Genomic DNA, 72089 nt, shown 5'->3' on the forward strand with positions numbered 1-72089 from the left:
CACCAAATATAGCATGTAGATGGAGACTCGACCTAAGGGGTCCTTAAGTAAAGTCTCATATTGCATTAACTATGTACCACCATAGGAGCCCTTGTAGTCTAGGCCTTTGTGGCCATCAAATGTTAAATAAACGTATGTAAATTGAATGGAGTTCTACCCGACAAGTAGTTTCCTCGTGCCAATATAGGGGGATATGTTGGATTCCATATAATATCTTGCATGGTTTTAATTATCGGTTTTGGTCATCTTCCCACATATGTATGATTTAAATGTTATCTACTTAATTTCTCATGCATGCATTCACTCATGTATTTTAAATTTTTAATGTCTTAATATTTTTATCATGTTGCATGCCTACATATTTAGTACATTCAAAGTACTAACTCATACTTTTCCCTACATGATATCACCATGTTTGACTCGGCATTGCTCCATGCTTTTCTCTTCATGGCTAGATTTTTCGTTGAAGGCTACCACTATTGGTGAGTTCCTATGTTTTGGGAAAAATACCCTTTTTCCCTTCTAGCTTATGTTATATTAGATACTTGAGTTGCATTTTAGCTTATTGACTTAATCTTGAGGATGAGCTAGGGACATGTTAGGCCCCGCCAAGTCTTTAATGTAGAAGGTATTGTTAGATATAATAAATGATATTATGTTGAATTTGACTCTTATTGAATGTGGAATCCCTTAGTCCCTATACCCTTTTGTGTTTCCGCTTGATTTGTTTATCATTACCAATGAGATGATCAATGAATGCTAAGAGGCTTGGGTAAGGTATCTTTGGGTGCTTTATTCACCGTGTCACGTCTAGGCTCTAGGCTTGGGTCGTGAAAAACCTAATATCAAAGCATGAGGTTTTGAAATGGTCCTCGGAGTGCAACATACCGTATCAAAAAGGGTCATGTTCATGGTTGTGAAGTGCACCACAACTATCAATATGAGACTATAGATGTTTAGGAGCGTTTTCCCTTCTTTCATTATTCATTTTGTGCCTTAGAGTGTGTTAAGTTGCCTTTAACTAACGACCGGTTTTATGGTCTTTAGATAATGCCTCATGGAAGAGCACCTCCAAGAGTAAGGGTTGATAATGAGGACCAAGCCACTCCAATTTCGGATGTCCCCCACCATGAGGAAGGGTTAACCCATGCCAAATTTCACAATATCATTACATTGTTGTCCCAAGCCATAGCCAACCATGGGCATCAAGGTGTTCCTCCTCCCTAAATACAAAATCCAACCTCTAGGATTTAGGATTTTCAAACTAGATGAGGACCCTATGGAGTTCATTAATGAGGTGTACAATATTTTGGCTATAATAGGTGTGGCACCGAATAAAAAGGCCGAGCTAGTGGCCTATCAACTCAAAGGCGTGGATTGAGTATGGTATGAATAATGGGTTGTCGAAAGGGATGAAGAAATGGGGCCGATAGGGTGGAAAGAGTTCAAAGGTGCCTTCCTAGACCGCTTCTTCCTATTGGAGCTAAGGGAGGCCAAAATCCAAGAGTTCATCAACCTCCATCAAGGGAGTATAAGCATGAGGGAGTATGCCCTCAAATTCACAAAGTTGTCCAAGTATGCTCTCTTCATGGTCTCCGACCCAAGGGCTAGGATGAGCAAGTTTATTTTTAGTATCTCAAGTTTGGTGTCCAAGGAGTGAAAAATGGCCATGTTGGTCATGGAAATGGATATCTCCCGATTAATGACTTACGCGAAGCAAATTAAAGAGGGGAATTTGAGGGAGAGATCAAGGGGGTTCAAGAAAGCTAGAGTAGATGGTGGAGGGTTCAACCCTCAAAGGTTCAGTTATGGTAACAATGGCAAAGTCCAATGTGGGCAACAGTTTGTGGGATAAGGTTTCACCAATACTCCTCCTCCCAAGTTTAACAAGGACAAGAGCACTAATCCAATGGTCCCAAGAGAAAATATTGGTGCCCAAACGTTTTCTCCATATAAGAAGTGTGGGAAGACCCACAAAGAGGAGTGCCTGGCGGGCTCAAATACGTGCTTCAAATGCGGAAAATCGAGTCATCATGCTTGGGATTGTAGAGGTAGTGATGGTGGTAGGCCTCAAGGACAAGTTTCTTATGGGGAACAAACTTAAGGAGGTGGACAACACACCAACCATTTTTATACTTTGCATGGGAGGCAAGAGGTTGAGGAAGTGCCACATGTTGTTACCGATATGGTAAAGGTCTTTACTTTTGATGTATATGCATTGTTGGATCCAGGTGTAAACTTTTCATTTGTTACTCCATTCTTAGCAAATAGGTTTGATATATTGCCCAAAATGTTAGTAGAACCTTATTTGGTGTCTACCCCCATGGGTGAGTAGGTTGTGGCTAAAAATATTTATAGGGGTTTTCCCATGTCCATCATGCATAAAGTTATCCCTTATGATTTAATAGAGCTTGACATGGTAGATTTTGATGTTATACTTGGGATGGATTGGTTACATGCATCTTATGCTTCCATAGATTATAGGACTTGTCGAGTCAAGTTCCAATTTTCAAATGAGTTCGTTCTTGAATGGGGGGACATGATTCGGTGGTGAAGGTTAAGTTCATTTCTTTTCTTAAGGCCCAAAAATTGATTGCTAAAGGTTGTATTTACCACATAGTGAGGGTTAGGGATGTCAATTCCAAAAGTTCTCATCTTGAGTTGGTTCTTGTAGTCAAAGATTTTCCCGATGTATTTCCCGATGAGCTTCTTAGTATCCCTCCCAAAAGGGAATTTGATTTTGGTATCGATCTACTCCTCGATACCCAACCTATTTCTATTCCTCCTTAGGGGATGACCTTGGAGGAATTGAAAGAGTTTAAGGAACAATTAAAAGACTTGTTAGAAAAGGGGTTTATAAGGCTAAGTACTTCACCATGGGGTTCTCCCGTGCTATTTGTAAGGAAGAAAGATGGGTCGCTTCAAATGTGCATAGACTACCGACAATTGAATAAGGTGACCATTAAGAACAAGTACCCAATCCCTAGAAGAGATCACTTGTTTGATCAATTGCAAGGGACAAGTCACTTCTCCAAGATCGACCTTCTATCTGGCTATCACCAACTAATGGTGAGGGAGTCTAACATTACCAAAATGGCTTTTCGGACAAGGTATGATCACTTCGAGTTTGTGGTGATGAGTTTTGGGGTTGACGAATGTGCCGACGGTGTTTAGGGATCTAATGAATAGGGTGTTCAAACTCTATCTTAATACTTTTATTATGGTCTTCATTGATGATATTTTTATCTACTCTCAGGGTGCGGAAGAACATAAGAACTACTTGAGGGTTGTGCTTCAAACGTTGAGGGATAAGCAATTGTTTATAAAATTTAGTAAGTGTGAATTTTTGTCAAAGGAGGTGGCCTTTCTTGGTCACATGGTATCCAGTGATGGGATCAATGTTGATCCTAAGAAAAGAGAGGCGGTCAAGAATTGGTCTAGACCATTGTCTTATTCAAATATTAGAAGCTTTTTGGGTGTAGTCGGGTACTATAGAAGGTTCGTCAAAAGGTTTTCTTCCATCTCATCTCCTATGACGAAATTGAACCAAAAGAAAGAAAAGTTCATATGGATGGATGAGTTTGAAAAAGTTTCCAAACCTTGAAAGATCGACTTACCTCTGGTCCTATTTTGACCCTACTGGAAGGATTATAAGGGTTTGTGGTTTATTTTGATGCTTCAAAGATTGGTTTGGGTTGTGTTTTAATGCAAAATGGCAAGGTCATATCCTATGCTTCTAGGAAATTGAAAGTACATAAGCGTAACTAACCTACCCATGATCTTGAATTGGCGGCCATTGTTTTTGCTTTAAAGATTTTGCGGCACTACTTCTATAGGGTGCATGTGGATGTGGTCACCGACCATAGAAGCCTCCAATATGTGTTCACACAAAAGGACCTTAATCTAATGCAAATGAGGTGGCTAGAACTCCTCAAGAACTATGACATGAGTATGCATTATCATTCGGGGAAAGCCAATGTGGTTGCCGATGCACTTAATAGAGTATCAATGAGGAGTGTGGCCTATGTTGATGAAGGGAAGAGGGAGTTGGTAAAAGATGTTCACCAGTTAGTTAGATTAGGAGTGAAGTTGTGTGGTACCGATGATGGTGGTATGGTTGTTCAAAATAGGTCCGAATCCTCCTTTGTGGTGGATGTTAAGTCAAAACAAGACCTTGACCTTACACTTGTTGAGTTAAAGAAGTTAGTGAAGGAAAAGAAGGTAGGGGTCTTTTCACAAGAGGGAGATGCGGTGCTATATTACTAAGGTCGGTTATGTGTTTTCGATGTGGACAACCTAAGGAGTTTGATCTTGATAGAGGCTCATAATTCTACATATTCCATTTATCTCAGTTCGATGAAAATGTACTGAGACTTAAAAGAGTTCTATTGGTGGGGTAGCATGAAGATGGACATATAGCCCGTTTGGATTGGCTTTAAGTTAACTTTTGGATGTGTTTGCCTAATGCTGACTTTAAGCAATAAAGTTCTTAAAGTCAGTCAAAAATGAAAAGTTAGGATTTCTAACTTTTTTTTTCAAAGTGCTTAAAGTCATTTTCTTTGACCATGGAAATTACTTTTATATCCCTTATATTTTAACTAAATTCTCAAACTACCTTTTTTATTCTTTTAACCCTAAAATTCACATCATAAGCACTTTTATCCAAATACTCAACTGCTTATTTATAAAAATAATTTCCAGCACTTCAAAGTTCTAAAAGCACTTCATAAATAAAAGTTACTTTTTTAAGCCCATCCAAATGGGCTCATAGCAAGGTTTGCGTCCGAATGTTCGAATTTTCAACAAGTGAAGGCCGAACATAAAAGGCGGGGTTGCCAAGCCTAAGACATTGAAATACCTACTTGAAACTGGGAAGTTATGAATATCAATTTTGTAGTGGGTTTGCCTCACACCCAGAATTGTCATGATTTGATTTGGATAATTGTTGATAGAATGACCAAGTCAGCTCACTTTCTACCGGTTAAGACTTCCTATATTGCCGAAGACTATGCCAAGTTGTATATTCGGGAGTTTGTGAGGTTGCATGGTGTGCCATTGTCCATTATTTTAGATCATGGTACCCAATTCACTTCTCACTTTTGGAGATCATTTCAAAATGGCCTGGCACTATAAAGTTGAGCACTGCAATCCATCCTCAAAATGATGGGCCAGCCAAAAGGACAATTCAAACACTATAGGATATGTTAAGGGCTTGTATGTTGGAGCTTAAAGAAAATTGGGATGATCACCTACCACTCATCGAGTTCCTATAATAATATTTACCACTCAAGTATTGTAATAGCGCCATTTGAGGCTTTGTATGGGAGATGATGTAGATCCCCGGTTGGTTGGTTCAAAGTAGGTGAGATGATCTTCTTGGGTCCCGATTTAGTACTTGATGCTTTAGAGAAGGTAAATATCATTAGAGAAAGTTTGAAGATGACTCAAAGTCATCAAAAGTCTGACACTAGAAGAATGGATCTTTAGTTTAATGTGGATGATTGGGTGTATTTAAAGGTTTTACCCATAAAGGGTGTAGTTCGATTTGGTAAGAAAGGGAAATTGAGTCCTAGGTATGTTGGGCCTTATAAAATCTTAAAGCGGGTAGGAAAAGTTGCTTATGTGTTGGAATTACCGTTAGAAATGGCCATGGTTCATCCAGTGTTCCACGTGTCTATGTTGAGGAAATATGTGGGAGATCCTAGTTCCATTGTGCCTTTGGAGATAGTGAATGTTGAAGAGAATTTGACCTATGAAGAGGTTCTGATTGAAATTTTAGATCGGCGAGTCAAGAGATTAAGGAACAAAGAAGTTGCATCCGTTAAAGTCCTTTGGAGGAATCAATAAGTTGAAAGAGCTACATGGGAAGTGGAAACGGATATAATAAAATGTTACCCTCATCTTTTTCATTCTACTCAAGCTTAAGTTACAAAGTTATTCATACTCAAATGCTTAAGACTCCTATGTTTCAGTTTTCTTAAGTCCTCATATGCATGCATGTTCATGAAGTTTTATTTTAAAGTCATGTTTATGATAACTTTAATGATTTCATGTTTTATACATTGCGAGTGTCATTTTTTTCATGTTGGGTTGCTAGTACTCATGCCATGTCCCCTTCTATGCTAATGATTCTCATTCGAGGATAAATATTCCCAAGGGGGAGATATTGTAACACCCCAAAAATTTCTACACCAAGACTCGAATAATTCTTCATATGCGTATAGGATCGAACTCGATGACGTCTAGTTGTATATATGAGTTCGGATCAATTACTAAGTATTTGAAGTGTATTAGATGTGTTTTAGGGTCATAAGGGTTCTCTAACACTAAGCCAAGTCCAAAGAATTTCCATCTGCTAAGTCTTCGTAAGAGTCTTAAATAGGGTCAACTTCAAACGCCCATATCTCCTAGTTTATAATAAATTTGATGTCCCATGACCTATCAAATTACAGGTCTTTGAGTATTCTTTCCAATGGCACCAAGGTTTCCATATCCTGAGTTTGGAGTAAAATGTTATAACCTTTTTACTAGAGACTATCACTGCAGTGATTTCGGGCCTGGCATCGGGCGCCACTATAGCACCCAAAATCAGCTGTAGTAGTTTTGGCTCTGGCACTGGGTGCCACTATAGCGCCCAAAATCAGGTGCAGTAGTTTTAGCTCTGGAGCCAAGCACAACTATAGCACATGTAGGGTTCTGAACACGTTTTTCAGATTCTTTTTGATGAAGGGAATCTTGGACAATTACCTAAACAAATATATATATACAGGCTTGTACGTGTTTGGGGTACATTTTTTAGTCTTTTACCTCCCAAAAATCCTAAACATTATCCTCCTCTCTCTCAAATCATCACCTCCAATTTTTCTTTCAAACTCAAAGGATTCAAGGCTCCTTATTGAAGATCAAGAATCAAGACTTCTTAAAGTTTTACTCTAAGGTATGTGGGTTTGTTCATCGATGGGTCCTTCCACCCGTGGAGACCAAAACTTTTTCCAACTAATTCGTTTTATTTCAAGTATTGATTCTTTATGAGATTTCTAATTTCTTCTTATTAGCATGAAACATGATTGAAATTATGGTTCTTGACTCACATTGCATGAAATTAATTACTACCTATGAATGCCCTAATTTCCTATCTTAGGTTTATGAATTTTCAAATGGATATTGTTCAATCCTTCTAAAAATTACTAGATTATGGTTCAAATTATTGATATTATGTTCAAATAAGCTTATATTACTACTTGATTGCATAAATTGTCGAATTTTAAGTAATTTTCTACCTCAAGCAATTATGGATCTTTGAAATGAATGGTGGGTTATTTGAAGTATGTTTTGAATTGACTCAATTGATAATGTTCATGCATGGTCCTTTTGAAAAGCATTTTTGAAAGATGAATTGAAAAGAACCCACCTAGTTTTATTATGTTTTCAATGAAGTTTGACTTGAAAGCTTTTTGACTCCAAATGAAAGTTCTAAAGTAAATGTTTTTGTAAAGGGAGTCTTATGATGAAATGATTGAATGATGAAAGGGCTTCTTAGCCAAAGCAAGGTTTCAATGTGAAAGGACAATTCTCGCATTGAATCAAATGAAAAGTTTTAATGATCTATTTAACCAAATGATGATTTGATGTTAAGTTATACAATGCTTATGTTATTTGATATCTAAATGTATTCCGTGGGGTTGACCAAGCACCAAATGTATCATGAAGATGGGGACTCAACCAAAGGGGTCCTTAAGTAAAGTATCATGTTGCATTAACTATGTGCCATCATAGGAGCCCTTGTAGTCTAGGACTTTGTATCCATCAAATGTTAAATAAATAAATGTAAATTGAATGGAGTTCTACCCTACAAGCAGTCTCCCATGGAAATGTAAGGGGTTATGTTGGATTTTATATAATAGCTCGCATGGTCTTAAATGTCGATTATGTTTATCTTTACACATATGTATGATTTAAATGCTATCTAATTGATTTCTCATGCATACATTCATTCATGTATTTTACCTTCTGAATGTCTTAATGTTTTTATCATGTTCCATGCCTACATGTTCAGTACATTCAAAGTACTAATGCATACTTTTGCCTACATTATATCACCATATAAGAAACGACATTGCTCCACACTCTCCTCCTCGTGGCTAGATTTTTTGTTGAAGGCTACCACTATTAGTGAGTTGCCATGGTTCAGGAACAATACCCTTTTTTCCTTCTAGATTATGTTATATTTAGACACTTGAGTTACATTTTGTCTTATTGAATTAATCTTGAGGGTGAGCTAGAGACATGACTTAGCCCCCCCAAGTCTTTAATGTAGAAGGTATTGTTAGACGTACTAAATGATGTTATGTTGACTTTGACTCTTATTGAATGTGGAATCCCTTAGTCCTTATACCCCTTTGTGTTTCCTCTTGATTTGTTTATCATTACCGATGAGATGCTCAATGAATGCTAAGAGGCTTGGGTGAGGTACCTCTGAGTGCTTCATTCTCCATGTCACGTCTAGGCCTTAGGCTTGGGTCGTAACATTCATGTTCGACTCTCATACATAATTAGAATCAATGTATATATATATATTAGTATAAATCACTCTCTTCACGAATGCATAAAAGCCATCATCTTTACTCAAAAATATATATGTAAAAATCATGATTATCAAATCATTAGAGTTCACAGGTTAGTAGCCATGAACAACAATTCCAATCCACTGAGAGATAGAAAACAACAATAATCTAAATACATAATTATACAGAAAAACAAGAATTAACTCATTCAAAATTTAAGAAACTAGGTTAGACTCAACTCATTCTCAAGAGTCAATAGAATTAGATGTAGGGCGCGTGGATGAATTCAATCAAAAGCTATGAATAGCCTTACATACCCGAAAGATTGATATTTCAATTAAAACTCAAAAAACAATAGCTTCCTTGGAGGAAACCTTTGATCTTGGAACATCGATGCTTGATCTTGAGAAAAGAAACTCCTTTATGAAGTTCTTAAAGTGGAAGAACTTGGAAAAAATTGTATGAAAAGTTTCTCTTAGTATCTTGAATTTTTGACTTGAAAGCCTTAGGGTTCTTGATGAAGAAGACGAACTCTAGGTTTGTTTTGAGAGAGTTTCTTGAGACTAGATTGTTTGGATTGATGATTATGAGAGGAAAACAAGTTAGTTGGATGATATACTCAGTTAAAACACTTGAAAACAACTTAGAATAGGGGTAAAAAGCTTGGGAAAGGACCAAAATAGCCCTGGAGGATATGCAGGATTTTTTTAAGAAAAGGGTGCCAATGATTCGTAGAAATCTCTACTGGTCATAGAGTTGAGTCATAGCTTTTTATGTTCTGACAGCCTCTTAGTAAAATGGTCATAACATTTTACTCCTAACTCGAAATGAGGCAAACTTTAATTTGGGAGTTTGAAATAGGACTCAATTTTTTTTTAATTTAATAGGTCATGGACACCCAAACTCTATATATTCTATGAGATATGATCGATTGAAGTTGATCCAAGTAAAATCTTTTACAGAAACTCAATCAGTAAGGAAGCGTTCAACTCGACTTTGTGCTAAAGGATCCTTATGCCCTTAATTCATCTCCAAATCTATTCTCACACTAAAGAATGAACCTTTAGTTGTAACCCAAATATTAGGAATCTTTACCAAATAACTAAAACCCTCCCTAGGAACTGTTTAAATAGGCACAACAGCTTCTTAGAGTATAATTGACAAAAGAAATAAGACACAAGTCCCACCATGAGGAAAGAGGAGTAGATGTTTTCAGAGATCATCTTCGTCTTAACATGAGAAACATAACTGATCCTATAACTAAACCATGCCAAGTGACATAGCAAGAGTAGTATTAGTGAAAACAACACATACTGATAAGCATCCTTGATAGACACGAATCCACCACCTAGTATCATGAAATAAATCAGGGGAAATGTCCAACTTAAGAATAAAATTAGGACCTCGATCCTTCAATCACCACCCTTAACATCATATAGATACTTGGGAAATCCGCACGCTCTGCCCTAAGAAACCCCACCTCTTTTCGCTGCCAACTCTACCAACTACGCCATTTTACCCCATATCATATCATAACTTAACCCATCTATTACATAAGAGTTTCCATTGTTCCTATGATGTCATCGATGACATCATGAAAAACAAATATTTCAAACTTTGGTATGTTTATTGGTGAAATTTGGTTTGATAAAAATACTAATATTTTGGTTGTTGAGATTTACCAACTACCAAATTTATATTTTTGCAATAAAGTAAAATAATATTTGTGGCATGGAATGGACCTCTACACTTATGTGATGAGTGTATCGGCAAGGATTCATCAGTTCAGTGATAAAATATGTACATATTCTATAATGTTAACAAATGGTTAAAGTTGTGGAGGATCAACGATTTGGGTAAGAGGAGTGGTTGTAATTCATGAAAAATGACTTCTTGTAACGAGGTTCGAAGTGGTATGACTATTTTTGAAATTCTTATGAAGTGTATTCTTTCTATCATACAAAGTGAAGGTGCAACAAATAACAATTGGAATGGTCTGAGTTTTACGAAATATCAGTCAAATTGGTACATTGTATATTTGATTAAAGTCATGAAAAGGTGAAAATATTTGCTCTTGTTTTGGAGTTTATGAAAATATGAGTTAACTATGAATGGGGTGACATGAAGATTGAATGAAGAATATGGGTTGAGAATTATTGGAGGGAGGTGATTGTTGCCTTTGGGTCAAGTGAGGAAAGTTTCTCTTGATAATTGGGTTTTATCAGAATATCGATTGATAACTCTTTAGCATAAAGTCATAATTACAGGTTTGCATAAGATAAATACAAGGGTACATGAAATTTTGGACTAGAGTCTGGGTGTTTTATGTAATCAATTATAGTTACTCATCATGAAAAAAGTGTGGTGCAATCAAGATATGAACTTTTCAAAGGTTATGATGAAGAAAATTGGTAGATCTAGTAGGACTTCGTGAAGTGTCACTACTAAGATAGAGCAAATGATGAATGGAAATAGATATAACCATTAACAAGTGTATATGTTAATCAATTGGGACGCTATCAAATGTTTCACATTGATAGAAATTTACATTACATTCAAATTCGAAGAACCAACATGTTTTAACTACAGATACTCAAGCGAGGCATTAGTGTATAAGGGAATTTAAAGTGGTGGATCAATGGTAGGTATTAACATGTTCAAGTTGTGAGATGCATTTCAGAGATTTAATTAAGGGGTAGTAAGATGAATCGAGATCAAAAAAAGTGAATGAGTGTTGGCTAATGAGCTTGTCACGATCCCAATCAGGGTGTGATGGCACTTGTTCATTTCAATCGGAACAAGTTCGCCTAAATCCAATCAATTACGAAAATTAAAGCAGAAGAAGTTTAAACAGATATATAAGCGGAATTCTTAGAGCCTGTTTGGATGAACGTGTTTTAAACAACTTATAAGTTTTAAAAAAATAAGTTGGTAGTTCATACAACCCAACTTATTTTTGTTTGATTTATAAGTTGTTTTTAATTTATAAGCTGCTTAAAATAAGTCCATTCAAACAAACCCAATTATTTATTGGGGCTTATTTTAAGCACAAAATGACTTTAAGTTGGCCATTCAGACACTCAAAAAAGCTGAAAATAACTTATAAACAGCTTATAAGTCAATCCAAATGGGGCTCTTAGTCAACTATAATACTCCAAAAACTGATTGTCACATGTACACGCCTCTAATACAACGGAGATAAAAAATAACTACAAGTCTCAATGTCTTTTTCACTTGAATAGAAAAAAACATAATAAAAAAGGGAGAGAGACTGACATCATCAAACAACTACCTCTCAAGTCTCCTCACAAACCTCAGATGAAGGAATGAAACTGAATCACTTTTCAGACTCGGAACTTACATAAGTATAGATAGCAAAGAGTGAGTACCAAATAATACTGTACTCAACAACCCAACTAACAAAACAGAGTAAATCTAATAGACACTAGAACTCCTTTCATCCCAACCAAACCTCCTCAATTACAACGTGCACAGAAATCAGCCCAATCTATACTACACAGTTTATATAGAACATACATCAACAATAACTCATCAGCATCACCGAATAAGTCACATCAGGAGGCATATATACTACTTCACGATGACAGATAATATGTAATGCAATACAATGCAATGTGATATCACGTAAAGTTATGCATGTATGTCCTAATGATACACATCTACTGTATAACAAACTGGAACCCATGAGAGCTGCACAAGGACCATGTAGCTATCAGAACCATTTTTCATTGGCATCATCATCAATCGCTAGAATCATTTCTCATCAGCATCTCCAGAATCATTTTCCATCTACATAAGTATCAATGGCAGGAACCATTTCTCATCAGCATAAGTATCAATCGCCAGAACCATTTTCCATCGGCATAGTCATCAATCCAGAACAAATGCAAAAAAAATATTCAAACAAATAATAAGAGAATGATAGTGTCCACAGTCACAACACAAATTCATATCAATGCAATTCATGTCACACTATCAATAGAATATCAACATCAATAATTATATCATTCAAATTATTATAAGTCTTCAAGTCTCCATTTCGTTACCCCTTTTTATCACAATCATTGATCAATTGGTGAAAAAGTATTTCCAAGTTAATTCCCATAATCTACAATAAGAAAATGACATTTTCATCAAGTTCACAATCACGTTTAGGCTATCATAGTATTTCATCAAGTTCACATCAAATTCAAGTCAAGGAGTTCATTTTTCTGATCACAATCATAGCACACTTAGTCCTTTATTAACCTAGTCTTTCATTAAGAACAATTTATATGATTATCACCCCCAAACCTAGTTCCCATTACTTCCCCAACACATATACTAAAGCAAGTTCAAGTAATCTACAAGATTTACGGGTTTTAAGAAGTTCACTTGCCTTAGTCGACAAACCAATCAATCAAGTATTTGAGTCTTTCCCTTTTTAATAGCCTCCAACTCACCACAATCTAATCAAATAGTGATTCACAATGCAAAACCGAGTCTAATGACCCCAAAAACAAGAAATTCAGAAAAAAGTCAAAAGGGTTCAAAAATACGATTCTGAAAACATGGTCTAAATCTAGAAATATTTATACAAAAATAGTCTTTGAAGTATTTGAAACTCATTGAAGAAAACCATTTCAAAAATGGAGTTCTATCAACTCACAATCATCAATTTATCAAAATCCAAGTTTTGGAACAAAATCCCAATTTCTTTAGTTCCAAAATCACAAATTCAAAATCAAAATACGTAAATAATCAATGGGTAATGAAGTTTCTATCTCAAAATAACTTACCCCAAGATTTTCATGCCAAAATATCTTGAATTCGCCCTTCCCCGAGTTCCTAAAGTCCAAAAATGGTGAAAATGGGATAATTCCTGACTTTTGAAAAGAACACTGTTCAGGCAAGATTTACCCTTCACAATTGTGAAGAATCAGCAGGTCAACTCATTAAACTAACCCTCGTGATTGCGATGCGCAAACTTAACTACCATTCATGATCACGACTGAGGCCTATGCGATAGCGAAGCACAAGGCCACTCACTCACGCAATCGTAAAGGGAACATCGCATTTGCGATGCCCAATGCATCAGGCACCGAAACCAACAAACACACACAGCCCTTAGAGATTGCGAAAAATACGCAGGAACTCTCTCTACTCCTAAAATCATCCCCTAAATCCAACGGAGTCGTCAGAATTCAATTCCAAGCATTCAAACTTCAAATGTTGATCAAAGTCAACTCTAAACACAAAAACTCAATAATTTCCAACTTAGAACCTCAAATTGATGATATTACTCCGAATCTCATTCCGCCAACTCACGTAGGCCAAATTTCACATTTCGAAGCTGATGAAATTGATGAAAGTTCATTCTGAAACTCATAACTCTGAATGACAATGAATACCACTATTTGACAACTTAAGCCTTCAAAACTCAAACCTTTCCAAAAACCTTGACTTTCTAAAGAATTTCACAAAACCAACTTTGACTAATGATCAAACATGATTCGGGGCAACTACCAGAAAAAATAAAATGGTCATTTTGCGAGAATTATCAAAAATGACCTTCAGGATCATTACAGAGCTGGTGGATAAAAGGAATCTTAAGCAAGCAGGCTTGCGTGAATTCATATGAGAATATTGGTAGGAAGTGTATTCAGTGATTAGCAAAGGTCCTAGAGATTTGAATCATTACATTATTGATTTGAGGTTTCATATTGGCAAAAAAAATAATTTGCTCGGATGACCAGGGCTATTAGGCACCTTTTCATGAAAAAAACACTTATTATAGATTTATGGGTGGAAATTGGACGGGTTGGGTGAAGTTTGGATGGGTCATAATGGGTTAAGACAATAATTGAGTCAAGATTCAGTCCAACCCAAATTAGTTTAGGTCAAAATAGTTTGGGTCAAAATGGATTAGGTAATCAGTTATATGATAGGTCAAGACCCAACCCAAAATTTTTTTACTAAGCTTAATTATGTTATTTGTTATTTTAAACTATTTTAGTACCTAATAAAATTATTGTTTTCTTTATAATGGTTATATATAACATATCAAATTGAAAAAAGAAATTAAAATATTTTAACAAAATTTCTCATAAGTCAATTCGGGTTACATATCAACCCAATATTTTATGGACGGGTCAATAACCGACCTAAACTTAAACGGTTGAGTTGGATTGAACGGGTTGGATTTGATTTTACCACCCCTATATAGATTGTTCTTGTAATGCGACTAAATTGAAAAAAATTATTATTTTGAAGATACAAATGCTGCAAGGAATATATTTAACGCTTAAAATTTAGAGTTTATTACTTTTATAATGTTTGGCTTGGCTTTATGCTAAGGCTTATGGTATTTTGAAAAACTTCTAGAGTAGATTTGAAAGATTCTTTATTTTTGACGGTAAAGTAATGTGAACAGTTTTATCTAAGACGTATGATAAGTTCCATGGTGGTTTTAAGATTGGTAACTGGTGAGGTTCTATTTTCATATGATTGACATGATAAGATTTAGGGAGATGATTTGTGGTGTACTAAAGTGCATGATTTTATAACACCTTTTAATGAATGGGCTAAAGTTGATTGGTAAAGAAAGTTATGTGCATGATTTGGATCAGAATTCAGGCTTTCTATGGTAAGACTACATCAGTTTTAATGGACTATGTTAGGGTGTGTATTGGTTAGATAATCTAGTTTGAGAATGTCGAGTATGGTGAATTAAGAGAACCTTTGCATAGAAAAGACACATGAATTAATATAAATGTCACTTTTTGGATTGTCAAGGGCATAACAAAGTGATGCACTCAAAGATTGTGGCTCAGAGGTATGGAGTTTAAGGTTGTATGCCTTGCATCAAAAAATTTAAGATGGATACTTCGGTGTATTCGTCTTCCATAAAGTTTCGTCAGAATTGCATTGAATGGTATAAATCATCCCCCAAGATCTGATATCAGTTAGTCGAGCTATTAATTGCAACAAGAGTACAAGGAAAATACACACACATATATATATATATATATATATAATTGTCTCTGAATATAAAATAAAGACTGGTCAATCTAAAAATAAAGGGAAAATGGAAACTTCGATCGTCAGGCGCTAACCCCAGTCTCTGGACCCAAAAGCTGATCCGCACGAGGCACACGTCAATGGTGAGAACTCATACTATGATATGCAGGGCCCAAAAGTGTAGTATAAGTACCAAACAAATGGTACTTGCTAGGCGTACGCCGACTGAGCTCCAAAGGGGATAGTATGTGCTAAAGAGGATATATCGTGCAGTAAAGCAACAGAGACAAGGGAATAGGATAAAAGGAATAAGTAACCGAGATAAGGGGACATTCCTAGAAGGGATATCCCAAAAACCTAATCATTAAAAGAGTCCACTACAAGAGTCAACTATCTAAGAGTATGACAACGGTAACCACCGCTACACATCAGAATAGCCAAGAGGCCAATCCAACTCAACCAAATCAGGGAGTACAAGTATAGAGACAAGTCTAAGCCACCCATATAACCAACTATCAATTCAACGCGGGAATACAAAAGTATAATCATACAATAACCTAACTGGATCTCCATAAACTCGGAAGGTATACAATAAGAAACATAATCCAACCGGCCACCCATAAGACCAGAACATGCAAACAACAATCAATCATATTAGTGATAGGCGATGCATATGAATGCAGATTATGCAACAGAGACCAACAACACCAACAGTACCAAGTGCCACACAACTAGTAATATACACCTACCTCCAACCTCTTATCATGCTAGGTAGGACCCACGAGGATACCTCTCATCTTGTTCAATGTGTTACAGGCCAGAGGGACCCATAGGGGACTTAGGAAGTTTGTATATAATACTTGTTCTCGATCCAGGACTTTCACAATTAATCCTTATGGATTTTATCCATCATAGTACCAAAGATACATATGAGACCACCTTAGTATAGAAAGATCGATAATATCCTCGACCAATGAGTAACTAGTAAGAAAAGGGTCAGCAACCTACCTGAACGAACAATTAAGTAGCGAGCACATCCCTAATACCTCTTTATTTTTAGAAATTCCATTTATCCAACTAGTAAAAGTGGTACAACTCCTGTTAAAACCATTTTTAAAGATTAAAGAGTAAGAACCAAACTTTCTCGAAAATAGTAGTAAAAATCTAATGCATGAACTGGGATCAATCCACAAAACTTGTGAAAACGGTTATCAATCCAATGCACACCATCACCAGCATTCAAATAATAGAATTTATACCTTAAGGCACATAATCTCCATCACCGAACTCATAGAGCATAGAGAACTAACCTAGTATCCAACTGGTCCTCGACAACGGCCTCGGGCCCAATAATATACCACCATAAACCATAACAAGATTAACAAAACTGAGGAAATGAAAGTACTACTCAAGTGACATCTGAGCATAATCAGTGCCAACCTACGACTATGAAGAGCAACTATGGTTCCAAGCACTAGCGAAAGACACCAAACCATAGAAATCACTACATGGAGCAACCAATCATTAAAGGATTGCTAAAGCACATTGTAAGGTATCTAAAGACCAATAAATCAAAATCATCAAGTATCAAGTCTAAATAGGATAACTGCACTAAATTACGCCATAAGCAAGGACCTACTAGCCTAAGCTAAAGATGCAAGGAACTACTAGCCTAAGCTAAAGATCCCGCAAACCAATACTAACTAAAGACTTCTACGGGAATAAATAAATAGAAAAAACAAAGGCTTCCTAAACCTGAAATATACAATTCCAAATCACATGCAATCTATACTAGGCATCATATTAAGAGCACAATCTAAAGGAAAGTAGAATTTAGCCAACCTCAAAGTTGATCACGTGGACACCAAATCTGCTAAATCGGAGCTTTATCCTTCTAACATGCCTCTGCTTGCTGCCACACTAACATCTAAATGATCATAGCGTCAATAAAGTTATTTTGAAAATAATCGTTGATGGGCCCAAAATCAAAAGCAGAATTGTAGGAGCCTCTATGGTAATCCCAAAATTGACTCCATCAATGGGTCCTAAATAGCTCAAGAAACTTGTGCCCCAAAATCAGAATTTGAAATGTGAAGTGGGAGCTTCTTCACGGCTAGTCTTTATTTAAAAAGATTAGTCAAACTAATCATCGCATTTGCAAAGCCCAATATTGCAATCGTGACCCTAGAGAAAATGATCTACGCAATCACAGAGGTCAAACCTCGCGACTGCAATGATCAAAAATGGTCAACCCCAAGAAAGCTTATTGTAATTGCGGCCAGGAGACCACACGATTGTGATGACTAGGTGCAGTTTCATCCACAATTGCGGAGGCTTCATCATGACCGTGATGAAGGAAACACCTGCACTAGATGCTGGTGCATAAGCTAGAGCTTAATGTTCACAAAATTCCTAACAAGGTGCTTGGGATTCATTTCAAATCTTGTGCACATAAAATAGATATGCTACCCCAACAAATTCAGATTCCCGACTTAGTTAAAATGTAAACATTTCCAACCAAGGTCGTATCGACAAAAAGTGGATCCCACACCTAAACTCTATTTTAATCCATATGCCATAAGGTTGCTCAAAATAAGCTCGAAAGCCTCGAGACCTTAACTAAAGGTCCCTCTAGATCAAAATTGCATTCTGAGGCCATCTACGTAAAGTTTTTATTGGAGTCAACCATTCAAACATCAAAAACTCCAAAATATAAAAAATTGTACAAAAACCAAACAAATGATAAGGAAACTGAATTGTTAGTCTCCGCAAGTCATAAATGACTTAGGATTGCTACAGGAGCTCTAAATGCTGAAAATATTGGAAAACCGAGAAAATGACCTAGATGGGTCCTTAAACATCCACTAATAAGAGGACTTTCATCCTTGAAAGTCAATGGATAGAAAAACCCTGAAGGCACAAAAAGAAGAGGATACCAGACCCGTATGATCTGCCAGACCTATATACACCCTCTCGGATTAGATTATGCCAACTCAGAACCCAGGTTAAGAAAAAACTCTTGAATTCACTTCTTCGCTGCAAAACTTTAAAAAAATCTTCCATTTCCTTCCTTTGACTCTAGCTCTCACCCTAAAAATGAATTCAATCGAAGGCACAAAACTCAACTGAGATTATACACCAAAGTTACACCAATACCAAACAACTGGCTATTACACAATAATGAAAGAAGCAAACCAAGCCACAAAAAGGATTATCCTCCTTGTGCTTAGAGCCCAATGCCTTTTAACTATCAGGAGCATATTATCTATCCTGAATCACGCTAAACCCCTTCGGCACCATCCGACTCATGCCCACACAAACACATGATCGTAACCTCTAAAGAACGACAAGCCCAACCTGAACGTTGAGAAGTAGCAACAACCAATATAAGTAACTTAGCCCAGGGTAAACCTCAAATTCCAGCCCCAAGACTCCTAAAGCCAACAATCCAAGTTGAAATGCAACCTTCTGAAATTAAATACGCTACACCAAAGGAAGATTATCCTGCGAGCGACCAAACTATACTGAGCCCAGCTCCAATGATTTTCCTCCACCTAGATAAACTTCAAAAATGAATTGACACCATGTGCTCACGAACTACTCTACAAGCGCAAATTTGAGCCAACCACCTTAATCCAAGGGAAACTGAGTTGTATGTAGCGTATAACATAGTCAACCAGTCTATAATGACCAAAAGGCACCATCTCCTAGAAACAAACCGTAAGGTAACCGTAGTGACAAAAGTAAACCTTTCATCTTGATTAAGAATGTCGTTGATGATCCCACGAATTACTTTGACCCTATCTTGAAAATGAACCTTCTATGCAGATTTCTATCCTCCCACAAAGTTTAAAGTCTGAGACCACTAAGAAACACCACCATACATATTCCAAATAAAAATCCCAACCTTAGTAGATATCATATAATCACTAAGGAACACTACAATACCCAAATAAAATAAGGAATCACTTCCAATTTCTCAGATAACAATAACCAAATGCCAAGCCAACCATGACAAGGCGAATCAGATAGAACAAATGAGTTAGCCATAACTTTGCAACCTCAAAAGTTGAGAATAAGATCAAGTTAAGGGAAAGAAGAGGCCAACTAGGACTACTACAACACCAAAGGAGGTTACATGCCATTCACACAACTTTAACAACCACCAACCAACACATTGCTAATACAAAAAGACGACAAGCAACAAAGGCAATATCGTAAGCTGGTCATATTAAAATAGCACAATAATTGTTAACTAAGTAAAGATAATCTAGCCGCCTATCAAGCAAAGATCTATGTCACAGAAAAATAATACGATAAGGGTTGCAAAATGGAAAGCCAACTAGCCCGCATATAAGACCATAACACAACCACCAAGTACAAAAGATATTGGGAGCTACTAAACCACTAGTCCCCAAACATAAAAACACGACCTAGTTGATCCATTACTAAAAGAAATCAACCACAAGATATAAACACAAGCACATAAACCTGAAAGGCTATCATAAAAATCAAAATATAAACAATGGTTAAGTAGGGATGCATGGGTATGAAAATCTCAAATTCACACAACATAAGTAATAGGGGATAAAATAATGAAATTGCATTTATACTAGTGATACTTGGAGTGTCAGCCTCAGCCTTTCTGTGGAAGCATAGAACGAATCGTGTTTGACCTTAACCTGAACACCTCAACTGCGACCAGCAATACTCGGACACCACCTTTGATCGAAGGTTCTATAAACCCACGAGATTGACTTGGCTGAAGAAGCCATATAATGGTCCCATGCAGGGGACACTCTCTAATCCATGGCTAAGCTCCCTAAAAATATGATATGGTCCAACAATCACAGCCGACAGATGCTAATAATGTCTACATGATCAAATCCCTCCTAGAGCAATCCATAGACCAGTAGACAACCTCCCCACAATCATAGCAACCCTTATGGGCTAAGGTCCACTATAAAGAATGGTATTAGTTTCCCTGGCTACCTCTGTCATAATGAGACCACCCGTAGTCAACATTACCAAGATCGTATATCAATCTCTAGAAAAGTGTCCCAGCTCACCACACTCGTAGAAACCCCTACCAAGAGTAACCTACCAAGATGGCCTACTTAAGATAGAATGGGATCCGTCACCAAGAGGCCCAATATGCACACCCTGAGAAGCCTGACCTAAACTCTGTACATTGTGGGCACCACAACCTACCTCAGAACCTCCTGGAACCTGAGGTGCTACAACCATAGGTCTAATAGGTAAAGAAAGATAATGACCACTACTGAAATTATACCCATCTCAGGGTGGGATATTGTCACTGTTGTACTGATGGCGAGTCCTCTTACCATTACCTCTATAAGCCTCCAAACATGCCTGCTCTATGGACTTTGCATGACTAACAACACGAGAAAGGTAGACCCAACTTCTATCAAGTGCTCCAACTCTAAATACAATGACAAAGCTAATCCCCTAATGAACCCTTGACTTATATCCCGCTCAATATGGAATAATGTAGGAGTATTCCCATCCTACTCAAGAAATTGTAACACGTACCCAGAGATGGATGAAGAACACTACTGGAGACCAACCAATCCAACTATGGTCTGTGAAGCACTTGCTGCACCAAGGACCACACCTATCTATTATATATCCTCGAAAAGATTTAAAACTCCCAACATTGAATCATGTGGAGCTGAGTTGGCATCTAATCATGTCGGAGCCTGGTCTTTCCCCATACTCTCTGTCTGCTGACTAATATCTCCTACCTCAAGGTCTGCACCCAATTGAGGCCCTCTATCCTAAGCGCATACCTAATAGAGCCTGGGCTTTCCCCACACTCTCTGTCTACTGACTAACATCTCTGACCTCAAGGTCTGCACCTAATTGAAGCCCTCTATCCTAAGCGCATACCTAAATCAAGGTAGCATGTGCTGATGTCATATCTGCATCCATAAAAAACCTCATTCTATCTATCTAAGAGAGCGTGGATTCAAAGAAATATTTTAAAGGTTGATAGAAGCAGACGCACACAATAAGGAGTCAAAAATGGAATTTTCTAAGAATCCCATATAACCTCCCAAAAATAGGATATGGATGTCTCTGCACCAATACACAAAACTCTACTAGGCATTTTCTCTCGTACCAACGATACCAGTCAACCTAGAGCTTTGATACTGACTTGTCACTACTCAAAATCTCAGGCCATGATAGAACCTACTAACATTCCATCAGTAGGTAAGCCTAACCCATAACTCAGAACCAGAAACAATGAGCTATCATGTGGAAGAGAAATATAAGAAAAGAAAAGAAAAAATAATGAAATAAAAAGGAAGAGAGACAAAAAGGAAATAAAGGAAAGAAATAGACAATAATATAAATACACAAAACATTCCCAAGACATGGTATCGGTTGGTAGTCGATATGTTAATTTCAACAAGAGAACAAGGTAAATACACACATATATATAACCATCTCTGAATATAATATAAAGACTAGTCCTAACAAAAAATAGAGGAATAATGGCAACTCTGATTGTGAGGATCCAACCCCAGTCTCTAAACCCAAAAGCTACTCTGTATGAGGCACATGTCAAAAATAAGAACTCATAGTATGAGCTGCAGGGTGCAGAAGTATAGTATGAGTATCAAACAAATGGTACTTTGTAGGCATAGACCGACTAAGCTCTAAAGACAATGCAAGTATAAATAAAAGATAAGTAAGGAATGTACAATACAAGCAGCTAAAGAGGAGATATTGTGCAATAAACTAATAGAGACAAGGGAATAGAATAAAATAAAAAAGTAACCAAGACAATAGAACATACTTGGAGGCGCTAGCACAACAACTTAATCACTATAAGAGTCTACTATGGGAGTCAACTATATGAATATATGACAATCATAACTATCTCTACATATCACAATAACCGAGAGGCCAGTCTAACTCGACCAAATCAAGGAGTGCCAGTATAGAGACAAGTCTAAGCCATACATATAACCAAATACCAATTCAACCCAGGACTACACAACTATAACCATATAATAACCTAAACGGATCCCTATAAGCCCGGAAGGTACACAACAACAAACATAACCTAAGCGGTACTCATAAGATCAATAGGTGCAAATAACAATCAATTATACTGGTGATAGGTGATGCATATGAATGCAAGTTATGCAATAGAGACCAACAACACCAAGTGCCACACAACCAAGTATATACACCTACATCCAACCTCCTGACATACTATGTATGACCAACGTAGATACCTCTCATCCTGTTTAATGTGTCACATGATACAGGGACCCAACGTAGATCCTCATGTATCTGATCCTTCATGGTACCGGCGATACATAAGAGACCACCCTAGTATAGAAATGATCAATAATATTCTCGACCAATTAGTAAGTGATAAGAAAAGGGTCAACAACTTGCCCGACCAAACAATTAAGTAATGGACACATCCTTGATGCCTCTCTATTTCAAAAAAATTCACTTATCCAAATAGAAAAGTTGGAACGACTCTTGTTAAAACCAGTTTTAAAGAGTAAGAGTAAAAATCAGACATTCTCAAAAATAGTAGTAACAATTTTACGCATGAACCGGGATCGTACCACAAAACAAGTAAACGGTTATCAATGCAATGCATTCAATCACCAACATCCAAACAATGGCATTTACACCCTTACCCCTTCTCATAAATTAAGTATGATATGTGTGATCTAGGAGGTGCGTAACATGGTTCTTGGAGTGTTAGAAAATATTTGGATGAGCTTTTTATTTTGAAAGATGGAAAAGTTGAAATGGTTGGCCAAAGTCAATATTTGAGGAAGATTAGCTTAGAATGAACTTTCATCAATTTTGTAAGTTTTGGGACATGATTTTTCAATAGTTGGACTAGTGGCTTGGGTGCCAAGGAATTTGGGTGAGTTTCGAGTCATTGGATGGAAGTTTAGAAATTTTGAACTTAACGGTTGGCCTAGGTCAATATTTAGTCAAGGAAATTTCGTATCAATGATTTGTTGATTCCAATAAATCTGAAATGTATTTTATAATCAATTAAAATATTTGGTTTAGGTCCAAAAAATTTTCGGCTGAGCTTCAGACACTTCAGTTGCATTCTAATTGAATTTAAGGTTAAGAGTTAACCTTGGTCAAATAGTTTACCAGAAAAGATCAGATTCATGATCTGAAAGTTTCAACAATTTGTATGGTGATTTTGAATTTGTCTACAAATTGTTGTTTAATTTTGATGCGTTTCGAATGAAATTTGAACATTTTAGGTGTTTTTGCCTTGTTCAAGCATAAAAATATGACAACTTAGAGGTACGATTTTAGATCTAGACATCGAAAAATTATTTTGAGACTATTGAGATTTTTAGCATGAATTAGGACTGATCTGAAAGTTTGGTATAATTTCGAATAGTTGAGAATGAAATTTATTGTGAAACATAAAATAAATATTTAAAGAGAAAAAAATTATATATGACTGGGTAAACGAGAACTACATTAAGCTTAGATTCAACGAGTAGATTCTATCATTATTTAGAATTTACAGGAAAATTTTGTGCGTTTCGAATTAGTGTTGACTTTTTGGACCCGAAATAGAATTATAGATATGTGTGTCTATAGTTATGTATATCTATATATAATACATATTTGATTATATTGGGAACGTTCGGAGGCTATTAGTAAGGGAAAGGTTTTGATTTGATCATTTGGACTTTATTTAAGGATAGTTAAGGCTTTCTATGACTCTTTATGAAGGGTATAGACTGTAATTGAAAGTAATGAAAAAATGAGGGTACTAATGTTATTGTGAAGGATTAAAAATAACTAATTGATTGATTTACTCAGTGTTTTTTATTCGATTCTTGTTGTGAGGTATTGATTAGCTTGAAGTGAATCCTAAGTGTGTTATAATGTGGAATTTCACTCTCTTTGTGGATTTGAAATGTAATTGAAATTGTTGATAAAGAAGGTTGACATGCTATTTTTTTGTAAATTAAAGTGGAACTTGTAAAGTGGACATATATTGGTAGGGGGATTGAAAGTGACTATTGTGAATGAGTGTTATTAATAGGTCGACTTTATACATGTTAGAGTGACACGCGGCTTGCCCAATTATATTTATGAAACGGAGTGGTACGTCTGTCCAGTTCTATATATGGATCGAAGTGGCACGCCTATCAGGTATGCATCACATGCATTCATTTATTGTTTGACTTGCTTCATTGAAATATTTGACTATATGTACTTGATTGTGGTTGAATTACATGTTGAACTATGTTGGTGACTTGCGTACTATTCATTTTTGTACTACCTATGTTGTTTTCTGATGTTCGTTTTAGTGGGAGTTATAAGTGATAATGCAAGATTCGTAATATTACTTTGTGAATTTTAAGATGTTGACGATGTCTCTAACCATCAATTTTCAGTAGAGTCAGCCGACGATGTTGTTGAGTACGTGAGGTTTAGTGATCACTCTTGTTATAATTTTCACCCTATGTGTAGGTATTAAGCCTAATGTACTTTCAAACACGGAAATAGTAGATGAGTCTGAGGTCCGTCATTTAGAGATTTCGAGGCAGTTGTTGACTGATCCATTGCTATATATAAAGGATCTCTTCTAATTTCCTTTATTTTGGACTTTGTACTTTTCGTACAATTCAGTTGTACTTGATATTGGTAATAGCATGTACTCGTGGCTTTTAAATTTTTAGGAAGTTATATTATTGTTTTCTATATCTTCTTCAGAGTCTTGATATTGGAGAATTGATGCTAATACTTCTTTGGCATAGTTATCTTATTTTATATTGTGTGTTATTGGATTGTCTTACCTACCACAGAGGTTAGATAGGTGTTCGAATTTTGAATTGTTGATATTGAATATTGAATTAAAAATGAAGGAAGTGGATAATGTCTAGCGGTCCATTCCTATACTTAATTAACTAAAATAATCTTACTAAACATCAGATATAATAGAATATTCATTTTGTGCTAATTGAAGAATATCGATAGATAATGTACAATACTACATCAATCTTGCTTATTCGCCTAATAAAACATGTGGAAAATATAGAAGTATAAAAACAGTATAACTAATAGGTTCGTATGTAATTAAAAATAAGAATGAATAATGTAATTTTAATTTGAGAAAGAGTGTAGCCATAAATCAGCATCAATGAAAGACGAGTTGAGGAATGGAAGAGCTTGGGTGTCATTAAGCTTTTGAGCGTATGATACTCTCTGTGACATGTTTGACCCTGCACCTGAACAATTGTACTCCCCATAGAAAATCGTTCTGTAATCAATTATGTTAAATAATTAAATGGTGAAATATCAACGTATTATTAGCTTTTTAAAAATAATAATTATGTGTTGGAACTCACTATAAGGATGAATAAAAATTATGTTAAATAGATTTTTGAATTGAACTTAACTGGTCTCTTGAAGGATCATTTAAGTCGTTCCATCCGTCAGGAGAAATAATATCAGTCATGAAGGTATTGGCAAAGATTACTGTTGAGAAAGGCCTCCATGCTCGGCCTAACCAAATCCGACCACTTCCTCCAACATTGCAGTTCACGAATGCAAAACCGCTATCTTCTTCTTTGGAAGCCCTACCATGTGCACTCACTGCTCCATTTATCGATCTTGATCCTGGACTCGCTATTGATATCAATTCACAATTCTGCGCTTCAAATTAATCATTCTCATCACACTCCTACTTCAAAATTTTAACTTATGCTAGTGTACAATGTAAATAATATTTATACTTGTTATTATAGAATAATCTATCTAGCTTTTTAACTTCACTTTTATGTTAATAATCAGTTATTCTTTTCAATTTATTTTTATTTTTTGGGGTCTTTGTCTTTAGTTGATTCCTCGTATAATCATTCAATTTTGAGAAATCGACTATCAAAATTATCTATCTCTTTTATCTTTTCAAAATCATTTCACGTTACTTAATTAGCTTCAATCTTCATCGAATTTTGTATTTTCTGGTGAAATTTATGATGTAACAAATTTAATTCAATAAAATATTAGTTAATACATTAATTATGAGCCTGGACCAATTTAAAATCCAACTCAACCCTAAATCGAAACGTCTCTAATTATTCTAAAAGAAATGCTCAAGCGCTTATATAGTTTCCTTCACCATTTCTATTCTTCTTCTTTTTTAAACTCAAGTGTGATTTGCGGTCGTTGAGTGAGTTCGACGTTCAACGGAATTTGATGTACAACCATTCTGCTGAAGTAAATCATTCTATCCTTGAAGGATATATTCTATAAACTCATGCACTTGAGGGGAATAATTTCCTTAAGGACACATTGTGAATTCAGTGGACTCGATTTTTCATACTTTCATCTTGGTTTATGCAACGACCTAGCGCGTTGTTATTAAAAATATCCGCAGTAAAGGTATACGAATCTCATTCGTCATAAGACTAGAAATCATTTCTTGGTATGTGAGTGCATTAGTTGTGAATTAAGGGCGTACACTACCCCTAGCACAAAGTTAAGTTGAAAGTGTCTTTTCGATTTAGTTTCGAACTTGAGTTTAAACTAGATTCAACTTCAAATGACCATATCTCTCATACTATAATGAATTAGGTTGCCATAACCGATTAAATTAAAGGTCTATGAGTCTTCTTTCAAACTCCACCAAGTTTGCCTTATTTGGAGATCAGAGTAAAAAGTTATGCCAATTTTACTGAGCACTATCCGTGTTGGGATGCTAGAACGGGATCCAACAGACCAGAAGCTAAAAAGGCGTATTTTTATTATCTCATTCTTCCTCTAAGTGCAAAAATAGACGAGGGTTACCCTAGAAACCCCCAAGAATTTGTTCTAGGCTTGGAGAGAAGGGAAGAAGAGAATCCTAGCGCAAGGAAGGCTACAACCCATGGATTTCAGGTCCGTCACCATAGTTTCTCCTTCTGGATGTCAGGGATTGTCCTATAATCCTTCTACAATTGCTTGGGCCTAGGTAGGATAGGTTTTCTCAATTGATCAGTAGTTATAAATTTGTTCCCATTACTTAATATAATGTAGATTGACGGGAGATTTCATGTCTTGGCCTTCGGGCACGAAGTCTGGATGGTTAAATGATTGTCAATTGTTATTTTGAGTGAGAATGTATGTTGTGGATCATGATTATTATGTGACTATTGATAAAGGTCAAATCTTTGAATGTTAACCTTGGTGAAACTATTTAGAAGGTCAATGACTCCTGTGAGATTAAGTGTAGACAATAGCTGGGTCATAACAAAATTCTAAGACTTGGGGATTATGGCCTATTGATGTATATAGAAGGATGTGTTTATAAAAATAACTATGTGTGTTTATGCTGATTATTCCTTGTGAATTAATTAAGTAATGAGAATCATGAAATAAAGGTGAATGTGAATTACTTAGTGTTGATAGATCTCTTGCCATGAACCTATTTGATTACATGTGGTTGTAGGTTATGATTTGGTCTATATTATAGAGAGACTCTTAATAGTGATTGATTAATGTTGTGATGTTTACCATGCATTTACTTGTTGTGGTTGAGTGATTGATATGTTGTTGTGATTGGTCTACAATCCCAAGGCCGTGAAATATATAATCTTGAACTTGCTCTACTAAAAGTGATGCCTTGAATAAAGAAGGCTTGATAAAATATTGCTAATGAAGGGAAAGATAGAATGAAATCAATGAAATGACTATTTGTGAATAATTACATGCAATGAACATGTTACTTGATTATGCAAGTATGTGAACTATTCATTGTGGACTGTGATTGTGATATTGGATTGGGTGTCACGTTCCAACACATATTGGATTGAGTGTCACATTCTGACACATATATAGGATCGGGTGTTAAGTTCCAACATATATATTGGATCGGATGTCACGTTCCAACACATATATAGTTTGGGTATGGGTTCCATGAGAGAATCATTGTGTGGCTACCATCTGTTAATTGAACTTGACTATATGGGTGATGATAGAGACACAGATCCGAATATAATTGAGCATGCTCATCTTGTGTAATAATTGATATGAAAGGACCGAAGGTCCAAGTGTTACCATGTTGACTGTTGTATTTGAGATTTATCTCTGGGCAAGCCGCCCTGACGAGAAGAATCCCGTTGTGGCTAGGCTGCTAGAGAGGGATAAGTCCCATCATGGTAAGCCAGTACGATTATGAGAAGAGTCTTAGTCCACCTAAATATTTTCGTCTTTCAAGTGAGATGTTAATTATTCTAGGGTCAAGTGTTGGTGTGAAAGCTAAAGATAGTACAATGGTTAGACAGAGTTAGTAGTGGCCCGTAGCTCGAAAACTCCTCTATGTGATAAAAGGGCTAGGCCTTCATCTAATTTAGAGTTAGCAGCGGACCAACTAGAAGGGATGCGAGTTAGTCTGAACGACTTTAATGAGGTTATGAGAATGATAATAGTTTGTGCATAAAGGTTTGGCGAGTATATTTTCTTAAAAGCATACTTTCTTCTTGTGGATTTATTTATATTATGCAGTGGGTATCAGGTTAACCGATGATGCCTACTAGTACGTGTTATTTGTATTGATACTACTTTTGCTATTCCACCTGACATAATCTAGTTGCAGGGTCATTGATGTTTCTTAGGTGAAGACGAAAAAGATTCTCCAATAACTTCTACTCTTCCTTCCTTATGGTTAGAGCAGTGTCATTACTCTATTTATACTCTATATCATTAGTAGCTCTTGTACCTGTTTAGACTAGTATCTTGGGGATGCTAGAATGTTTCTTGTAATAAACCTTAGAGTTTTGATAATTCAATTATGGTGTATTCTTGACTCTGAAGGCTATTAGTGATATTTTTTTAAACTTCCACATGTTATTTCAAGATTGAGAGTTCTCCTACTTAGGTATTAGAGTAGGTGCCTACACGACCCGATGAATTGGATTATGACAGTTTATTATTATTTATTTACTGTTCATATTTTATTGAATACAGATTCAAGGCATATAGCAATGCTCTATTTCATTATATACACGTGATATTTCAAGTTTTTTTTAAAAAAATCTTCCTTGAGCCTTAACTAGATGACTAATTCTCTTTCTTTTATTATTTAGATGTTATTTGTGCTTGCAATATTTTCTAAAAGAATTCTGTGTATCATTCCTTTTCGCGTCTCTAAATTTGCATGAGTAGGTTGTACCCAACAACTAACTAACTAGCATTGATATGTACATATAGTACTTTTTCTATTGGGATTTCACATTAAATTTGGGAAATCAATTTAGGGTATACATACATTTTTAGGCACTAAAAGTGCATATTTAGTATATACGATTATATACACGATCGTACGTACCTCATAAAATGATTTTCCATTACCAAAAATGAAGTCGATAGAACCTTGAATATAACACTCTTTGAAATAATGTCGACCTCTATCATCATGGAGGGTATCTTGAGCTCCAAAAAATCCACAACCCCAGAAGGCTGCTTGGTCTCCTCCTATTCTAATTGCCACTGCTTGTGCTCCTATCACCCCCGGCATTGGAATTGGAGCCATATTCTGTGTATATATACTATATAATTAATAGCTTATTATAACAGTACTCGATCACAGTATATACATAAAAGAATTTTGATACATTATTGCACGATACTATAGTTTAATTAACATAATAAGTCAATGTAGATAACTTAATGATAACTCCATTAATGGAGCTTTGTATGAAACTATAAAAGAGTAAGAAGAACCAGACGAGGGAGAAGAAGAAGAAGTAGAGAAGAAGAAGAGGTAGAGAAGCAAGAAAAGAAGCTACATTGCTCACTATATCACTTAGTTCAACATATGTTACATGTGTATGGGTGTGGTATATTTATAGTGCACCTATAGTTAGTTTCCAGTCACAACAACCTATAACCAACTCATAACAAACTCTAACAAACTTATTTAACCATGGTAGCTTGTTAACTTGACTATGGTTAACACTCCCCCTCAAGCTCATGGTTTGAACAAGTTCATAACTCCAAGCTCATTCAACAGCCCCTTATGTTGTGCCTTACCAAGAATCTTTGGGAGCAAGTCAGCTAATTGATCCTTGGTGTGTACGAATTCTATTTTCAGCATTCTTTGATTGTTTTTCTCTCTTACAAAGTGACAATCATTGTCTATGTGTTTGGTCCTCTCATCTTAATTGTTGCTTTCCTTTCACACCCCATGGTTATAGGCAGCTCAATGTGTACCCAAAGTTCTTCAAACAGCCCTGCTAGCCATGTAACTTCAGCTGCACAATTGGCCATACTTCTGAACTAAGCGTCAGCTGAGCTTCTAGACACAGTCTCTTGCTTCTTTGACTTCTAGGATATCAAGGCTCCACCAAACTTAACTAAGTAGCTAGTTATTGATCTCCTTGTCTCTAAGCAGCCACCTCAATCTGAGTCACAGTAGGCAAGAAACTTGTTAGTGTCTTCTGATGGCATCAATAATCCAAGTCCAGGAGTTTCTTTTATGTATCTAACTACAATCAATGCTGATTCCATGTGAGACTCTTTAGGACAGTGTATGTACTGACTTAGGACCTAAACTGAGAAAGCTAAATCAGGCCTAGTCATGGTTAAGTATAGAAGTCTTCCTATTGGTCTTTGATATCTTCCAGGATCCTGCAGCTTATGATCTTCATGTTCCTTATTACTTTTGATGCACTCATCATATTGCACAGTGTCAACTTTTGATTCTGTCTAGAGGAGTTCCTGCAGGTTTAGCTCCTCCTAGGCTACATTCAGCTATCAGTTCAAGGTCATACATTCTTTGAGACAAGTGAATCCCTTTGCTTGATCTAGCACATTAAATACCTAGGAAGAATTTGAGCTCTCCCATATCCTTCATCTTGAATTATTTTTGTAAATCTTTCCTTGTTTCACTGATGATAGACTGATTACTACCAGTGATCAAAAGATAATCTACATAGACCAACATAATGAGTATATCATCCTCATAATGTCTAGTAAAAAGTGAGTAGTCATAATTACTCTGATGGAATCCCAACTGAATCAAGGACTATGTTAGCTTAAAGTTCCACTGCCTAGGTGCTTGTTTGAGATCATATAGAGACTTGTGAAGTTTGCAGACTTTAGAGCTCTCCCCCTATCTAGCAAACCTAGGAGGAATGGTCATGTATACATCTTCTAACAAATCACCATTGAGGAAAGCATTGTGGACATCCATCTGATGTATAACCCAACCCTTTTATGCAGCAACGGAAACTATAGATCTCACAGTTACCATCTTAGCCACAGGGCTAAAAGTCTCACCATAATCTAGGCCCTCCTGTTGACTATATACCTTAGCTACTAATCTGACCTTGTACCTCTCCATTTTCCTTGTAGACTTATATTTGACTTTGTAAATCCATCTGCAGCCAATAGGTTTCTTACCAGGAGGAAGATCTACCAGACTCCAAGTCTTATTGTACACTAAGGTATCTATTTCCAGATACATTGCCTGAATCCATTGAGGGTCAAGTGCAGCTTCTTTATAAGAAGCAGGCTTTGAGACAACTGAATATGCCTTGATACAAGAGCTATAAGAAGGAGAAAGATGAATGTAGGTAACATAGTCAGACACTGGAAATAAACAAAAGTGGCTTTTGGACTGAGTGATAAAGTCCTGAAGCCATATAGGTGGTTTGGAGGTCGAGAAGACCTCCTGGAAGGACCTGTTATAGGGAACATAATAGGATATGGAGTAGTAGAATGTACTTCAGGTGCAAGTGGTATCTGATAGTTTATAGGAATTGTTGTAGGGGACATATTAGGAGATGGAGTAGTAGAATGTACTTCAGTTACAAGTGGAGTAGTAGATAAAGAATCAGGAAAATTGGAGGTAGATGACTCAGTATTAGATGGTACTAAAGTTAAGATTGGAAAATGGGATTTGATGAGGTTTGAAAATCTCTGAAAGGAAACAAGTCTTCTTTAAACACAACATGCCTGTTTACAAACAAGGACTTAGCATGAAAATCATATAGAAGGTACCCTTTTTGAGTCATAGAGTAGCCCATAAGAACAACAGGTATGGCTCTAGGAGAGAACTTATCTTTGATGGATGGACAAGTGGCATAATACAGGAAACCAAAGGTTTTGATATAAGAGAGAGAGGGAGGATGTTGATACAGTAACTCAAAAGGATACTTATAGGACAGGAGTTTAGAGGGAAGTCTATTAAGAATATAGACAGAAGTGGTAACACATTCTCCCCAAAAATTTAAAGGTACAGAAGCCTGGAACCTTAAGGCTCTTGCCATGTCTAATATAGTCCTGTGCTTCCTTTCCACCACACCATTTTACTGAGGTGTATAGACACATGTACTTTGATGACATATACCAAGACTTGACAACATGGATTGAAAAGTTTTGCTCATAAATTCAGTCCCATTATCAGTTCTAAACACTTTGACACAAGTAGAAAACAGGTTGTGAACTTGAGCAAAGAAATGTCTCAGCACAACTATTGTATCAGATTTAGCTGTGACAAGAAATAGCCAAGTGAATTTGGAGTAATCATCTACTACAGTAACAAAGTACTTTATTTTATTATGAGTAGGCACCCTATATAGACCCCAAACATCATAATGCACTAAGTCAAAGAGTGCCTTTGAAGTATGAATGCTTACAGGAAATGGAAATTTTGTTTGTTTAGCTAACGGACACACAGTACATGTAGAATGATTTGAGATATCTAAACCAGAAAGACTAGAGGACCTCCTTATTACATCAATGGGAATATGTCCTAACCTCCTATTCCATAGTGCAATGGAATTAGAGATGAGCAAACCATACTTTCAAGAGTCAACGAGTATAGAATCTATTGAATTACTCATCTGTGTATCAAGTTTCAAAGAATATCCTAAAAAAGAGAGTACAATTGATAAGAAAGCGAGTAAGCCACATACAAAAACACTAGTAGAGGATGTTTGAGCTGTACTACACAAGCTTTGAGTAGGAAAAGAATAGTTGAAACCTTCCTTGAGGATGTAGAGCCCTTCATCTTCTCTACCAATCCCCTTGACCTGTCCACTATAGAGATCCTAGAAAATACAAAAATCAAGAAAGAATGCTGCCATACATTGAAGTTCCTTAGTTAGCTGAGATACAAATAACAAGTTGTATTTGAATTCAGGAACAAAGAGAACATTTCCAATAACTTGATCTGCAAAGACTTTTGTGCTACCAACATGAAACACTGATACTACATTTCTTGTGGGTAGAAGTATCTGCCTTCTTTTAGACTCAGACACTGATATGTACTTATCTAGTAATGCTGACTGAGATGTCATATGATTAGTGTTTCTTATATCAACTATCCACTCCTTATTCACATATTTGGACACTAAAGTAGATAGAACTCTACCTGTAGTGGCTGCTTTAGCTAAGTGCTCTCCACCAGTGTCACTTCCTTTGGCTAGTAGCTATATGATCTGTTGATATTGATAAGCTGTGAAGAAAGCTGCAGGTACATATTTGCTGCACTAGTTTCTCCATTGTGTGATTGGCCTACACTTTGAGCAACTACAACTTGGTTAGCAAAAGAACTAGAGCTAGATGTAGAACTACCAATTTTCTTCTTGGATCTCCATCCAATTGGATAGCCTTTGACTTTGAAGCATTGTTCCTTAGTGTGACCTCTATAACCACAAACTTCACAAGTGATTACAGGCTTCTATGGTTTCTGAGGATTATACTGAGTCTCATAGTGATTTCTACTTGGATTACCACTTCCACCACTAGGTTGATAACCAAGGTTACCACTCCCAATACTATGACCATTCCCCTGTTTTTGACTGAACAATACAGTGCTTTCAATTAGTTTAGGAAGAGATAAGCCTTCATAGCTAGTGTGTGCTATGTTCCTTTGACTTTCATGATCTATGACAAGACAAAAAAATTTGTTCAAATTTGGGGTTGGTGACTACATTAGAATTTGTCTTCTGATTGCAGAATAGTTTCATTTAGTCCCATTAGGAACTCTAGTAACCTTTGATATTCATAATGATCTTGAAACTTCTTAGACTCAGGACATGAGCAGCCTAGACAAGGTATAATCAAGTCATATTCATTCCATAGTCCTTTGAGTGTAGTATAGTAATCTGTAACTGACATGGTCCCGTGACTTAGACTGTGAATTTCCTTATGAAGTTGATACACATGAGCTCCATTCATTTTATCGAACCTTTCTTTCATATCACACCACACTTTGTGTGCATCACCACCATATACAACAGTCCCTAGTAATCCTGGTCAAACAACATTCATAATCCAGGAAAGGATTACAGCATTACACTTCTCCCACGCATCAGAGAACTCAGGTCCAAACTTAGACTTAGAAAATCTGCCATCAATAAACCCAAGCTTACTCTTACCTAGCAGTCCAATTCTCGTGGATCTACTCTTGATTGCATAGTTCTCTGAACCAATCAGTTGAAGAGATATTAAAGAGCTACCTAGAGTATCATTTTGCTGCAAGAAAAGTGGATGATTGTGATCAATATTTGGAACTATGAAGTCAGATGTTGCATTCATTGCTGCTGCGTTTGAATGGACGTTCTCAGTACCTAATGTTCCAGATGCATATTTACCTAAATTCACCATTGAAATTGCTTCGAAACTGAGTATGTTGATACTTACTTGCGATTCAAACACTTTTCAAATTCGAATTTAAGTACTTGTACCTGTACTGCACTACTTCTAAGACTTTACTGCTTGCTCTACTCTAAGACCTTACCAATGCTCTGATACCATGATAACTCTCTTAATGGAGCTTTGTATGAAACTATAACAGAGTGAGAAGAAGAAGAAGAAGAAGAGGCAGAGAAGCAAGAAAAGAAGCTACATTGCTCACTATTTCACTTAGTTCAACATATGTTACATGTGTATGTGTGTGGTGTATTTATAGTGCACCTATAGTTAGTTTCCAGTTACAACAACCTATAACCTACTCATAACAAACTCTAACAATCTCTAACAAACTTATTTAACTATGGTAGCTTGTTAACTTGCTTATGGTTAACACTTAAATTAAACTTAATTTTATATATATGCATATTGTTTTCAGCATGAGTGGATGAGCCCCTTTAGGGAAAGTGGTGTCACGGAACACATTATAGAATATGAAATAGCAAATGTTGAAATTTGCATTTTCAGAAGCGTCATATTAGTCATTTGTGAATAAAATAGAGGTCGTTAAGAAGGAAAGCAATGACCTCAATAAATGAAGTTTAACGACACCAATAATGTTTGGCTTCAAATTACCAAATATTCTTAACAAGTTATTTTTTAATAAAGTTTTGGTAAAGTTTCACTATGTGTTTGACCACAAACTTTTTCAAGCATATTTGATTGTTTCAAAAATATTATTTTGTACTCTTAAAATCTAAAAATTATTAAAAATGATCATAAGTTTGTGTTATCATTTTATAATGAACATGTTTCATTAAAAAAAAACTTATAACAAAATTGATAACAATCAACAACAACAAAATAATAATATGGGCAAGAGCAACACATTAATCGAATTAGAAACAAATTGTTCTTTATTTCCAATTTTGTCACTCAAACTATTCTTTTCTGGATGAGCTAATAACAAATTATTCTTTTATAAAATCTTCCCACATTGAAAGAACAATATCTTCCCAACAAGAGTTTATTTTTATTAATAAATAGCGATGTTATTTAATGGTGATGGTTGACAACGTTAATGAAGTAAGTTGGTAGATAAATATTAGTTGCAATTAATAAATAATTGATGTTTTTATAAAATATAAAACTTTGGGGTAATTTTTCAATTTTTAAACTTCTCAAATATTAGAACTTCGCCCAATTTCTAGTTTTTTCTAGAACTTGGAAACTTGGGATGTTTGCCAAATATATTTGTCAAGTAATGACAAATTATATGACCAAACACTAATTCCCAAGGTGTTTTTAAATTTTTCCCAAAAACTATTTGGGGCCAAACTGCTACTTTTATGACAGCAATAGTAATACTAATAATATAATATGTTATTTCAACTTCAATAGTTGTAATATTTTAGGCAAATAAGAGTATATTTCAAAAATTGGAAAATTACTGGAGTAATAATATTGCATTTGAATCGTGCTTTTATAATACTGGAGTAATAATATTGGCACCGTTTAAAAAAAAAGTGGGGACTTCATTGTTTTTCAACAAGGTAAACACATTATGACAAGTAGTTTGCACAACATTGCAACGATGTTTATATTTGAGTTGATGGTAAATCACACCTAAAATGTCATTTTTTTTTTCATGTTTCATATCTCAACTATCCATCATTCTCTTTGCCTATTTAAACTATAAGTCGTTAGGCCACTCAATACCAAGGTATGTTTTAATACAAAGGATGTTAGATAGGTAAACTCACAAAATGGTGATAGTTTAAGTAGGTAAACAGCACAATGAATAATTATGGGTATGAAACTCACAAAAAATAATATAGTTCAATTTAGATGTGGTTTTTTATTGTTAACTGTTTATATTTTTTATTAGATGAACTTTCCTTTTTTTTTTGTTTTGTATTTTCATGCATCAAGATGTATCAATATAGAGAGAGTACGTAGGATATACCATGAAACTTATATTCTTGGCGATGAAGTTGGTGGAGAAAACTTGGACAGAGCCACTGTTAAATGTGCCATGTGATGAATTGGCATTGTCATTATATATTATAGCTGTTGAAGTGTACCCCTGCCCTTGAAACGTGATATTAGGCTTGCTTTTTGGAACAATCACCTTTTCACTTCATGCATTAACAAAAAAAAATATCTTAAATTAGAACGATAGCTTACCTTAATTAACATATTACACTTAGCTTGTACTTATGAATAGTTACATGTAAAATATAACATATAATGTTTGGGCACAGAAGTTAAATTAAGAACATAAAGATTGGCTACTTACAAATATATGCCACTGTTGATCCAAATCAAGCTCCTTATCGCACTGAAATTCACAACTGAATCAACAGCAGCTTGCACTCTGGTAAAATTGCAACAACCATTATGATCAACACAGAGAATTGAAGTTGTGCTAGAATCTATAGTTGGAAAATTAGGGGAGAAATTGTCACAAATCGAATAGTTTGTTTTTTTATCATCATGGTGATGATGACCTCGATGAACGTCCTTGAAAGTTAAATGGTCAAGTACCATGAAGGAGATTGATATAAAAATAGCCACAATGGCAATGAAAAGAGGGAAATACATGCCTTTATGATTCATTTTTTTCTGATTGGAACTAAAAGAAATAAGGTGAGAGAGATATAATTTAAATTGGATATCTTGGGTTTATATAACTTGAAAAAAACACAATATTGAGGGGAAAGGTAAAAAAGGAAACTTGAATGAAGTATAAGAATAGATGACATGTCTTACAAATTACCCTGTCCCTTTTTGGTACCTTGTTTTGCAGAATGCACGTACCTACCTAATTTGATAATACCTTTGTCACACTGTAACTCCTAATTACTAACTCATATTAGGAAGATTATTGATTGACTGAATGTTTACCTGTTTAAATAAATGTCTGTAAACGCTAGCCTACGTGGTCCCTACATGCCATACTTTGTATAAGTATCTTTGTGGGAGTGACACACGTCGGATGGAAGGTGCAATCCACTTAAGAGCCAAAGAATGAGGAGGAGCTACACAAATTTATGTACGGACATACATTTAGGGGGAGTAAACATCCCATAACTAGGGAAGTATAATGAATAAATAATACCCCTTTAAATGGTCATCATCAAAAGGGGGAGATTGTTAGCTTTAAAAGTTACAATAATGACAATTAACTCTTGCAAAATACTATTGTGTGCATGTCATGACTTAGACCGCCGTGAGTGACATCCACATTAACCCTCCGATGAGAGAATCAATTACTAATCCGAACTTAACCCATCAAAATCATTTTTAAGAAGCAAGTCATTATATTAAATGCTTAGAAACCAGTTTTAAACAAGTAAATGATCGAGTTACCATAAACTCCATCAAGTATCAAAAGTCAATTGTGGAAAACAATTGTCTGGAACCTAAAATTCATAGTACCAAAAGTCTCACTGAGTAAAAAAGGGGGATGCAAACCCAAACAAGAAAACAATAAACTAGTCTATAAATGTAGATCTGGGTCAAAAAAGATGGACAAAGAAAGGAAGGACAAATTTTTGGTAGCCTGAACAAGTGTGCTCACCCTTGGATTCAGATAATGCTAGGATCACAGTTGAGATCGTGAAGCAGCCGCCTGAATATGCATGTCATGTACTCAACAAAAAAAAGAGCAAGTGCAGTATCAGTAAAAAACCATAACCATAGAATACTGATAGGATCATCGGTTGATTTCAAGATAATATGAATCAATCAACCACAACTTAGTAAAACTGATAACATACAATTAAAAGAAAAATTATAGCAAAGCCTGGGCCCACAATCCTTAATCCTGAATTGACATGCACAATAAATAACAAGTACAGCACAACAATCAAGCTAGTTATCTCATGGAACTCACACACAACTGTTCGTGTACCGGCATGGTACCCGAGCCAACCATTTTTTAGTGTACCGGTGTGGTACACAATTCAACCATTAACATATTCTGATGTGGTACCCGATCCAACTTTTAGTACGTACCGGCATGGTACCCTATTCAATCATCAAACACACATCACATAATGAATAGCAATTACACTTGTACACTCAAGTAAACATATTCATTGCATGCGATTGAAAATATTTTTATCATTTCAAATCATGTTCTTTCGCTTTACCTAATCATATATATGCACGCAATACCAAAGAAGCAGTTGACAAGCACATATAACATAAATGGAAAAACAACAATCATCACCTGCCTTGAATCAAGCCTGGATGCTCTAAAGAACTTGAGCTTTCCTATTTTGTAATGCTTTGGCTTGTTATTGATCTAAACCAAATAATAAATCACATAATCAATTATTTTTTGCCTAATTAAACCCGGATTATAACTTAATCCTAATTCTAAGCCAATTTCATGATCATTCTACCCAAAACAAGAAGATTATTTTTCCCACCATTAATCAAGTTAAAACTGTCCCCTAAGGTTTCCATCATAGATTCCAAGGCGTAAGAATCAAATTAAAAGTTAAAGGAGTAATTAACTTACCTTTATCAAAGAGATTGGTGGAAAACTAAAGAAAACTGTTGCAGGTCACCCTCTCTTTTAAAAAAAATAAAGTTGCAAAATAATGAGCGATTTTGGAACATTTCCTGAATTAAATCGCGATTGGCCGCTATAGCGGATCTCAGCCCGCCATAGCGGCTTACACAGAGATAGAACCTTCGAAATCTTTCTCCACCCTCTATGGCTGCTTACATGGGGACAGAACCTACAAAATCTTTCTCCAAGTGTGCATCTCGCAACGCACCCTAGAACCTTGACGTTGCAAAATAACTCTTCACGCCAAATTCGATATTGGGAGTTCTACTTACTGGATTTCAATTTCAAAAAGTCCTACGGACTCTTTAATGTATTATAATCTACTAGAAATATTAATTCAAGCTTAGACATCAACCCAATTCCTTTTTTAGATTTCCCTAAACCTCACCTAACTTAGCCTGAAATTTTAAAGTTACTTTCCTAAAATATTTCTGCCCCAAATTTTTTCACCATTGGTTTACCCATAATGACTGAAGGGGTCGTTACAATACAGATCAATAAAACAAAAAATAACAATCACAAGAAAGACATTGTGCATTGGAGTGAAAGTGTCATGATCCAAATCGTCGTGATTGACATGGGCGGAACTACCCTTGCCCGAGGGGTGTCAAGAAATTATATAGGTCAATTTTGATTAAATATATATATACAAGTGTTGACACCTCTTAACATAAATTAAAACTTTAGTGAAGTTGTTAAGGGGTTACAAAAATTGCTTAAAGTTGTATGACATGTGTTCTACCCCTTCTAGCTGCATATAAATTTTTTATTTTATATTTTGATACCCCTTAATAAAAATCCTGGCTCCTCCATTAATTGAAACCCACATTAACCCTCCTCTTTTCCTTGATGGTCAAATCATATCTTACTAATTAAATAGTGCCATAATTGATTCATATACATATTTCAATGCATTTAAGACATGAAAGAAAATAAACGTGTGAAAATCTAACTATTACAATATGAAAGAAAATAAATGTGAGAAAATCTAACTATTACAATCTCCAAGATTTCTAAGTCACCATGCAAGGATTCTAACTAACAATGTCTAAGAGTAGCAAACTAATTGTAAGACCCCGAAAGTTGAAAAGACGGAAAACGAGGAACAAAAGATGAAGTCCCAGAAAAATCATCTTTTGACACTAGGTGGCCTTCACGTTTAATGACCCAAATCGTCATTAATTTCAATTAAAAATAAATCACAAGAATTTGGCTTGAATGGGTCCCAACACCCCACCAGAGCGGGATGGTCCAACCGGGGTGGCACCTCCATAGCGAGAATAAGCCCGCCAGAGAAGGAAGTCGTGGGATAGAATTTAAGTAGTAAATTTTTTTATTTTCCCCACTTCTCCCAAGTGGAAGTTAGAAGCGAGAGTTTCTGCAAAATCCTCCAAAAAGGTTGCTCCTGAATGAAGAAGAGGAGGGGAGGGAATCTAAGCTTTTAGAAGGCTTCAACCCGTGGAATTCAATCTGGTCTTGCCCGTGGAACATCTGAAACCAATGATTTCAGCAGTGTTATCTCTCTGTGAATGCTTGGTGCCCAGGTAGGCTGGGCTTCTCTTTTTTGAGTAGTAAACCTATACTTACTGTGCAATATAGATGAAATATTAATGAAAATTCATATACTAAGGTGCGAGTCATGGGTTACGGGTAGAGATCCGATTGTGATAGGGTCAAATTAGAATGTGACCTTGGTAGAAAGGTGTTGTAGTGAATTGATAAGGTATTGATTGTGACATTTTGTGTGCAGAAGGTTAATTTATATCGGTCATAAAATCTCGTACAGAAAAGTAAAACCAGTAGATTTTGAGGTTATACCTATAAGGTTTGGTAGTGGGGACGTTGATTATTTTTGGAATTGTTTTAAATGTGTAATTGAGTTACTTATGATATGACTAAACGTGTAAAGATAAGGGTAACAAATTAGTCCCTATATAAATGAGCAATTGTTGGTCTATTTTTTTGATGAACCTGTTTTTGGTGGTATAAATACCGTGAGTGCTGAATGTAATTGTGAATGTAGTATGTTTGGATCGGGTGTTACATTCTGACATATACATAGATTGGGTGTCACAATTCGATACGTATTTAGATCAGGTGTCACATTCTGACACATTCTTGGATTAGGTGTCACATTTTGACAAATATGACTGAATTTGGTCCCTTGAGAGGGCCAAGTATATATGTGTGGATGGTCCCATGAGAGGACCTGATGATATATGTATTTTCATGTGATAATAAGGTTAGTGGTAGATGAGCAATGGACTGAGAACTATAAATGAATTCTTGAGTTGAGGTGTGCTAGATATAGAGGATTATGATCATAAATACACTTATTGGTGGGTAAGAGGATGGGCCTGTTAGTCCTGGATCTGATCTATAGGGTAAAATTATATTTTGTGTTTATACACTTAGAAGTATAGGTTTCTAGTTATTAGAGAGTGCTACCATTGTGATCTCCATGAATAACTGAGGTAGGGATAGTATCTAAAATTCAAGTGAGGAGGAGAATGTGGTTGTGAGACGGATATGCTTTATGTTGTGAGACAATTAGACTAACTAGTGAGGATTGTGCGAAATTATTGAATGATTAAGGTTGTTAGGTGGGGACTATTGAGGTGATAGAATAATAGTAAGGTGGGTCCCTAACCCATAATTTTAAGTTGTAACTAGGGTGGTAATGGAACTGTGTTGTTTAGAGTGAGAATAAGGAGTACACTTATTGGGCTGGGGTGGTTAAATTGAGGAAGTCTAAGTATTATGATATATCTTACTTTTTTGTTCATATATTATGCGGTGGGTATCAGATTGAACGATGATGCCTACTAGTACGTGTTGTTTGTACTGATACTACTTTTGCTATGCCACTTGGCATAGTCTGGTTGCAGGGTCAGTTATGTCTCATAGGTGAAGACGAAGGCGATCCTCTAGCAGCTTATATTTTTCCATTATCTTGATGAAAGCTGGGTCATTGGTCTTTCATTTTATTTCTACTCTTAGTAGCTCTTGTACCTATTTAGATTAGTATCCTTGGGGGATGTTGTATGGTTATGTAAGCTGGTCTTAATATAGTTTTCTTTAGAATTTTGGTTTAATTATTCAAGTTTGTTTTAAATTCCGTAACTTTTCTTATATAAGGTTTCTCCTACTTAGGGTATATAGTGGGTGCCCGCACGGCCCGATGGGTTAGGTCATAACACAAGTTACCTGTATCTTAGTACAAGATCAAGTATGGAATAGACACCTGAGGATTAGTGTGTTGACGTCCACATCTAATCTTCAGGAAGCTATGAAGCATTTTAGGAAGTAGCTCCATTCCTTCCCTCTTATTCGTGAGGTCTATCGCTTGTGGTATGGGTTGAGTCCAATTGGTATCTCTAAATTCCAATTGGTATCTCAACGAGGTAAAATAGATGTCGTTGTCATGGCTGAAGAAAAACAAGCAAGAAAATTAAAACCAAGAAGGTTCCAATTGGTATCTTTCCTTAGAGCCGGTGAGAATGCATAGATGATCAACTATCCATGGAGCAATCTAAATTACTTTAATTGTTTGAGTTATATAGATGAACATTTGATTATGTGCATAGTGATTCCTGATTTAATATGTGAAATATCCTTGCTTGTGTGCCGAATTTGTGTGGTGTATGTTTTTCTAATAAGTTCTATGAACTAGATGTCAGGGAGGAGTTATAATTGAATTACGTGCTTGAACTGTGTGATACCCAAGACTATTAAAGGATGAGTCCTAATGTGTTAAATGATATACTTATGTGAGGGGATGCGGCATGTAAGTGGTGTATGGACTTACCATTTATGCTAATTGGTAAGGGAATTTAACCAGCGGGGACTGTGGAGAAACTCTGGTTTTGGGGCAGTCGGAGTTTGGTTTGAAATCAGGTGAGAAAAAGATCTAGTATTGTGCACTAGTCTAATGGTGGTCACGAAAGATCCTCAGCATATTTCAAAAATGAGTTAAAATAAGGTGTTGCTGAATTGTGTCTATCTGATATAATGGATTGAACCATTAGCTTGAGTTAATAAGAATTTGATGTCACTAGTCGGTTTAAATAATGCCTTGTTATCTTGATGTCTTTGGTTTTAAGGAGAGAGATAATCCCTTAGGTATAGTATTGGGTTCGACTCTGGGACAGTCCATGTCAAGATTCTCGTGGAAAAAGGAATCAAATGGGTTAAGTTTAATCTTGGTAGTCTAAAGGGGAGTATGGGGCAGGAAAAATGCCCAATGGAATTCTCTAAGGTTACTGTCTCGGTGAATGCCGCACTAGAGAAAATATCCCGCTAGAGCGGGAATTATTCTTCTAGGGCGGTATCTCGCGAGACAGAGACCTTAGAAAGGGGTCCCATGTTTTTTCTATGCTTTTGCAATGGACTCCAAATCACTTTTTGCTATCTCTAATGTCAATATAGTGATCGACAAGGACTGAATAACCCTAAAAACGATGCTATTAGTATGTATGGTGATGCAAGAAAATTAAAAGAATCCAGTGCTTACAAAAATTTGAAGAATAGTAATGAAAAGCGGTAAATTATTTATTTCTTGCTCAAACGGGGTAACCCAATCAAATAACAAAAGTCTAACGGGGGCGAGGGGGAGTGTCTACATCTGAATCTAGGTCCTCCGGGGGTTACTCTCCTGCACAACCTCAACTTAAGATGGTTTCTTGTCTTCAAGCGACACTACTATACTACAATGAATCCATGCAAAACAAGGTTTAAGAATGTACAACAATCATAGGCTATTAACTCCCGATCCTTTCCAATTTCCATTCATGATACTATTGCAACCATTATTTCAAATAAGACTAACTTATGTGGATCAATGCTAGACACTTCAACACCAATAGACACTTAACATGACAAAAATAACATTCACCATTTTCATGTTTATTTAGACAATGCTACTTGTGCCCTCACTGAAAAAAAGGTCTCTTTTTTACTCATGAATTGTATTTATTCTTTAAACTTCAGGGACGTGGGAAAACACTCACCCTCACAAATGAAATTCAGACTTTCATGCACAATATCATAGGCTTGCCCTTATTTTCAATTCTTAGAATCTTGAACCGTTGAACTAGGATCACTAGGACTTTTGCGACTTGTAACGTAGGCTCAGGGACAGGTGTGATGCATTTAAATTTTAGTGACTTTCGACCCTCCTCAAACACTACATCAACTTTGAGTTCCACCTTTTCAAACCCACACTTCGTTTCACTCTTTGTCTTCGCTTGTTGCTTTCGCCTTAGGTGCGTCTTTTGTTTGTACATTTTTCTTATGCTTTGCTCTTCTCTTTTCTAACTCTTTCCAAACCATTTATTTTTTTTATCCAACCACCTTTTTCTTCTTTTTCACACATCACTTTTTCGAACCTTTTCTCTATTTTATTTTTCTTTTCTCACGCCCCTTCTCTTCTCACTTTCCTCTTGTAGTAACCACCCTCAACTTTGGCTTTTAGCCTGAGTTGAGGTGCACATTATCCTAGGAGGGACCGGAGCCAAAACAAGGGATTACCATTTGGATTAGGGGTATTTGAAACACGTGTTTATTTGATCAAAAAGGGTTTTTTAGAAGCGTATATCTTTGGTTCAAAGGGTAAAACAATGTTTGGTTGGTTCTTTTAAAGCTAAGTGAACTAAGTCAAAAATGGCCTATGATCATTTCCTAGTCAACAATTTAATCATTATAGTACGACCAACAGGGCAAATTCTAGATTGGCACAAACAGTCCGAACAAACAAATGCCTCACACACACTTGGCAACAAGTTTCACTGTCAATCATCAATATTTGGTTCATGTTTTAGTCTAAGTCACGTGTTATCATACTGGTTTACATCATGTCACACAAACATCTCACATAGTCAATCTATCAAAGAAATAGTCACAACAATTCAAGAAAATTTCGAAGGTGGGCTATTTATTTTCATTTAAAAATTAGCCTACATGCCATAGATCCCTACTTTTATTTTACATTTACGTCCTAAACATGCCAGTTCAACATAAAAAAGATTTTTTTGGGGAAAAAAAATAGGCAAGAAAACCCTAAGGGCTTAGTCAAGTGTCTAGGTACGAGACTTCACCTAGATACTAGTGCATTCATTTATAACCACCCCACCCCTACTTAAAAAGCCTAGCATTGTCCTCAATGCAGTACAACAAATAGTGAAAATAATAAGGGGAAAAGGAAAAGAACCTGTGGCATCTAAGCTCTGAAATCTATATGTTGGCATCTGTGTCCATCTGTGTGGATCCCGGTGCAGTAGCATATGGTGCCACGGTAGTCTGTGCACCATCATGAGTTTCAATACAGGAGCTCGAAGCTCCAAGTGCATGTTGCCTCTCCTCCTCTCGTCGTATCTCCTCGGTCACTATAGATGCCCGAGTGGCCTCGTCAACCTCCTAGTGCTCCCTTATTGTTCTCTTTCTTGCCTCATACCTGTCCGAAGTGGCATTCTTAGTATGGGGTCTTTTGTCTCGGACCACCTCAGACTCATCATCTGCAAACAAATCAAACAACTGCGGTGGCTGAACAATAAGTAAAGAAAATGGCATAGGGGCTGGTGTAGCAAGGGATATGATCTCTGTATGGAGTGCTCCTATCTCAGTTCGGATGGCTATAATGTCAACACTGGACGAGGCTTGCAACCTCCTATTTACCCTCAGCTCAAAGGCATCAATACATTTTTGAATCTGTCGCTCTCGATCAACCAAAGTAGCTTCAAACTTTGCTGCCATATGCTCCTCTAATTCGGTGATAGTTTTATGGATCCATGGCTTGAGCTATCACATCAATTATCCCAATTTGGCATCGATCTGTGCTTGTTGCTGCATCATAGTGTGTAGAACCTCGGCTGAAATGGCGACCAAACATGTGTGTTGTAGTCGTGGAAAGCTAGTAGAAGGGACTACCAAAATAGTCGGGGCAGCCTCAGATGGCTCTACAGAAGATGTCTGCTGGTCTAGAGCAGCTATTGCATCATCTTGACCAGGTGGCAGAACATGCACAAACTCCGGTAGTTGCACCTCTGGAAAGGGAGCACGCTGTTGTCCGATCAGGTTCATATCATCTTTAATGAGCCCAGGGTCTGTAGTTCTATTCACTATAATCAGTGGATCGACCTGAGCAATCATTGGAACTATAGCATCCCTGCATAGTGAAAACATAAGACACAAGAAAGAGATCATGGTGTTCCATCGAATTGCCCTCTCATGAATCTTTAAAATAATGATACTTACCACATCTACCTCATAACTAGCCATCAGGCACGCTATGAGCATAGCCCAATCAAATGTCAAATGGTTGTCTGTATTAGTCGAATAGATTCGGTGTCTAACAACTGTCCACCAAAACTTAGCCACAAAGTTCAGTGACACCTTCTTGATCAGTGTCGGGTGTGAAACCCAATCATGCTTCGCTATATGACCCATCTAAGTAGCTCGCCATGTTGCACCGGATCTCACATGAAATTTTTATCACGAACTACCCTTATTTTTTGATCAAACTTCGCTGTCGGGGGTTGTCGGTGGAGAGTTAGGGTAGTCGATGATACATCGGACAATCTCTTCGGATATACTAACTGAGATCTCCCAAACCAACGTGGTCAAGAGGATTGGATGCTCTAGTTCCTTTGCTTTGGAAAGAGCAACTGCTTGATTGTGGTTGCGTATGAAGCGTAGAACTCTCGGACCATATTGTTGATGTAACTCCCAGGGTGCTCAGCCCTCTAATCTAGTCAGTGATGATGGAAAAAGTCACGAATCTCAGGAACTGCTTCCATCCCACCCGTGATCATACGCGGCTCTTCAGTAATGGGCCTCTTAAAATTTTGATGATTATTTCTCTCTTGCCCTATTCTGTAAAAATCTAGAAGCCCGATCATGCACTACCGCTTTGGTTGACCTCTTATCTGGATTAGTATAGATGGTTGCTCGAGTGTTGCCTTTTCCATGGGAGTTTGGATCCTGAAGCAGATGGTGGTACGGAATCATCGTCACTTTCCTCCACCTTTGCTGAATTTCCCTCTTGAGAATAGAAGGGTGTTAATGTTGCATATATGTGGGTGTTGGGGGAGTCTCCATATGGTACCGGTAAAGATATGACTTAGTTGGAGTGATGTGATTTGGATCTCCTCACCAATGATGCCACGGAGTCATGAGAGGACTCCTCCTCGGAAGTACTAAGTTCAGCATCTATAGGCACATCTTTGAGGCATCGTTTAAAGTTTTCCACGGCTTCTTTCTTTGATGGCATTTTCTTCCCACTACCCTACTTTGGTGGTTATTTTGGAAATATTGTACCTATGGAGGGAGAATTAGCACACAAACATAACAAGAAAAAAAAAAGAAAAATGTAAAAGAAAATACTAGATAGTCACAGTATTGTGGTCCTACGAGGGTAAATATACGGGTTGTAGAAGAGTAAACGGTTCATATACTCAACCTGTAGACACAGACCTGCAAGTGTTGAGTCTCTGAAGTTTGTCTACAAGAGAGCCTTACGACCCATAGGAGTTTGTATGGATCGTAAGGTTCAGTCGTAGACTTAGACCTGCAGGTTGTAGTCTCCGAAGTTTGATTATGAAAGGTCCTTATGATCCTTAGAGGTTTATACGGACCGTAAGGTTCAATCGTAGGCTCAATACTATACTATTGGAATTTATCAATTTGTTTTAAACGAGTTCAATGTACGGGACGTAGATTGCTCTACGACCCCGTACTTAGACTCGTGTCCCTTGGTAAATGTGAAAACTTAACCACTTATCTGGAGGTGTCATTTACGAGGGGTAACTACGACCCATAGAAGGATATACAAATCATAGAAAACCCTTGTTTAAACTATGCAAGATTTAGTGATGATAAATATATTTCAAAGGAATGATTTCGTGCTTGTTTCTTGTTAATGAATCATATGCACAATTTTAACAAAACTCAGTGCTTCCAGTTATTATTTTAACAAACCAAAAACCTCACAAAATAACCCCTATACTTTAGCAGTTGGCCTATTCTATTGACGAGCCATACAAATGAGACGTATAATAGTATACAAGTCATAAGTAGGCTCGTACTGGTCTGTACCTGGGAAAGTTCTCAATTGGACTATAAATCTCCTTTGATGAGGGGTAATTACGCCTCATATATTTTTCTACATCTCGTAGAACACCCCTACCTAGGAGATTTTCAAGTTCAGAAAGTGAAATTACACAGGCAATTCCATCACCTCTATGTAGTCGATTAAGCATAAAATTTGTTATAACTAAGAACCCTAATTAACGTATTTTAGTTATGTTAAACTTATGTAAGCAATGTAAACATGAAATATATCATTGAAAGATCAACTTACCATAAGAAAGAAGGAAATCCGCTAAATATTAAACTGGGACGGACTTTGGTTTTGATATTCTTAGATGCTCAATGAGTTGGGGTTTTTGGATTTTGGTCAGTTTTGAGCTTCAAATTATTTGCATTGATGATGGAATTTGGTGAGGTTTGTTTGGAAGAGAAGTGAAAGAATTCTTGTAACATTTCAATGACTTTATTTTATACGTTTCAGTTATGCGGGTCGGGCCAATTTACTACCCACGAAATAGGCAAGCTAAGACCCGTAAGAGTAGACATGGGTCGTAGGCTTGTATGTCATTTGTTTCAAAGCAAAGGAAACATACCTGGAGTCTACGAGTATAGGCTATGAGCCATAGAGATATATACGGGTCGTAGAGTAGACTCGTAGACTTAAAACTACTTCTTGTATTCAATCTGGGTTGACTAGTTAAGTGTACGAGCCGTATAAGTTACTATGACTCATACACTGGACTCGTGTATCTTTCTGAGTCTCCTTCTACTTTCAGTATTTCCAAGTCGGCATGGGCACATACTTAACCTTTGGCCTATTTATTTTTATGTTTTTTGTGACTCTTATTTGAAACGGACCTTGACAAACTCTAAGTTATCCTAAAAGGTAAAAAGTAAAATACATGAATAAATTATGTTGCCTCCCAAACAGTGCTTGATTTAATGTCGCAGCATGACGTGGATATACTTAGTTACTCAGACTTCACTAAGCTTCCATGCTTCCACTATTTTAATTTCATCCTATGTGCCCATGTATTCTTTAATTCATTTACCATTAACTTTGAACTTCATACCATCCTTCTTTTCTATCTCAACTGCACCATGTGGAAAGACTTGACTTACTCTAAGTGGTCCCAGCCATTTAGACTTGAGTTTGCTTGGAAATAAACGCATCATTGAGTTGAAAAGAAGGACTAAGTCTCCAGGCGCAAATTTTTGCTTTCCAATCTTTTGGACGTGATATTTTTCATTCTTTCTTTGTACAAGGCTTCGCTTTCATATGTATTTAGGAAAAACTCGTCAAGCTCGTTTATTTGATTTATCCTTTGCTTTGATGTGGCATACCAATCCATGTTCAATTTCTTCAACGCCCACATAGCTTTGTGTTCCAACTCTACGGGTAGATGACAAGATTTTCCAAAGACAAGTTGATAAGGAGACATAACTATAGGCGTCTTGAATGCAGTGCGGTAAGACCATAGAGCATCATCAAGCTTCCTTGACCAATTCTTTCTATTTGCGCTCACCGTCTTTGTAAGTATTTGCTTGATTTCATAATTTGAGACTTCAACTTGTCCATTAGTTTATGGATGATAACGAGTTGATACATTATGTCGAACCCCATACTTTTCAAGTAATGCTTTGAATAATCGATTGCAAAAGTGGGAACCTTTATCACTGATTATTGCCCTGGGTATACCAAATCTTGAGAAGATGTTACGCTTGAGGAAGGCGGTGACACTCCTTGCTTCATTATTGGGAAGTGTGACAGCTTCAACCCATTTAGAAATGTAGTCAACTGCAATGAGGATGTATTTCATTCCATTTGAACTTATAAAAGGTCCCATGAAGTCAATTCCCCATACATCGAACAATTCAATTACTAGAATAGGGGTGAGTGGGAGCTCATGTTTCCTTGAAATTCCTCTTTCCCTTTTCAATGATCATAAGATTTGGCGAAATCATGAGCGTCTTGGTGAATTTTTGGCCAGTAGTACCCACATTGTAGGATCTTGTAGGTTGTCTGGGTTCTACTATGATGGCCTTTGACAGGCGATGAATGGCATGCTTCCAAAATACTCATCATCTCTACTTTAGACGTGAGCATTGATGAATATTTAAATCGGATGGCACTATAATGCTAACCAAATAGTTGGCAACATTGGCAAATCATTGAATTAAGTCATGTGATGTTGCTAATACTTATTGTCTAGGAAGGTGTCATTTATCTCAACTCTATCTTCCAACTTTAACATCACTTCTTCTTTAAGCCTAGAGATATGATCCTCTACTTGGTTTTCTGTCCCTTTTCGGTCTTTCACTTCAAAGTCAAAATCTTGTAATAGCAATACCCAATGAATAAGTCTTGGATTTGCATCCTTTTATGCCATGAGATATCTCAATGCAGCAAGGTATGTGTGTACAATTACTTTGGTACAGGTAAGATCTAAACTTCTCAAAAGCAAACACAACAAAAAGAAAATCTTGTTCGGTCACGGTGTTGTTTCTTTGAGCAACATTAAGGCCTTTGCTAGCATAGTATATTAGATGTATAATATTCTCACGCCTTTTGTCCCAATACTACGCCAAGTGCTACTCCACTTGTATCACACATGACTTCAAAGAGATGCTCTCAATCCGATGCAATAATGATAGGAACCAATACTAACCTTTTCTTCAATTCTTTGAATGCTTCTATACAGGCTACATCAAAAACAAACTCTGTCTCCTTCTCTAGTAGTTTGTATAGAGGATGTGCTATTTTGGAGAAGTCTTTGATGAAGCGGCGATAGAATCCGCCATGTCCAAAAATGCTTCAAATACCTTTTACGGAGATGTGAGGAGGTAACTTTTTTATTACCCCAATCTTTGTTCGATCTATATCAATGCCTTTATTTGAAATCTTGTGACCCACCACTATGCCCTCTTTCACCATAAAGTGACACTTCTCCCAATTTAACACAAGGTTGAACTCTTCACATGAGCCAAGCAATCCTCGAATGACTCACCAACCACTAAAAAATCATTCATAAACACCTTAATTGTATCTTCCACCATATTCGAAAAGATGGACATGATACAACGTTGAAAGATCGCCGGTGTGTTACACAATCTGAATGGTATTCTTTTAAAAGCAAACGTCCTATATGTACATGTGAAGGTGGTTTTCTCTTGGTCTTCTGGTGCTATAGAGATTTGATTATAGCCTGAATATCTGTTAAGAAAATAGTACCAACTTTTGCTAGCTAGACGGTCGAGCATCTGATCCATGAAAGACATTAGAAAGTGATCTTTTTTAGTCCATAAGTTGAGCTTGTGATAATCCATACACACTATCCAACCAGTGACAGTCCTTATTGGAATGAGTTCATTCTATGCATTTGGCACCACAGTAATACCACCATTTTTTGTACACATTTGACAGGACTTACCCAATTACTATCTATGATTGGATAAACAACTCCAGCATCTAACCATTTAATGATCTCCTTTTTAACAACCTCTTGCATAGGTGGGTTGAGACGTCATTGGTGTTCAATGCTTGGTTTAAAATATGGCATGAGTTGGATTTTATGAGTACAGATGCTCTGTGGTATGCTAATGATGTTAGCAATGGACCACCCTATTGCTCTTTTGAAATGCCTCAAAATAGATGTAAGAGCTTCTACTTACTTTTGATGAAGATCGACAACTATTATGACCGAAAATGTGTTGTTGGGTCCCAAGAATGCATATTGCAAGTGAGTTGGCAGTGCTTTGAGTTCCAAAGTTGAAGGTTCCTCGATGGATGGCTTTGCGAGCGGAGTTTCTCTATTCTTCAAGTCTAAATCGAGTCTCTTGGGTGCGTGATTAAAAGTCCCAAGGCCATTTAGTGAAAAAATGATCTCATCATACTCTACTATGTGATCTTTATCAAAGTTCATGATGAGGCAGCTAAAGCTTCAACACCTAACCTCTCTTCAATAGATATGTCTGGTTGCAAATCGTCGACAACATCGATCACGATTACAACTCGTAGATCATTATGGTGCTTCATTGCTTGGCATACATTAGAGATCACCTCTTTATTTTTTAGTCAAAATTTTAAATTCCAGTTTCCATGTCTACCAAAGCACAATTAGTTTCCAAGTATGGTCTACCCAGAATTATAGGAATATCAAAGTTTACTTCACAGTCAAGAATAAAGAAGTCAGCAGGGAATATGAATGATTCAACCTTCACTAGGACATTATAAATAATTCTTACGGGCTTCTTCACAATACGATTAGTCATCAAGAGCTGCATTGACGTCGATTTGGGGGCTCTCAAGCCCAATTATTGAATCACCACAAGCGATATCAAGTTAACGCAAGCACCAAGTCTCACAACACTTTTGCGAAATTGAATACCCCAATGGTATATGGTATAGTGAATGCGCCTGGATCTATTTTCTTTTGCACAAGGAAGCGAGTGGCGATTGCACTACAATGATGCAAGTTGTCGGCCGGTTCAAAGCTTACCATTCTCTTCTTTGTGATAAGTTCCTTCATGAACTTGGCATAATCCGGCATTTGTTCTATCGCCTTTATCAAGGTAACATTCACTAAAAGTTGTTTTAGCATGGAAATAAACTTTAGGAACTTTGTATATTCTGCCTTTTTCTTCAATCTTTGTGGAAAAAGAGGAGGAGGTCTTGGCATTGGAATTGGAGTTGGATCAGCGTCTTTTGCATTGCCTTCTTTCTCATTATGCTTTGCATCTCCTTTTTTAGGTGGTTTGGTATTTGGATCTTCACCCACTGCTTCTTCCTTGATTTTGATTTTGGTTTCATCCTAACTAACAACCATGTCGTGTACATCATCCTCAAGTTCTGTCATAGGTGGATCAACCATTTGAATACCACTTTGGGTGGTCACCGCTATGCATTTCCCGTCATTTTTTTTATTTTAAATTGTACTACTTGGGAGAGTTCCTTTTTGGCGTGGGTTCAAAGATAACGAAATATGCCCCAATTGTTGCTCAATAAGCTTTATGGACGTAGAATGTGATTCAACTCTTTGATTCATTCCGAAAAGATCATTGTGTATCTCCTTAAGATTATCCTCTATTTAATCATACTTTTTCATCATCTTAGCTATCATGTCTTTGATTCTTGCAAGTTCAGATCCCCCATCTCGATTTCCAAGAGGGATATGCACCACCATTATTATTGTCTCTACCTTCTCTGTCTTGCCCGCGATTTCTATCATTGTATCCATTTTAGTTATAATTGTTCTCGCGATTGTAGTTTCCATCACGATTGTAATTGTTGTCACGATTGTAATGGCCCTTTTGACTGAAGGTTTTATAGTTCCGACCTTGATTTTCTTGACCTTGGCGCCAAGAATCCTGATTGGATACTTGGGCGTTGGTCCGAAAATCCCCTACTTGATCATTCACATAATAGGCATCTTCCCCATATCCATAATCATCATAACTTGGTGCCCTATTTTGATGGTCAATTGCATTTACTTTCTCTTCTCCCATGCTTTTGACTACCAACCTGATGTCAGTCTTTAATTAAGCGAGCTCTTAAAGTATCTTTTCATTTGTAAGTTGGGATTCTGATTTGTGCGAATAGAAAAAGAGGTTTTTGAGGTTTCTGTGTCCCTAGTTCTCTAAGCTTTGTTAATATTTGTAACACGATCAAGTCTCTATGCAGCCTCTTGGAAAGTATTGGACAAAAATACTCCCCAGTGATGGTGTCGGCAACAGCCTTCTATTATCATCAGTGCACGATAAAATAGCTCAAGAAGTGACTCGTCTGCTATCCTATGATTTAGAATGCTTTGTAGATACTTTAAAAATCTCTCCCAAGCTCCACAAATTGACTCTCCGGGCAACTGTTGGAAACTATTGATTCTGTCAGTTAGTTTCAATTTCTTGGATAATGAGAAATATTTCTCCGTGAATTCTAGGTGTAATTCATCCCAAGTTGTGATAGAGTTGTACGGGAGTTTGGACAACCAAATTGAAGCTTCACCAGTAAGTGATAATGAAAAAATATGCAATCCAATGATATCCATATTCAAGCCTGGGTCGCCAACACTACTTTGACATACATATGCCACATTCTGGACATGAATGTATGGATCTTCGGATGGAAATCCCGAAAATAGTCCTCTATTATGAAGCATTTGAATCAGCCCACTAGCGATGCTAAACTTTGCTCCTAGCGGCACTAGAGGTAACACAATCACACCCATAGTTCCAACAGCGTTAGGATGAATCCCATAGTTGTTCCACATGCCGAATTTAGGACGTCTCGGTGGAGGGCGTTGCCTTCCTACTTGTGGGTTATTAAGGACATTCTGGGGTTGCTATTGCAGAGGCTATTGTGGTGCATTGTCATGTTGCTCTCTAAGATTGTCACGCCCCGAGAGGGTACCTTATGCCATCACTAGCCTCCGAGAGAACCACTTGGTCACATCACACATTCATTCATCAGTGGAAGGCTTAAGTGAAAATAAGAATACTTATGTGGGCTCGCCATCATCAATATCAAATAAAAGAAATAATCCTTAGAAGAAGTAGTTTCAAATGAGAACTACTCTAATTACATCATCAAACTATGTCTATGAAGCCTCTAACACTATCAGACAGTGTCAATGATATATCCATGGCTACCTCAAAAGAAATATAATACTCAATAATAATAAAATGATAAAGAGTTCCTCTTAATACAAGAAGGACTCACCAAATAGCTAGAAAGTAATGATCTTCAATGATGCGCCTGTTGACGATCTCTAATACCTGTATATGCATCATAAAATGATGCAGAGCAAATGACGTTAGTACATGGAATATATGAGTATGTAAAATGGTAGAAAAGTAAGGACAGATATCAAGAAACTCCTCTCAAGAAGACTCGGCTCAGAACTAAACATCATCGCAACATCAATATGTAATGCAAGTTTAAAATAATAATAATAATAAGCAATGCTTACTCAATTGGGAGTTTTTCTAACCGACAACCATCACTATGAGCTAATGATGATACAATGAAGCGATGTCGTTGCCACATCCATCCAATACCTTGCCAGGGTAAAGGACATCACCATCTTGGATCCAATCATCGAAATCCTCTTTTTAGGACTTAAGAGGTATAGCTTCCTTCCTACGCTGCCTACGTAGTTCTATGGTTTGAGCCAATTAAACTCTTACTCAACTCGGTACTCAATACTACTCCCAAATTATGTGCTCATAATAACATCATCATCTAGTCTTATTGGAAAAACATCAAACTCATCTTATTACCTCTTCATCAATCATTACACTTCAAAACATTATTTACATCTCATCAAAACATCTTGTCCAAAACATTATTTACTCAAATTCATTTAAACTCAATTATTTTTCTCTTTCAAAACTCAATAAAATACATATATAGTGTTAATTCAAATTATTTTTTTGTCAATAAATATTTAAACCCAATATCTTTACTCAAAACACGTGTAAACATATTCATGAACATCAAATCAATTAGGGTTCATGGGAAAGTAGCCATGAACAATAATTCTAATAATATAAGAGATAAAAATAATAATAATCTCAATGCATAAATATATCTAACTCAATAGAAGAAGAATTAATTCATTTAGAATTCAAAATTTGGGTAAAACTCAACTATAACTCAATTACGATGAATTTAAATATTTGGCACATGAACGAACTCAATCCAATGCTATGAATAGCCGTACATACCTGGAATTCAAATATTTACTCTGAATTGAAGAACTCAATGACCACTCTTGAACCACTAGCCTTTTCTCCTCGTTGGAGCATTTTGTGTACTACCCGGAGTATAAGAATCACCAGAATAGTATTTCTACACTACTAAAAACTAAAACTATATTTGAGAATAAGTAGAGAAGTGTATAGAGAGAAGAGTTGCTTGAGAAAGCTTGATGAATAAAATGAGGAAATAAGGTGGGTATTTATAGGTGTAGAGGAGAGACCTAATAATAAATAAAAATAATTACAAAGGATGATCTTGAAAATTTAATGGAGAATTGTGATCTCATGGATGATGTCAAATAGAGGACTATTGATTTCATTGGTGATGTAAAATGGATCTAGATCATTCCATGGTTGGTGAGATGAACCTTCTTTTTAACGGAATATCCATTTTTAGAGCTGCGTTTGTACAAAATAACTTCCTAATTAGGATTTGGTGTCTTCATATGAATTGTAGATTTGGAAGTATAATTTTATGTCATCAAGAATCAATGATTTAGAGCATCCTACCGTGAGATATGATATTTCTTCTATAAATACTCTATTTCATCACAGCACCATATCTTGCAAAACTTAATTTATTTGACCTACGTATCCTCTAAATCTTAATATATGGTCTCATGAAAGTTGTAGGTAATACCGTTGGGGTTATTCAAAAATTTTAATCACCTAGTTTGGACTAGTCTATAAAACGTTATGCCCAAAATACAGAAGCAGTATTATTTTCATCGAAATTTGTTTTAGGGGGTGTTATAAAGATGTTCCGCGTCATCCCCAAGTTTGTGTCCTTCATTATTAATATTGTTTACATAATGCTTTTTCAATTTTGGAATTGAAGGGAATCAAGGGTTTGCCTTAACTTCTCGTATTTGGCATGCACTAAGAATCAAAACCTGTTTCAGCACAAACAAAAAAAAAAGTAATGTAGAACAAGAAAATAATGACTACCAATCAAATAATAAAATTAATCTTAATCTAAAGTCAAATTTCCCGGCGACTGCGCCAAAATTTGATACGCTCAAATTACACCTCCTTAAAGAAGCATAAAGCGATCTTTCATCAAATATAAAACGTAACGAAGGTTGGGGTCAATCCCACGAGGAATATGATTTAGACTTTAGATTAATTGTTTATTATTTACTTTAGTAATCAAGTTATTTCCGTAAAAAGAGAAAACAAAGGAGGGAATTTTTATAACCTGACCAATAAATTAAATAGCAAATGTCAATGAACAAAAGTACAGTTTAATGTGGTTTAAATCAATAAGAAGTGAAACTAGGGTTTAATGTGTTCCCCATGAATCCTTAACTAAGTAGACTTTCTTATTAGTAATTCTTTCCTAGTGTGTTACTCATAGAATCGGTAAGTTAATTTCACCTAAGTCCTTGATCCAGCAAATAGGTAAATTTCACTACGCAATTTGATCCGTCTATGAGTGTATCCTTTACTAACCCTTTCCAATGATCCCAAATTTAGCTATCCCTTGATCCGTTCAAGCTAATTAGATGAGGATGATTATCCCCAAATCTCATTGTTTAATGTTTTTTCCCATCCGATACCTCCTTGATCCAGCAAGTAAGGATAAGGCGAGTTCTAACGTTGGCCACCGTTAAAAATCAAGTAAACCGAAGGAAAAAATAATACATACATACACACTATTCAAGAATCACTTTTTATTAAGTTCTACGTCATTAATTCTTCATGGTTTCCACAACCCTAGTTGTGGAATTAGCTACTCATAACTACGTGTTCACACTTAATAGCATTCAAGTTAAAAGAAATTATACTTACAATGAGAAGTGTGAAAGCTCAAAAAAATCTTCAATAAAATCTGAACGTAAAATATCGATAACAAAAATCCAAATTTAAGAATAAAAGCTCAAAAGTAGTTTAAGCTATATTCTCAAACCCAAAAACGTACATGCAAAAATCTGAACCTAAGAAGTGTATTTATAGACTAATTTTCTTAAATAAATATGGATTTGGAAACCATAGGAGACTAAAATTCGGATTGGGTCTACAATTCATTTCTACGGGTCGTAAGCTTTTAGATGAGCCGTAGATCCAGCTCGTACTCTTTTATGTTGCACTGAGGACTTTTTCTTCTTCATGTCCTCTCTCTACATCTCGTTATCTTAAGAATGATTCATCAATTGGAGTTATAGACACTGTCCTTCTTTCACCACTTGCAACTTCTCGCCACGGCTGACTACTACACCTCGTTGAAATGTCAACGAGCCGTATAACCTGCTCGTTTCCTTCACTTCTTCTACCTTCCTTTACTGTTACTTTGATGACTAACACCTATGACCTGTATGTCCAATGAAAAGTCGTAGGCTGAGCTCGTAGGCCTTAAGAATTACCTTCCTTCAGTGCAATGATTCCTCAATCAATTATCTAACTTAGTTTCCTGAAAAAACTATGCACAACCAACATCAAACATGCTAACATATGCTTAAAATACATGCACAATCTTAAGTTTTAAGACATTAAAAGTATCGTAAATACACGATACATCACCAAGCCTCGTTCAGGAAGGGGAACTCGCAAAATATCATTGGGTTCCAACCTGGGCAATTCCTTCTGGGGAGAAACACAGGAGAAGTTGGTCTTGATATTAATCCACATCCTCATCATGAGGCAGTCCCTCTCTATCCTCTTCCTCATCTCCCACCGCAGCTGATGATGAAGCATCTCCACCTGCATGGCAGTAGCAAGTGGCACTGGAGCAGAGGTCTAGGCAAAGTGGCCTCTTAGTCTCCTCCAAACCGCGGATGAGTATGCCTCCAAACGAGGGTCAACTGGTGGCTATAACTGAGTGGTAGGGGCAGAATCCTCGTCCTTGTTCTCTTCCTCTACTATTATTTCCCGACTGATCTCATCTTCGACAGACCTCCACCTCTTTGGTATCCGAGAGAAAGCTCTCCAAATAAGTAAGGGGTGGAAAGGATGATCCATGGGAAGTACCTCATCGGAGTCAAGCAGTGGCACATTGGCCATCTTGCATACGGCAGTGATTAGGCCCAGCAGGAAGAATGCCTTTTTCTTGCCACGGTAGAACATCTTCCACTCTGACACAATCTAGGCCCCTACATTCAAGCTTATCCCTTTAATAACACAATCCACCACTAGAGCCCTTAGGAAGGCCATATCTGTACAGTTGTTAGAAGGGTGGATCCTCCTGGACACCAAGTGTACCTATCTCTTGGCATCGTTAGAACAGTCGGTGCTAGTGATGCCCTCTTTGTTGGGCCAGTAGACCCTACTCTGGCGCTTTGGGATAACTAGAGTGTTCTATAACCACTCTAGGTCCATCTCTCTCATCTTGGACTCATATTCTACATTGGAGGCCTCGAGTACTTTGAGCACAACATTAATATAAGCAGGATTTAGGGGGATGTCCACTCCTCAAATGCGAATAGTGGGTCAGGATTATCCCAGCAGACCGTAGGAAGGATTGAATAGAACTCTCTCACCTAATAAGTACGTGCGAAAGTAGGGGATTCAATCAAGGGACCCTACCTGAACTCCTCCAGTCGGGCATAGAAGGGAGGTATCTTATCAGCCACTCCTAGAATGTGAAATCCCCTCTCGAGAAGGAATTTGTTGTTTCTGAAGCCGTGGTGTCTTTCCTGAGAGGCAACATCGGGAACCATTCAAAGGAGAGGTTGGCATCATCATGGTGAGCCATAGTGAAGTACCTATAAGTTTCACAAAATTCCAGATAGAACCAAATAGGATAAGTGTAAAATCAGAGGTTAAAGGCGAGAGGGTTTCTAAAATGTGGCCACTGCCAGGCGAAATCCCGCCAGAGCGGCAGGATCTACCTAGAGTGGCCCCGCCAAACCGGGACAACGGCCACTAGAGTAGGCTTCATCTTGGATGAACACCAAGCGCGATCCATGGTGCCTCCTCACCCCAACTCATAAATTTCCTTCAAAATTTTGCAAATCAGTACTCCTAAGTGTCCTAACAACATTATCTACAAAGAAATTTGGGTCAAAAACTCCAAATAACTAGCATAATCAAGATTTGGGCTAACAAAAACCTTTCAACTTCCACCCCTACATTCTAGTCTGATTTGGGTGAAAATTGTTGTTAACCTTACACCCAAGACATCAGGGAGATATTGTGAACCTAAGAGGAGAGTCCATGCTATATTAATCTAGCAATGCAAGCAAAATATTTCTAAGGGTGTTGAAAACTACCCTATTGGCCTTTGATTTTATGAATTCCTACAATGATTAAGTACTGAATGTAAATATTAGCATGAAGTTAAAGTCACAGGCAATCAGAATGGATGGTTTGAAAGAGTTTTTGGAGATTTTGAGTGAGAGAATGTAAAGAATGGGAGAACCATTCGTATCCCATCCTTTACTGATCGCGCCCATCCTTCTAGGGCAGCAGTATCCCACTCTAGTGGCGACACTCCAGCGGGATGCGGCGGGCCAGTGTGGTTTGAAAAGTGGGTCCACCTCCTTTAGGTAATCTTATCGAGCGTGTATTATAGGTGATTCCATTTGCACCGTAATTAGGAGTATGCAAATTTTTCTTAGATTATGGACAGTGGTCGTTTATTGTAATGAGCCCTAAACCGACACGTACCTTTCCTTGCATGTTGTTCGCGGATAAACGACAGGTAAATTGGTATCTATTGTCATGACCATAACCATCATTAATTTCGATTAAAAAGAAATCACAAAAATTTGGATTGACTGGGTCCTACAACCCCGCTAGAGCGGAATGGTCCCACCAAAGAGGCACCGCCAGAGCAGAAAGTCATGGGACAGAACTTAAGTCATAAATTTTTTTATTTTCCCCACTTCTCCCAAGTGGAGTTTAGAGTCAAGGGTTTCTACAAAACCCTCCAAAAAGGTTGCTCTTGAATAAAGAAGAGGAGGAGAGGGAATATCAGCTTTTGGAAGGCTTCAACCCATGGAATTCAATCTGTTCTTGCCCGTGGAAGATCTGGAACCAATGATTTCAGAAGTGTTATCTCTCTACGAATGCTTGGCGCCCAGGTAGGCTAGGCTTCTCTTTCTGGGTAGTAAACCTATACCTATTGTGTAATATAAAAGAAATATTAATGAAAATTCATATACTAAGATGCGAGTCATGGGTTACGGGTAGAGATCCAGTTGTGATAGCGTAAAATTAGAATGTGACCTTGGTAGAAAGGTGATGCAGTGAATTGAGAAGTTATTGATTGTGATGTTTTGTGTGTAGCTAGTTAATTTATATTGGTCATAGAAGCTCATACAAAAAAGTAAAACCAGTAGATTTTGAGGCTAGACCTGTAAGGTTTGGTAGTGGGGATGTTGATTATTTCTAGAATTGTCTTAAATGTGTAATTGAGTTACTTATGATATGCCTAAACGAGTACAGATAAGGGTAACAGGTTAGTCCTTATATAAATGTGCAATTGCTGGCTTATTTTTGTGATGAACCTATTCTTGGTGGTATAAATATTGTGAGTGCTGAATGTGGTATGTTTGGATCGGATGTCATGTTCCTATACATACATAGATCATGTGTCACGTTCCAACATATATTTGGATCAGGTTTTACGTTTCGGTACATTCTTGAATCGGATGTCATGTTTCAACATAAATATGACTGAATTGGGTCCCCTGAGAGGGCCAAGTATGTGTGTATGAATAGTCCCATAAGAGGAACTAATGATATATGTATTTTCATGTAATAATAAGGTTAGTGGTAGATGAGTCATAGACTGTGAACTATAAATGAATTCTTGAGTTGAGGTGTGCTAGATATAGAGGATTATGATCATAAATACATGTATTGGTGGTTAAGACGATGGGCCCTGTTAGTCCTAGATGTGATCTATATGGTATAATCGTATTCTATTTTTATACACTTCAAAGTTAAGATTTCTAGTTGCCAGAGAGTTCTACCATTTTAATCTCCATGAATAACTGAGGTAGGGATCGTATCTAGAATTCAAGTGAGGAGAAGAGTGTAGTTGTGATAGGGATATACTTCATGTTATGAGATAATTAGACCAACTAGTGAGGGTGTGGCGGAATTATTGAATGGTTAAGGTTGCTAGGTGGGGACTACTGAGGTGATGGAAAAATAGTAAGGTGGGTCCCTAACCCACAGCTTTAAGTTGTGACTAGGGTGGTAGTGGAACCGTGTTGTTTAGGGTGGTGAATACCCTAAGGGTGAGAATAAGGAGTATACTTATTGGGCTAGGGTGGCTAAATTGAGGAAGTCTAAGTATTATGATATGTCTTACTTTTCTGTTCATATATTATGCGGTGGGTATCAGATTGAACGATGATGCCTACCAGTATGTGTTATTTGTACTGATACTACTCTTTATATACCACTTGGCATAGTTTGGTTGCAGGGTCAGTTATGTCTCGTAGGTGAAGACGAAGGTGATCCTCTAGCAGCTTCTATTTTTCCCTTATCTTGGTAGAAGCTAGGTCATTGGTCTTTTATTTTATTTTTACTCTTAGTAACTCTTCTACTTGTTTAGATTAGTATCCTTGGGAGATGTTGTATAGTTGTGTAAGTTCTTCTTAATATAGTTTTCTTTAGAATTTTGGTTTAATTATTCAAGTTTGTTTTAAATTTCGTAACTGTTCTTATATAAGGGTTCTCCTACTTAGGGTGTATAGTGGGTGCCTGCACGGCCCGATGGGTTAATTGATGACATCACGAGACCCACTATGGGCTATAAAGGGCCATCGTAGTCCATGCCCTATCAATTGGGTTTCAGAGATGAGGACCACGAGTAGCCACCACGAGCTGTGGTGGATACCACGGACCATTATGGCTTTCGTGTTGGACACCCCTAGAGGCCTCCTTTTAGGATCCTTTTCACGACCATGTTAACGGACCATAGTGACCTCCACGGACCGTGAAGGTCTCCATGGAGGAAGTCTGAAACTCTTTCCTGCAAACTCAAGGTTCAAGACCAAGTCAATCACTACGGATGATCACTACGGGCCGTGGTGACCTTAACAGGCCGTGGTGTGTCCCGTGGTGGCACCCCCTCTTTCAAGGACCTTTTCCAAAATTTTGAAGTCTAACTCCATGATTACCACCACAGATCGTGGTGAGTTTCATGGGTTGTGGTGGGTCCTCTATGTATCCCAGTCTCCTATTTTAATAAGGGTTATTCTAGTCTTTTTCCTATATTTCTTTAATGAATGAGGATGGTTTGTAAGGCTAAATTCATACCTATTAACTACCCTAAAGCCTTCTAACCTTCTCATTCTCAAACATAACTCCCAAAATACAAAATCCTCTTTCCCAAGTTTTTCTCTTCAAGGTCTCCTTCTTCCTCAAGCAATTCAAGGGATTCCTTCAAGGTCAAGCTTCCATTCTTTTCAATTTAGGGTTCATCAAGGTTAAGGTATGTGGGACTTCATGTATGGGTTTCTTTCACCCATGGAATCCCAAAGATTTCTTCTCAACTCTCTTATGATTTCTTCAAGTAAAAGCTCTAATTTTCATGATTTGCATTGTGTCTTCTTAATTATGATATATGTCAATGTAATTAGACTAATTATGCATAATTCATATCATATTGCATGATTTCAAGTTGGATTTCATTGACCCATTCTATATACTAGTTCAAGTGTGATCTATGAGATATGATCATGATTTTTCAAGTTATATTCTATGAAAGCTTTATGCATGAGTTAAAGTTACTTTATGAAAAGAAGTTTATGAATGATGATTCTATGATGTTTCAAGCAAGTTAATGATAGGGCAAGTTAAGTTCCTAAAGACTTTTATGATCAAAGACATGTAATGATGGAAGGCCTACACCCGCATTGCATGATTTATATGATAAATGAGCAAATCCTATGATTTTCGATAATGATAATAGATGAGCTATTCTTATGTTATTTTATAATGATGGATTGATATCTATTATTATCTTTCCTTATGATGTTTATGATCATGTTTTTATGTGAGTTCCATTTGGATATATACTAAGCATTGAGTGGACCTTGGGATAGGCAGTATCTCCCACAGTTGAGGCAAGATACCCGATAGTAAGATCTCATTATCCTATAACTACGTTGCCCGCATAGGTTTATAGATGCCAATATGGTGAAGCTAGTGGATCCACATAGCACAATTGAGATGAGTTACTTTTAGAGTATGCCCTGACAAGGTAGCCTCCCCTGTCTCGATGTAGGAGTCATCAAATTCCATGTATTAGCTCACATAGTTTTATATATCGACTAAAGTTCATATCCCACACAGTTTCAGTTGAGTTATGAGTTCTTATGATGATTATGAAATTCTTTTGATGCATTGACCAATGAGATAAATGTTTTAATATTTTCATGACTTCACTCATTTTTTAAAGATATTGATCTTGCATATCGTGATTCATATTAATTATGTCATATGTTTATTGTACATGAATCTTCCCACATAATTAGTGCATTTCATGTACTAATGCATACTTTTTGCCTACATTGTATCATAATATAAGGACCAACGATCATGTTCATCCTCCTCTCGCTATTGGCTAGAGTTTACTATTAGCTTCTTATTGGTGAGTCCTCACAGTTCGAGGACATGACATTTATTTCGCATTTGAAAGTTATACTTCATTACTTCTATGTTGTCTATTGGGTGAGCTGGGAGATTGTCTCATGCCCCCATCTAGTAGTTGAGGCATGTTAGATAGAAAATGGTTTATGTTGTCGTTTTCTCGTTTCGAGACTTATGTTCTATTTGAGATTTTGCTTCCATATCTTGATTTAGCTTTATTATTTAATTTTCTTATTTATGCTCATGAATGTTATGCTAAGAGTCTTGGTTGGAGTCCTTCGAGATTCTAATCATCGTGTTACGACTAGGTCATAGGTCAGGTCATGACACTAATCAAATGAAATGAATAGACATCTCTCCCAAGAAGTTCTACAGCAACTTGGACAGGAATAGCTCACCCTCAAATCGGTCAACCGGTTGCACTAGATACGAGGCTGCATTCTGGGTCATAGTCTGCACTCAACGAAAAGTGTAGGAGTAGCTTCAATACAAACACTATATACTGTGGTAGGTATCATTGTCCAACTCATATTAGTAATAAGTATATATTTTAAAGCCAAACAAAACAAGTAGACATGTATTACAACACATAATTCACTAACTCAGCAATTCAAGTAGTCAACATTAGAGCAGGTAAATGACCCTATTCCCGACATAGTAATGTCAAACAATCACTAGACATATAAGTCACCAACAACAGACAAAATTGTCATCACAAAACTCTGCAAATATAAGGCAAACATACACAATCATGGAATAATAAAAAATATATAATATAAAGCTAGAATAATAAACACTGGCTCAAGAATTTAAGAAGTTGATATTATGACATCGAAATATTTTTGTGTTGACTTTGATAAGTTGATAGAATGATATTAAAATAGTGTTCCACTGATTTAATATAATGATAACTTGTTACAATGCTTGAAATTTTGAAGACACTTAAAAATTAAATTTTAATCTTTTTAGAAAACAAACAACAATAGATTTTGCAAAATGCTGAAGGTTCGACTGTTTGGGAGATTTCAACATATTCAATAATTACAGAACAAAATAGTGAAAGTGGGAATAAAAAAGTAAATATAGGAATAATAATGTGGGTTCATGCTAGTTGCCAGGATATAAATGAGGTAATAAAATAAGTGGACGCATAAGAAAGGATACTACAATCTCCTAAAAAATTAATTAATTTCTCAATTATTATAACGATCCCGCATTAAAAGGTAAAAGATTGTTATATATATTATTTTATCCAAAAATTCTTTTCAAATTTAGTAATACATGATTTATATATATATATATATATATATAGAGAGAGAGAGAGAGAGAAAGATAGAAATACATCTTTAAGAAAAAAATGCACCCCCCCCCCCCCGTCACGATCCAAAATGGTCCATGAGTGGCGCCCACACTTAACCTCCTAGGTGGAAGAACCAACGATTCAAACCTCAACTTATACTAGCGATTCAACTTATAAAACACGACAATATTGAGAAAGCTCAAACTTTATTAAAGTAAGAAATAACAATCCACTAGAGTCTACTACATAACATTTTCCAAAATCTGAAAGTCATCACATCAAGCATATCTAATCTCAAAATGTCAAGTCTAAGAGTATCGAACAACAAAATAAATAAATAACACAATGTGTCCGAAAAACTAAGGACATCATTTCATGCGGAGAGAATCCAAGAGGATAGCTCACCCTGGAATTTGATATACCAAAGACTGGCTAGAGCTTAGGGCGAGTCGAAGTTGCTGGTACACTCGTTACACTCCACAAAAGGAAAACGAAGAAAAATACTTGTAGGGATAAGTACAGGGCAACATGTACTGAGTAGGTATCATCGACCGACTCAAAATAGAAATCAGCATGCATAAAGTAATAACAGGAAATTAACTACAATACTTAACATATGGCAAACATTAAGATCAAGATCAAGTGATAACACAATGAGACAGTTATATAATCAGACAACAATATCCAAAGTATACATGAGGACTCAGGCTTCCACACCACGCTATTTTGGAAAATGGGCTATTTGGGATTGAGTAGATTAAGTCATTTTAATATGTTTTCCTCTAATATTACTGTGATGGAAAGTGACACCCGGTCTAATAATATCGTATCTGAATGTGACACCCGATCCAAATCTCTTGTGTCGGAACATGACATCCGATCCAACTATACCGTGTCAGATTGTGACACCCAATCCAAATATACCGTATTGGAACAGGACACCTGATCCAAATATAACTGTCCATAAATGGGCAATGAAGGTTCTATCTAGTATTCCAACAGATGGAAATTTTGACCAGGAGCCTCCGTTGTTGAGATTTAAATCAAAGAGAAAACATAAGACATTTTCCTTTGACTTAAAATAAGCAACAGAACGTTGGCCATTGAGTGTTATATACTCCCTTATGTCTTGTATATTTGGGAGTACTTTAATATCGTCAATAGTCAACAGCTCTCTGGGCCTCAACACATTTCTTGTCTTACCTCCATTGACAAAGAGAATGAGTGAGATATGCATGAACAACTACAGGCACGACTTGTCATCGAGACTCCTGCCCCAAATTAAGGGATTCGACGACTTGTGCATTAAAGCTCACAATGTGGATTCGAACCACTGCTTCTCCTTATTGTCGTGAGTGGGTCTGTTGTCCTCCTCATTATATTCCTCCTAGAATCCAGAGCATTTCGTCGAAATACATCTTGTCTTTTCACCTTAGTAGTGAACGTGACATCCAATTCAAATATATAATCAAATTCCTAAATTTTGATACTAACTATTATCTCAAGTCTCATATTCCTAAATCTTAAGCAGGGCTTAAGTCTCAATTCCTCCAATATTATAAATTTAATATAATACAATACATACAATATTTAATTACTTATCTCAATATATCAAACATTAATTATAATATAATATAATAATTAAATAAGAATAATTCAAGGCGAAACAGTGACGGGCATATGCAAATACATTGCAGAATGTTATATGTAACAATTCCATACACTTCTCAATCATATGTTAATCATTAAGTAATTATTACTTGTCCACTAAAGCTTTGTCCAAAGATCAGTAACTATTATGCCCCTTTCACAACTCAAACACTATATATAATAATAGTAATAATATGACCCTTGATTCAATCTTACCTGATCAATTTGCAGTTTTTGTTACTTGTGATGCGGTGGTTTCCTTCACTGTTAGTGGCGGAAGCCGCGTTTCTCTCTCCTCTAACACGCTCTTCTTTTGTGCCCTCAATTTATGATCTAAAAATTATTAAACCCTACTACTTATTTTAATAAATATAGGACAAATGGTATAGGGTATTAAATAAGTTATCAATTTACCCCATCAACTAAATTAAATATCTAAAGTTACCCCTCAACTAAATAATTATACTTACCAAATAGTCCAAAATACCCATAAAAAAATTTATGGAATGAGTCTTTTTTTAAATAAAATGCTCCAATACTCAAAACGACTTAATGGGTCGTTACAAACCCCCCACCCCCACCCCCACCAACATCCTTCTTATATATCTGTGTTTGGGACTAGCCGGCATTTACGTTTTGCTATTAAAACATATCGTATGAAGTATATATGCAGCTTCTATGATACATTGATAATCTATCAAATGAAGTGCTGGGCACAACTGGTAATGGTTGGAATCCTATAAATGCAACTATTCTTTGAAGCAACTCAAAGTGATAACTTTCGACCAATAGACGTCTATCATTGTCATGTCAGGCTACTGTTGACATGACAATGGTTAGTTCAATTATGTCCGAACAATTAAGACTTAATTTATCAATTAGTTTTTAATTTATTTTTATTACTAATTATATATATTTATTTCTTAATATATTTTTAAAACTATTGAATTCAATATATTCAAAAAGTATTATTATTTTATTTATTATTTCTTAAAAAGTGTGTCAAATCAAATACGAGCAAGTAAAATGAACCAACGAAGTACAACTCAATAGGCTTAGTAAGGGGACAATATAACCATGCAACTCTTCGCTCTATGATTACATACGATCGAGACAATCGGGTATAACAACAGAAATTTCTCCTCCAAACCTAGTGTTTCGATATTCCTTCTACCAAAGTGATTAAATTTAAATTTATCACTTATTTTACTAATAAAAAATAAGAGAATCAATCCTACAACCAAAATTAGAAACCACTAACGTGCACAACTTTCTGTAAAATTTTATTAAACAACTCTAGCTAATAGTATTAAAAGATGTTTAATCAATTGGTTTTAATGTATGAACGTGATTCACATATGAGCCTAGGAAGAATTATATTTAACATATATTTTAGTCGAACTTTCCTAATCTTTCAAATTAGATCCAATGTTTTACTGGAAATGAAAAATAAGTAAAGAAGTATATTCTTGTCCAATTACGCTAATTAAAAATAGTGAAAGTCGATGATTAAATTGTCGTAGATATTTCATGAGGGATGCATTTGACTGTCTCAAAAACTTATGGAAGTTGTCAAACAAATCTTCAAACCACAAGGGTCTTAAAGGAAGAGAGAAAATTATAAAATGGTCCTTAGTGTATGAGAGTTTGGGCTATTTTAGTCCTTCATATATACTGTGTAGTTGAAGTGGTCCTTAAGCTAAGTGAGCAAAATTGATTATTTTAGTCCTTTATATATATCATGTAACTGAAATAGTTCTTAATGTATAAAAATTGATTATTATAGTTCTTTATATATATCATGTAACCGAATAATTCTTAATGTATGAAGAAAATGATCATTATTAAAAGTAAGTAAAAAAAATATAGGTTAAGTTTTACCATTAAGGAAAACAAAAACTACATTTTCCCTCCGCTATCACCATGTCCACCTGCGACAATAGAGTATATATTTTTCTTACTTACTGTATAACATAGTTTTACTGGTTCTTGCAGCAAGAGACACAATTAGGTTAGAGTTTCAAAGGCAAGACATAGGTTGATTATTAGTATAAGAGTTTCCATTAGATGTTGTACACATTGACCTTTCTTCTTAGGGAAAAGAATAATTATACTCCAAAAAAATAAATATTTACTCTTAAATGCTCTATTACTTTCGTACCTCCTATTTTAAAATGGCATACATCTATTTGTATTTCGCGCACTAACGTCATGCTGATGTCAGCGTCCATCATTTTTTCTCTCTGATACCATCACAATATATTACAGTATATGAATATACTCTAATGGTATCAAAAAGTAACTGAGTAGTGTCTTCATTATTGAAGAACTGATTCTTCCTCCTTGAACTAATCAAAGTATAATATATTTTAGTGGTATCAAAGAGTAACTGAGCAATGTTTTCATTAAGGTTTGCTTTAGTCCTTTAATGAGATTATTCAATCATCCATAATACCATTACGGTATATCTACATACTGTCAAGGTATCATTGAGGTATGTTTCAATTCTTCAATATTCTAATTTAAAAATAGTTTTAAAAAAAGAGTCATAATACAGATACAATTTTTTTAAAAAATTACAAAAAAAAAATTATAAAAATATATTTTCTAGTAATTTAGAGTTTAATAAATAAGATTGTGACTTTAATGATTTTCTCTTAATTATTTCTTATTTATCTTTAAAAAGAGCCCAATTCTATATGACACCCCTAGGATATTAATATACCGACGGAGTATCACAAAGAATTAAGTTCAGTCCTATATGATACCGATATGGTATCAATATACAGATGGAGTATCACTGATGATTAATTCATAGTAGTGATGCTGACGTCATGTTGTCATCATGCGCAAAATAAAAAAGGATAAAGTGGGTGAGTAGGTAAATAGTTTGGGCCGCTGGTCCATTTATGTGGTGTTGTGATGGGTGGCATGCTTTTCAAAGAGGCTCGGGTGAGTTTTGAGTTGGTTTGGCCATTTTTGAGGTCCAAGGTTTGAAAGAGTTGACTTTGTCAACATCTGAAGATTCTGATGTCGGATGAAGATTTTGTCGGTACCATCAGCTTCGTAATGGTCATTTTGGTCTAGTATGATGATTGGTTCGGGTTTCAAGGCTTCCATTTTAAGTTTGTGCGATTAGGCGTAGCCCGTGTTTTGGTACTCATACTACACTTTTGCTTCTTTTTCAGATGCATCTCCCGGTACGAGCCACCCTCTAGAAGCTTTGGATCTTCCTTGGCCGTCACAAACTCAGATCGTGGTGAGCTCCTAGCGTCCAAAGACTTGCTACTTTTCCTCTTTTGTACTAACTTGTATTTTTGCATTTTGCTTAGTCAGTTCTCTTATATATATATATATATATATATATATATGCTTTCCAGTACTTAGTAGCTCTTATGTAGGTGACATCAGGTCTAGAGATTTGGTCGTATGTTAGTTTATTTTCTTGATCACTTTCGGTCCTCTTTTGTATATTTTGTATAGTATTACGAATTTATGATATGGTCGTTTCCTTATATGATATTCCTTCTTCTGATATCGTTATTGTTACTATTATATTTGAATTATTATCTTCCACTAATTATTTTTTGGGGTTTTGGGTTGCCTACTTGGTGGTGTAGTAGGCGCTATCATAATCCGATTTCAGATCGTGACACCAAAGACACCGTCCATATTGCATTGTTCCTTTCACTATCAACATAAGCTCCATAAGAATTCGTTGAAGATCGACTTATAGGAAATACAACTTTCGACTTTCATTACTATCAATTTGTGAAGCAGATCTTTCAATTCATCTTCTAAATGAAAAGAACTGGGTAGCTTTTTGAAATGTCCCTGAGATGATAATTTTTGAAATTCGACTGATGACTAATCTACAAGAAAAGATTAATAATTAAAACATGGGCATATAACCAAGAAATTG

General features: G+C 36.3%; 1 protein-coding gene and 1 pseudogene across 1 annotated transcript; both read right to left on the reverse strand.

The window, feature by feature from the left end:
* Window positions 1–25595: 25595 nt before the first annotated feature.
* Window positions 25596–37890, reverse strand: LOC129876302 (probable pectinesterase 8). Its single transcript, XM_055951704.1, has 5 exons — window positions 37546–37890; window positions 37213–37384; window positions 29935–30141; window positions 26027–26277; window positions 25596–25887 (listed from the first exon to the last, which is right to left on the reverse strand). The coding sequence occupies exons 1-5, from the start codon at window positions 37863–37865 to the stop codon at window positions 25731–25733; spliced, it is 1107 nt and encodes a 368-aa protein (XP_055807679.1). The 5' UTR covers window positions 37866–37890; the 3' UTR covers window positions 25596–25730.
* An 8748-nt stretch (window positions 37891–46638) lies between these two features.
* Window positions 46639–55181, reverse strand: LOC129872075 (uncharacterized; annotated as a pseudogene).
* Window positions 55182–72089: the final 16908 nt, after the last annotated feature.

Source organism: Solanum dulcamara, chromosome 2 (genome assembly GCF_947179165.1).
Source record: "Solanum dulcamara chromosome 2, daSolDulc1.2, whole genome shotgun sequence".
NCBI classification, from domain to species: domain Eukaryota; kingdom Viridiplantae; phylum Streptophyta; class Magnoliopsida; order Solanales; family Solanaceae; genus Solanum; species Solanum dulcamara.

Excerpts from the sequence above, each read along its gene's own strand:
- LOC129876302 (XM_055951704.1), bottom strand. The coding sequence starts at position 37,865 with ATGAATCATAAAGGCATGTATTTCCCTCTTTTCATTGCCATTGTGGCT. Across the intron at positions 30,142-37,212 it reads CCAAGAATATAAGTTTCATG|AATATGGCTCCAATTCCAAT; the intron begins GTATATCCTACG and ends ATATATACACAG. Across the intron at positions 26,278-29,934 it reads ATGGAAAATCATTTTATGAG|AATTGTGAATTGATATCAAT; the intron begins GTACGTACGATC and ends TTTGAAGCGCAG.